This window comes from Equus przewalskii, chromosome 16, assembly GCF_037783145.1.
Source record: "Equus przewalskii isolate Varuska chromosome 16, EquPr2, whole genome shotgun sequence".
NCBI lineage: Eukaryota > Metazoa > Chordata > Mammalia > Perissodactyla > Equidae > Equus > Equus przewalskii.
The window spans coordinates 54,086,189-54,158,277 of record NC_091846.1 but is presented as its reverse complement, the minus strand read 5'-3'; the positions used below and the strand labels follow the sequence as shown (position 1 = coordinate 54,158,277).

The window sequence follows — 72,089 nt, the reverse complement described above, 5'->3', positions numbered from 1 at the left end:
GACTCTTGAGATATCTGTTATCAGGTTCTTAGGATAGATACCCAGTAATGGGATGGCCGGAGTAGACCTCAATTCTTGATGTAGCTTTGACAGATAAGGAGAGCACAGAAATCACAATTCCTGTTTAGGTTCCAATATTTCTCATAGAAAACAAATTGTTTTAGGTAGAAAACATGTAATACACAGCATGTTATACATTTCTTTGTTATAAAAGGTAGAAAATACAGAATTGCCAATTCTGTCATTTTAGATAAATATTTATTATCAATGAATTTAACAATGAATAATTATGTCATGTATTTCAAGTAATTTGATAGATGGAAAAGGCAGGCTTGGCTAATAGATATTAAATGACCTATACCTAGAGTGGTGATCAATAGAATAATCTTAATAAGAAGGAGGAATTTTCTGTGTTATCTAGGACTTTTTTCTTAGTACAGTTCAATATTCTTAAAATAAATTCCTCTCTTAAAAATAGAAAAGACATGCATATTAATGCAGGTAACTGAGAAAATTAATAAACATGTTAAATGATAGAACTGGAATACAAAATATTTGGTGCCAGAAACAAATAATAATACAAATTTAATAATGTAAGATTTACCGTAGATCCATAGTCATGCCTTCAAAAAATAGCAATAAAACAGTAACAATAGCTACAAGAACTTTAAGAACAAACAAAGCGAAGGTTGGCACAGAACAAGGAGAGGAGTTGGAAAACTAAAGTTTTGAGTCTTAAGAAGGAGCTGGGCTATCATGGTTAACATTGGGGAGTAAAGGGACTTTACTGCCAATCTCTCTCTGAAGAAGCCTCTAACAGCCATGGCTAAAACTGACATTATTTCTCCGAGTGGATGCCTTTGTGGTTCTCACAGAGTATCCATCAAAGTTGAATCAGAAACCAAATGTTTAGTTAATATGATGGAAAACTAAAATATTTGATACTTCGTGTGTATTCCAGACTTGCCCAGTGGTCTAATGAACGGAGTAGATAAACTCATAAAACCCCTAGAATTAAAAGACCGCAATGTCACTGGCTGTCAGTCTTGAGGACGTCATGACATAGATCTGGGTTACATGGAGAATAAGAGGATAAAAGCCTATAAAGTTTGAGGAAACTGGGATTTTTGAAAAGGAAACTCATAATAAAGTATGGGTGCATTTTCAGGTAGATTCTTTCATTTATCACTGATTCCTTCATGTTTGTTACAGGGAGACTAAATTTTCTAGTGGTCATATCAGCCCTAGAAGATACCATCTACAGAGAAGATAGCTGTGTTTCCAATATCTGTAATCATAGAACCTCGGAGTTTTAGCTGACTGCAAGACCATCTGAAATAGCCTTACATTTCCTAGTTTTGCTTACAACTAGGCCTTTTTGACTAAATTCTGGTTAATGGGATGCGAGTAGAGTGGCCAGATAAAACACATGAATTTCAGATAAGCACCAAATGTATATATTCTCCCAATATTTTAATATAAATATGTTCCAATAATGCAGGAGATATATTTATATTAAAATGCTTGTTGTTTATCTGAAGTTCAACTTTGATCATTTACTTAATCTGGTAAACTTAGATGTAAGGAGAAATGATATATACGATTTAATTTCCATGCTGTTTCCATCAAAGAAATGGAATACTTTTTCTCCCTCTTTTTTTCATCCGGGCTCCTGGAATATAGTGGGTTCCGTTTTGTAAAATGCAGTTGTGGCCATCACACTAAAAACAAAGCAGGAATAAGACAGAAGGAGACAGGATGCTAGATTACATTTTGGTACAGAGATCTCTTACAAATCCTAAAAAGGCTACTACAGGTTAAATCCAGGATATTGCATTGGAGACAATAAACTTCAATTCTGTTTAAGACACTGTCAAGTTTTGTTCTCTATTATGTACTGGAATTATATCTTAGCTAATACATCACTACACTAATAGGAGAAGTCATTCTGATTGTCATTAATTACTTCTAGATTAGTTTATTTTTCCCTTCTCCCTTTTTCTCCTGCTTGTGATAATTGGAGGTAAATTGTACTGTTTGTCACAATCGCGAATAGCCTAAGTATGATTAATTGCTTTCCTTCTATCTTCATTAATTTGCCTTAATAAATTGAAAGCAATTTAAACTGTGTCTTGCCCTGAAGACCCCTATCATAATTATGTAAGTAGAAAAATGACTGAATGTTTAGTAAAGATAGTTCAGAAATGTGTAATGAAGTGGATTTTTAAAATTAGGATACTTTTAAAAATAAGATTTTATTTTATTAGAGAAATTCACAGCAAAATTGAGGAAAAAGTACAGAGAGAGCTCATATAACCTCTCCTGTTTCACATACATATCATTCCCCATTTTCTACATCCCCCATTTGTTACAATTGAGGACTCTACATTGTCTCATAATTATCACCCAAAGTCCATAGTTTACATTTTGGTTAACTTTTGATGTTGTACATTCTATAGGTTTGGACAAATGAATAATGATATGTATCCATCATTATGGTAGCATACAGAGGACTGTCACTGACCTAAAAATTCTCTGTGGTTTGCCGATTTATTCCTCCCTCTTCCCTAATCCCTGGCAACCATGGATCTTATTACTGTCTCTATAGTTCTGCCTTTTCCAGTATGTCGTATAGTTGGAATCATACAGAATGTAGTCTTTTCAGATTGGCTTCTTTTGCTTGGTATTCTGAATTTATGTTTCCTCCATGTCTTTTTGTGGATTGATAGCTCATTTCTTTATAGCACTGAATAATATTCCACTATCTGGATGTACCAACACTTATTTATCTGTTCACCCACTGAAGAACATCTTGGTTTCTACCAAACTTGGCCGATTATGAATAAAGCTGCTATAAACACCCATGGGTAAGTTTTTGCATGAACATAAGTTTTAACTGCTTTGAGTAAATATCAAGGAGTGAAATTGCTGGATCATGTGGGAAAAAGATGTTTAGCTTTGTGAAAAACTGCCAAACTGTCTTCCAGAGTGGCTGTACCACTTTGCATTCCCACCAGCCACGGATGAGTATTCTTGTTGATCCACATCCTTGTCAGCATTTGCTGTTGTTAGTGTTCCAGATTTTAGCCATTCTGAAAAGTTTCTAGCGGTATCTCACTATTGTTTTAATTTATATTTCCCTAATGACCTATGATGTTGAGCATCTTTTCATGTACCTTCTCATGATATGCATATCTTCTTCAGTGAAGTGTCTGTCAAGGTTTTTGGCCAAATTTTAATCAAGTTGTTTGTTTTCTTATTGTTGAGTTTTGAGTTCTTTGTATATTTTTGATAACAGTTTTTTATCAGATATGTCTTTAGCCGTATTTTCTCCTAGTCTGTGACTTGTCTTCTAATTCTCTTGACATTGCCTTTCACAGAAAAGTTTTTAATTTTGATGAAGTCCAGATTATCTAGTATTTCTTTCATGGATTGTGCCTTTGGTGTTGAATCTGAGAAATCATTGTCTTACCTAAGGTCATCTAGATTTTTCTCCTAAGTTATTTTCTACAAGTTTTATAGTTTTGCATTTTACATTTAGGTCTGTGATCCATTTTGAGTTAATTTTTGTGAAGGATACAAAGTCTGTGTTTACAAAGAATTTTTTTTCCTATGTATGTCAGTTTTCCAGCACCATCTGTCGAAGAGACTTTCTTCTCTCCATTATCTTGCTTTTGCTCCTTTGTCAAAGATCAGTTGACTATAATCAAGCGGCTCTATTTCTGGTCACTCTATTCTGTTCCATTGATTTAGTTGACTGTTCTTTCACCAATATCACACTGTCTTTATTACTGTAGCTTTGTAGTAAGTCTTAAAAGTCTTGACGTTGAGTAATGTCAGTCTTCCAACTTTATTATTCTCCTCCAGTATCACGTTGGTTATTCTGCATTAAGTTTCAGAATCAGTTTGTTGATATCCAGAAAATAATTGACTGGGATTGATTGGATTGCATTGAATCTACAAATCAAATTAGGAAGAACTGATGTCTTGATAATATTGGGACTTCCTATCTTGAAGATAGAATATGTCTCCACTTTTTAGTTACTCTTTGCTTTTGTTCATCAGAGTTTTGTAGTTTTCCTATATAGATCTTATACATATTTTGTTAGATTTGAACCTAAGTGTTTCGTTTTGGGGGGTGCTAACTTAAATGGCGTTGTGTTTTTAATTTCAAATTCCATGTGTTCACAGCTGGCATGTGGGGAAAAGATTTGCTTTTGTATAGTAACCTTGTGTCCTGTTATCTTGCTATAATCCTTTATTACTTCCAGAAGTTTTTTTTTTTTTTTGTCAGCTCTTTTAGATTTTCTACATAGACAATCATGTCTTCTCCAAACAATGATATGATCATATGATTTTTCTTTTTTAGCTTGTTGATATTATTACATTAATTGATTTTTCAAACATTGAACCAGGTTTGTATACTGGGGATAAATCCTACATGGCTACTGTGTGTAATTTTATTTATACATCCTTAGATTAGATTTGCTAATATTTTGTTGAGGATTTTTGTGTTTGTCTTTATGAGGGATGTTGGGCTGTAGTTTTCTTTCCTGGTAATATATTTGTCTGGTTTTGATATTCGGGTAACGCTGTCCTCACAGAACATGTTAGAACGTATTCTTTCTGCTTCTATCTTCTGGAAGAGATTGTAGAGAATTGCTGTTATTTCTTCTAAAAGATTTGGTAAAATTTACCAATAAACCCATTTGCTCTTTTGTGGTTTGGAAGATTATAAGTTACTGATTCAATTTCTTTAATAGCTATGAGCCTATTCAAATTGTCTCTTTCTTCTTGTGTGAATTTTGGCAGATTGAAATTTGGCAGATTGGCAATTTCTTTTAAGAAATTGGCCCATCTCATCTAGCTTATCAGATTTGAGGCATAGAGTTGTTCATGATATGCCTTTATTATCTTTTTAATGTCTATGGGATCTCGGGCGATGTCCCTTCCTTCATTTGTGGTATTAGTATTTTGTGTCTTCTATTTTTTTCTTAGTTAGCTTGAATAGAGTCTTATTGAGTTTATTGATCTTTTCAAAGTACCAGCTTTTGATTTGTTGAGTTTCTCTTTTGATTTGTTGTTTTCAATTTCATTGATTTCTGCTGTAATTTTTATTATTAATTTTCTTCCGCTTGCTTTGGATTTAACTTATTCTTTTTTTCTCAAGTTTTTTAAGCTTTTTCAAGTTTTTTAAGCTTAGATGGTTGATTTTAGATCTTCCTTCTTTTCTAATATGTATATTTAATGCTATAAATTTCCCTTTAAGCATCCCACAAATATTGGTAAGTTATATTTTAATTTTCATTTGGTTCAAAATATTTTAAAATTTGTCATGTTTAGCTTTCTCTGAACTTTCTTTTCTTTTCTTTTTCTGTCTTTCTTTTTTTTTTTTTCCGAGGAAGATTAGCCCTGAGTTAACATCTGCCACCAATCCGCTTGTTGCTGAGGAAGCCTGGCCCTGAGCTGACAACCGAGCCCATCTTCCTCTACTTTATATGTGGGACTCCTGCCACAGCATGGCTTGACAAGCAGTGTATAGGTCCACACCTGGGATCTGAACCGGCAAACCCCAGGCCACCAAAGTAGAACATGCAAATTTAACCACTGCACCATTGGGCCAGCCCATCTCTGAACTTTCTTGATCTGTGTTTTGTTGTCTGACATTAATTTGGGGAAATTAATTGTTTCAAATAATTCTTCTGTTCCTTTCTCTCTTTCCTCTCCTTTGGTATCCCCATTATGCATTTTTTACATCCTTTGTAGCTGTCCCACAGTCACTGATATTCTGTGTTGCCTTTTTTAGTCTTTGTACTCTTTGGTTTTTGCATTTGAGGACTCTACTGATATATTGTCTAAATCAGAGATCTTTTCCTCAGCCCTATCCAGTCTACTTATGAGCTATAAAAGGCATTCTTCATTCCTATTGCAGTGTTTTTTATCTCTAGCATTTCCTTTTTGGTTCTTTCTTAGGATTTCCATCTCTCTGCTTACATTGCCCATCTGTTCTTGCATGCTGTCTACCTTATCCATTAGACCACTTAGCATGTAATTCGTAGTTGTTTTAAATTCATGGTTTAATAATTCCAAAATCCCTGCCATGTGTGGTTCAGATGATTGCTTTATCTCTTTAAATTGAGTTTTTTGCCCTTTGGTATGCTTGTAATTTTTTCTTAGAGTTGGACATGATGAAAAGGTTAAAGGAGTTGCTGTATATAAACTGTTAGTAATGTGGTGGTGAGATTTGGGGGAAAGGGAAGCATTCTATAGCCCTATGATTAGGTCTCATTCTTTTAGTGAGTATGTGCCTCCGCACTGTGAACTCCATAAGTGTTTCTTAGTTTTTTATTTCCCCCTTAGGTAGGACAGAATGGCTAGGATGGGCTGGAGTTGAGAATTTCTCTTCCTCCGATCAGTTAGGCTCTGATAAAACACTAGCAGATTAGGCTTTTGTTAACCAATTTCCCCTGAGGACAGGCCTTGTTAAAAGCAGAGTGATCAGGATAATTTTTATTGACCCCACTATACTCCTGATATTCTAAAACCGTGTCTTTCAATTAACAGATTTTTCAATTTCAATTGCTTTGATGCATATTCCCATGATGCAATGAAAATGATTTATTAAAAAACAAACTAACCCTTTATTTAAAATAGTCATAAGTTTAGTGTAGTCTAATAATCTTTTTCAAATCAGAGAGGGGTGTTTTAACAACCAGTAGTTCTAGAAAACACTCATTTGTGTTTGAAGAGATAGTAGACATAAGGCTGCAAAAAGAAAGTAATTTGCACCGAGAATCACTATGACATGATTTATCTAAACCCTATCCTGGATTAGTCAATTCCCACCTCTAGGTTAGACTTTACCATATCCATAGAGTCTACAGTATTATGGCCATGCAATAGGGAGATTAGATTTATTTCCCCATATTCTCTAGCTATGCCTCCACTTGATTTCAACCTGAGCTTATTCCCTTTTTTGTTTTTTGTTTTTTTGTTTTTTGTTTTTTGCTAAGTTTAGCTAACCTAGAACAACATGTTCTAATACCAGCATTCATGCTGCAATAGTATTGGTCCTTGGATCCTACAATAATAAAGATTAAGTAAGAGCATTTGACTTTCCAAATTTTAGATTTTATTGGCACATAAAATAACCTGTGGAATAGAAGCAAAAGAATGCCTAGTTCAAGCCTAAGGGAATAATGTTGACTATTACACAGGTTTAAAAGCAATATAATTCTCCTCCCAACAGAACATGTTGACTTCTAATATGGATAGTTAAGAACAATGAAAGTAGTAGCATAACAATTTAGCTTATTATGGCCCCTTTTATCATTTATCCTGTGAGGTCCTTCAGAATATTCTATTTTGAAACTGTGATATTTTATTTATTCATCATCTATCTATACACTCTGGATTTAAGTATGAAAATTTTTTCTTGCAATATTCCAGTAGATCCAGTGTCTTTAATAGAGGAGGTGAATAAAAATTACAAAATGTTACATATCACTTGAAGGAATATGTAATCTTCAGGAGATGTTAACTGAATGATCGTGATCAATAGACAGAAAACTGAGATACTGGTCAGTTCTTATGCTGCTGAGTGTAGATTTGGAGAAACATGAACCACTGCCTAAGTAGTGAGAGACTTAACCCCAGAATGTAATGTGTAAGTGTTGAGAAAACCAAAATACTTTCTCAGTTCCAAGATTCCATCCTAACATGAAACATTGGGTAAACCAACCATAATGTATAGAGAGATTGCGTTTTCTCTTTTTCAACTCAATAAACACTAAATAAACAGCTAATGTCAGCAATCATGAAAGTGTAATATTTATCAATATATGTATTATACACACACACATATACATAATCTTCCTTACTTTCTGCAAAACAAGTTATAAGTTGCTGGCTTATCTTATATTTTTCCTGTCTCAACTTTAAAATTAGCCATTTCACCAAAGTGCCCCGTTCCTTTCTATGAGAAATGTTTAGGAACTCATGTCTGGGTACCATGGCTGTTCATCACTAGTGGAGGATCGTTATTTCTACACCCTTTCAGTAGACAGTGCTGGAAAATTGGCAATTTCACATGGTCAATTAAAAATCATGGGTTCATCTGGACAGTTCTTGTTCTACTCCAAAGCAGCAGGATTCTTCCTAACTTCTCCTCATGCAAAATCTCCTTTACACACAAGAGAATTCTGGAACTCAACAATAAAAACACATTTGTTTTTCATTTGCTTGATCCTATAATACACACTTATAGCTTCAAAATTCCTAAAACTCCCTAAATGGTATTGTATCTGCATATATCTCATAATGCTAACTTAGGATAGGCGAAGTGGAAATTCTGGGTGGAGGGAAATTTGGTGTCGTAAATAACTCATTGATATTTGTGTCTGCCTTATACTCATCCTTCAGTTCATTTTTCAGATTGCTGTCAGAGCTCTAATTGTTTTATTTTCCCACTTCAAATTATCAAATAATCTTTAGTAACGATAAAATAATATTAAAAGTATGTAACCTGCCATTTGAATATATTTGTCGTTTATTATCCATCTTATATCCATATCTACTTCTATACACCCTCCCATTTCACCCCACTTTTAGTTATGTCGGTTTTACAAATATTTACTACGAAGGCCCTGCTATTTCTCACGCCTAATCTTTTACTTAGAATGTTTACTTCTATCTTTTTTTTTTAAAGATTGGCACCTGAGCTAGCATCTGTTGCCAATCTTCATCTTTTTTTCTTCTTCCCAAAGCCGCCCCAGTACATAGTTGTATATTGTAGTTACAGGTCCTTCTAGTTGTGGCATGTGGGACACCACCTCAGCATGGCCTCATGAGTGGTGCCATGTCTGCACCCAGCATCCGAACCAGGGAAACCCTGGGCCGCCCAAGTAGAGCACGCGAACTTAACCACTTGGCCACGGGGCTAGCCCCTGATTCAACCTTTTAAAAATCTTTTTTTTCTCTACCACTAAATCCCACTCAATCTTCAAACTTGAATATGGTTTTGGAAAAAAAATTATTCTCTGAAGATTTCCTTTTTCAATGACTTTTTCAAATTATTTTGGGACATTTATATAACCTCCTATCATATTCTGAAACAAAAATTCAAGCACACATTTAACAGAGTCCTAATATGACCCATTAGGACTTGGTCCTTTGAGGCAGCTCTTACAACAGGTTTTTACACTATGTCTGTTTTTGAGCATAGAATAGATTTTAATTTCAAAGGATCGAGTCTGGCTCGATCAATATGTGATAATCAGATTGACGTGCTGTAAAAGCTTTCTATCAAAATTCCTCAATGAGTGGTAGTCAAGAGAACTAAAACAACTTATTTGAATTGTTACTTAATCAATGATATTACCCATTATTTTATGGGAAATGTAGTTTGATCCTAAAGACATTTGGATATACAGCAGTCTGTAAGTTAATGCCACACGCAATTTTCAAATTATGTTAGTTTTGTATATAAAATTAACACACTTCAAAAGATTGCCTTTTAGCACATTTTTAAATGCATTGGTAACATGAAGTAATGATCATTTTACAAAGTCAGCATACTGAGTTGGATGGATTAGCAGTCCGTCCAATGAAACCGACATTATATTGCAACTGGGAAAAACATATTGGCCTTGTCAGTAAATACTGCTATCTCAGCAGTTGCAAGTTCGTCATGAACGAGGTATATAGGAAATCCAAGAAATCACAGAGATTTTTAAAGCACTTTCAATTCTATGAATCTTGCTGTCTATGTGAGTTTGTTTGAAGATTCTTAGTAAAATAAAAACACACTCACACACACACATGTGAATACAAACTTCTCAAAACCCCTGTAGTTTCTTTTGAGCTTTACAAATATTTAGTCTTCTTGATATACAAGATACCAGGAGCCTCTGGTTTCCTGCTGTTACTCCACGAAATAAGAATTTCACAGCATGCACAGCCACTGAATAAATCACTACACGAGCCAATTATTAGGGTCATCTAAAAAGTGCATTGCTTTCCTGCAGTTCAAAGAACTTTGGCTCCAGCAGGAAGAACATGTATCCTATGTAAATTCTTTCCTTTTATGAAAAAAGTTAGTGGATTAAAAGGAAAAAGAAAGAAGTATGCTTCGCTGCACTGATGATGCCAGTTTCCCTGTGTTATATATGTTGGGATGTTTAACCTTCTTTAACCATCATTTTTGCATTGTTGTCTGACTCTAGAAACTAGAATATTCTATATTATTTGAAAGAACTATTTCAAATTTTTCAATATTTCAGTCAAAATGTGTTCATTGTTGGTTCAAAATAATTAGCATAATCTCATTTGTCAATCCAACAGAGATGTATAAATATACAAATCGATTTTCATAAATTTTCAAGTAAGTAACTTAATATATCTCCTATTAAGACAGTAGGCACTGAGTGTATAAAGTTCTCCCTTTAAACATTAGCTGTGCTCAAAGACTTTTCAAGGTAATATCCTACAGGCTAATTGGCCAGTAGGCCGGACACTGCAGCAGTACTCCAAGAGATACTGTTTTAGTCTTGATGCTTATTAAAGTTGTCTATTATGCTAGATTAGGGTTAAACTATTTGACAAAATCTGACAAAACTATTACTACAATCGCTTATTTTATTTTATTTAAATGTTTCCCCCTCTGACAGTACCAGATAGCTACAGTTGCTTTCTTAGCTTTCAAGTACTCTTTAAAGACTAGTACATGTAGTCTTTTGTTGCAAATATCTCAGTGTATGGCCCCGATCAGCCCAACATTCTGTTTGAGGTGACAACCATTTGTCCAATCAACTAGTACGTTGTTATCAGGCCGTTTAGTGTTTTCATAGCCTAGTCTGGTCATGGTCATTTCTTATATCTGTACAATTTAAGTATTTGCATGCTTGTGATATTTCATGTACAAATACAGTCTTTCACACTTTCCTACATTTCGTACAGAGGTATAACTAACTAAAAAAGATTTTAGTTGACTATTTAACTTTTCATCCAAAACATCTTTGGAAAGAAATCAGGAAGACAATGGTCATTGTAGGATTTGGCTTTGGATAAGAAAGAACTTAGCTTTGTTTCTGAAATAATAATTTCTCTTCAAGCCACTTAATCTAAATATCACAGCCATAAACAGTTCTTAAACACTTAAATTTTCTCTACTACCAGTTTCTGAGATGAGGCTCTCATCATCTTTCACTAGAATAACAGCATTACGTCCTTAGGAGCGGATTGTACAGTTCCTTCCACTTGGAAACATCTTCTGATTCTTTTGATTTCTTGTTTAAATGTTTTCCATAATCACTTTACTTTTAAATGTAGGGGTCCAAGTGTGCTTTGATTTAGATGACAATGTTCACACACATATATTGTGAATAATTACCTAGATAACCGCTGCTGAACTATTTATGTCTATGAAATGTCAGTGTTTAGAAATAAAGAAAGAGCGATCAATATATAATTTACTTGGTTGCGTCAAGTACTGTCTACATGATGCCATGTATATTATTGTAGGAACAAAGTGTTGGTAGATATTTGAATAAATAAAAGAGATATGAGAATTGTAGATCTTTTCTTGTTAGGGTCTGGGTATAATTTTTTCCTATAAATATTTGTGAGGTTTGTTCTAGGAAATACTTAATTTAACGTTTGGATGTTCAAGTTCCTTAATATTTTATGATTTTCTTTGTGGGTCCAGAATAGCGCTCTGTATAGGGCATATTATTCCCAGCTTCTGAGGCTAGACTTTCCTGAATATTCTATCCAATATTAATAAATTATTAGGTTTGTCTGGTCTGGCCGCTGGGAAGTCACGTTTTCAGCCTTGTGTGAACACTGGGCACTGTTTTCTAATATTTTGGGATTTTTTTAAAACTCAACCTTCAGTGCATCCCTCAAACACTTGTGTTGATCTGTATTCAGACTCAATGTAATATGCAGAGTTATCTCTTTGTGAAGATCTCTTCTTTCCAGTAATCTATGTTGTAATCTCCAGTCACATTTTTCTCTCTGAATTCTCAGCTGTCTCCTCAATTCACGGAGTGCCCTGGACTCTTGTCTTGCTTTCCCCTTCCATGCCTCAGCCTGGGAACTCTCTCAAGGCAGTTACAGAGAAAACTATCTTGTTTGTTTTCCGTCTGTCAGCAAACATCACCAATTTTCCTCTGATGTCTTGAAAACCATTGTGTATGTTCATATAGATGATAAAGATAGAGTTGGAGATAGAGATATATATAGATGATATAGACATAGAGATAGATATACTGTCTGTTGTTTTTTGGTTGTTTCAAATGGGAGGATAAATATCATCACTGATATTCTATCTTGGAAGGAAGTGGCAGCCTCTCAGAATATGTTTCTTTTAAATATGTCTATTATTCAAATTTGAGAGACGTTGATATGATTGAGAAATACTGATATCAAGTCATATATTAGATTGTTATACACAATAAGGTCTTCCTTCACATAAAGATGAAGTCTTGATCTTTCACGAAAGCATGAGTTGCAATGGCCACAGAACCTGAATTTTGCTGTCCCTGTGTATTTAGCCCAATGATTTTCTTGCACAAATCTGCAACAAAATCACTTGATGGCTGAATAAAAATGGAGATGCCTATAGACTGCTCTTGATCAATTGAACCTGAATCTCTGGGTTTGGGCCATTTCAGTAAGCATCTTGATTATTTTTATTTTTATACTATTAAATCTTGAATGCCCCTGTTCTATATTATTCATATCTTCACTCCTCTTTTTTTCTTTTTTTAAAATCATATAAACAGCTTTTAACTGTTGCAGATTACAACATCATCAATTATGAAGAAATGGATATAACACATTAATTGAGGATTTAGTGTGTATCAAGCACTGTGCAAGGTATAGTTCAGGCATTATTTCATTCAATAGTAACTATTATGTACAATTTACTGATGAGAAACCAAGGATTATTTACATACATTTTCGCACAGAATTTTAGAGCTCAGATTTCAAACTCCTTGCATCTGACTTCAAAACTAATGGTTCTTCATTATACCATGAAGCCTCTCTGCTATGTGACCCGGCCATATTCCTTGCTTTTGCTTTTGTTTTCTAAACTAGAAAATTATTTCTTTGCTGCACCAACATCTCCCTCCAACTTGAACTGGCCCCATGTTCTGTTATTTGTTTTGTTTTGTTTTGGGGGGTGTTTTTGCACCATTTTTTTCTGTAGCGACAGTGTATTTCAATACAGCCTCACTAGGTCGCCAACAGATATGAATTTTAGTATAATATGGAAGTATCCATAAAGCTAGTAAAGTTCTATAAATAAAAGGTCAACTATAATAGCAATCTGTTTTTAATTAGGCATTTGTATAGATATTTTTTAAAATAAAATATGGAAGATGTACATAATAGCTCATTATTTTTTAATGACTTTGAAAGTATATTTCTGAGTCAATTATGTAACAATTTTGCAAGAATGTTTTTTTAAATCAATTAAAATATAAAGGTTTAACGTTTACTAAAAGAGCAATGCATACCAGGAAACCACTTCTTTTGCTAGCATAAATGTCAATCCAAATAATAGCATCAGATTCTCAGCTATGCATTTAAGTCAATTCATCTTTATTTGAAATTGAGAAAACTATAATCATAAATAGTATTAAACCTTTTTCAGGAGCTACAAAGATGTAAGCATTTATGCATGATCATTCAGAGAAAAAACTTATATTGAATGTCTTAAACTAAAAACGTAATAAAATAAGAATAGCTCAGCTTTTTAAAAGTTAAATGATTACAGCTGGAAAACACTTGAAAGCTATTTCCAAACCTTGTATTTTTAACTTGCTGTGTAGGCATTGTTTGTTCAATTGTTTTGTTTTTATAAATACAATAGTTAATCCATTCAACAGAGTATGAGGAATTGCATTTTATGAAGAAAGAAAATAGGTTTCTTTTATCTGCTCTGGCCAACATAAATCTTTGCAAACTCTGTAGGTATTTAGCCAACAATAAATTCTCATAAAAAAGTCTTTTAAAACTTTTTAGAATAACTTATAAAATTCCCTCTTCCTTGCATTTTCTTCCATTTTATATTTTAACCATACACTATTGCTATCTAATGGAAGCATAGCTAAAAGGTAAAAAATATGTTTAGGGAATGTATAAGTGGCTCTGGTTGTATACATGCATATGAGTGATTTATAGCTTTGCAATGTTATAAGAATGTTGGTAAACACACAAGAATTTAGGAAATTTCTGAGTCCACCTCCTCCCCATGACTTTAGAACAATGATATTTTGTCCATTGGGGTGTGTTTTGTGAGGACTAATGAACAGTTCTATGTTGAGTATTATAAAGGGTAACAAATGTTTAAGGCCTTTATTGTCCAACTGATACATCCCAGTGCATCCTTAGGAATCTCTCTATGATGTCATATCCATTCTTACTTCACCTGTTCCCTTTTCACATCACCACAGTTCTGCAATAGTATTTACAACATTGTATTATATTTCTTTGTTTATGTCTGTCTCCTCTGTGTTGTCTCTGTACAGGCAGAGTTTATATCTCTGTCTAGGCTCATATCCCAAGCAACTCATTCAGAGCCTGACTTACAGCATGGTTGAACAAGCATTTATTTGTTGTATGGTTATGATTAAATGATGATTAGATTGATTTAGTTGGAAAGATAAGTATTACCTGTTTGAAATAAACCAAGGCAGCATAGATAAAGTGCTCAATAAGTAGCATATAACACAGAGTTCAGTGGCTAGAACGGTTTTATAACATTTAGAGGTGTAATTTGTAAATTATGTAAAACTATGTAACTATGTAAAACTGAAGCTGTAGCAATATTCCCACAAGAGAATCAGGCATTAAATCCAATAGAAGTTTAAAGTGATTCACTAGAAAGACGAAAACAAGCTAACTAAAAAAAAAGAGCAGGCATGTGCTTCAGTTTTCACAGCTTAGCATAGCACTGTTCTATTTTCAATGCTGCGTTTATCTTTTTCAATGTGGGATTGACTCCAATTGGCTAAAAATACTGTACCCTTTTTTAGTTTAATATTTGAGGTTTAAAAAACTTGTTTATTTTAAATATTGGGTTAATTTGTGTCTGATTTTAAATTCTATCATTTGTAACACACAGATATGAGTATGCTGGGGCCGGCCTGGTGGTGCAGCGGTTAAGCGTGTGTGTTCTGCTTCAGCTGCCCGGGGTTCGCCAGTTTGGATCCCGGGTGCGGACATGGCACCGCTTGGCAAGCCATGCTGTGGTAGGTGTCCCACATATAAAGCAGAGGAAGATGGGCATGGATCTTAGCTCAGGGCCAATCTTACTCAGCAATAAAGAAAAAAAAAAGAGGAGGATTGGCAGCAGATGCTAGCTCAGGTCTAATCTTCTTTAAAAAAAAAATTAAGAAATGAGTATGCTTATTTCACAGGAGGGCCTACAAAAGGCACTGCTTTGTTTGTTTGTTCTATTCTGTTGATCATAATCTGGACTGAATTTTAAAAGTCGAGTTGATTTAACCCAGTTATCTGTATATGAATATAATTGTATGCGTGCTTAAATTGGGAATTACCATGCCCATATGTTCAGAAACATAAACTCAGTTAGTATTTCTATGTATTAATTTAAACAATGCTTTACAATAAGATTTTTCAACTTGTAGTTCCTGTTCAACACATAAAGTGCTTGAATACTAAGCTGGTATGGAAAAATAATTGTCTTTCCTCTTAGCCACTTTGGAATCATTTTACCCTTGGATTGAATGCTAGTATTATCAATCATTCTAGGGTACGAATCTATCATTTCTAAGATTGATGGCCCCATTAACTTTATTGTCTGTGCATACACAAAAGCCTGAAATACTTTTTGGTGAACAGCCTTATCTGGTTGATTTTAATCAAATTTGTCTTTCTTCCAGTGATTTCTGTGACTGCTGACTGCTTGCTTTAAGCATTAGTCTAGAAACTAGTGCACTCTCTGAAAAATCTGGATTTGTTGTGTGTTAGTTCTCTCTGCCACAATTAATCTTCCTCAAAAAGGTAGCTTTACCTGTCTTTCCAATTGTCAGGAGTTTAGCTAAGCTACTCCATGGCCATTTCTGCCTCAGTATCCAATTTGTTTGGCCAAGCTGCCTGTGGGAACCTGAAACTGGCACTGGCCTCCTCATGCAAACACATGCCCTATATAGCAGCCCACAGAGTCACAAGCAAATCTAAGTTCCCGATAGGACTTCCCCTATAGCCCCTGTAATCAACAATCCCGCCTCTTCCAAGAGCATTCCTTGGGGGGGTCCCTTAGATAAGACCCCATGGTGCTTACCAAAACCCCATTCTTTTTGGTTTGAGTTGACCAATCTGGCTCTAACCCAGGAACACCAAAGCACTCCACTTATGGACCCAAATAAAGGCATGTGCCCCAGCTCCCTCCTCTCTCTCTGCCTGCACCCTGCCTTGACTCTCTGTGCGACCCTTCAAGGCATGCTACGTACTTCCACCAGGACCTGTGGGTAACAAACTTCTCTATTTCAGTTTACCTTGTGTTCTTTTGTTTAACCTCAGCTCACCATCCAGCAACCTGTAATTCACTTAACAAATGTTAATTTAACAAAACCATAACACCAATATATAGAAGATAGAACATCCTCCCTAAGATAAAGGTATAAGAAGCACTTCGAGTAGAAAACACAATGGCTTTTTAAATTTATATTATCTGAACATAATGAATGAGATTCCTAATAATGTTATTAAATACTTTTGTTGATTGTGAAAAGATGCTATAATTGTCCTTGTAACAATGTGGGTAATTTTATAATTATTGTATTAAAAAAGTTTGCACTATAAGTTGTCCTTAAAATTTTTTATTATTAGTTCTGAAACAAAGGCTCTTTTCCTCATCGAAACATGAAGGGACAATCATCTCAGCTCTTGCCTTTCCTTCCTGGGATAGTGAGACAGTGAAGTAGTAGGTTTAGAGAACTGTTTTAATATTTTTGCTGAAAATTGGAGCAGAGAAATAATGTGGTAGCTGTGTAAGTATAGATATTCTAGACAAATGCGTGTGTCTTTTTCTTTTAATGTGACATATTAAGGCTCACTTTTAAGCTAAAAGGTATGATCCAGTAAAGAGTAAAGGGAATAATCCAGTAGAGTGAAAAACAATCTCGTGAAAAAGGACAGAGAAGGAAATGCAGCAAGAAACTCCCTGAGTTGTGCATTGAGACTGAGATCTCACTGGTGAAAAGATTGAATATAGACGAATAAAAAATTTCACGCAGTTAACAATATAGGAGACACTAATTATAGGTACAGAGTAAGTGGATTTAGAAATTGTATAGATTTGATAGTAGAAATTTGTTCTTACATAATTATATCTTTTTTTTGGTGAAATAAGCAGCAAGTAATTGGTTGAAATTGAGAGAAGGCAGTGGATATTGTAGAATAAAAGAAAGAGGGGAATGTGAGATAGGAGTGAATTTAAGGAAGTGCATTATGAATAGAGAATGAGATTAGAGTATCCACTTTGGAGGAAAGTTGCTTGTGTTTTTATCTTGGCTATTCTATTCACTATTATCTGAAACAAGTTATGTAGTATTTCTAAACCTCGTGTTCTTCTCTGTAAATTTGTGATAATAACAGTAACTACAGTATAATGCTTTTGTGATAAATTGTGTATATTTTTAGAGTGCTTGGACAAAAGTTTCTGTTTCATAGTTTTGTTTATTATTAAGTACTTGAAATTTGTGGTCATGTTTTAAAATTTGAAAAACTCTGAATGTTCTTCTTGATTGTTTTTCCACAACAACCTCTGTTTCCCTTTTGCAGATCTAATGTAGGTGGGATTTTCCTAGGTGATTCCAGGGAAAAAAGCGGCAAGAAAATAATTGAATGGGTATGCCAAAGAGCAATTTTGATTTACTCCACGGAATACAAGATGGGTAAGAGGTTAGAGTGAATAATTTGGACATCTTGATAGGATACGTGAATGCTGAAATGTCCGTGCTGGAATCTGTGAGCTTTAAAGATAGCTTTAAAGTTGTGTTATAAGAAAGGAAGATTTAAAAGAGTTTAGAAGTGCTGCAATTTTTGCTAATGAATGTCTTGCATACTTACCATAGAGTGGCGAAACTAAGAAAGATGAAAAGATTATTGCAAATTAAATGATAAACTAAGAAACAGCCACTAGCCTCATGGTGTTAAAGAGTGTTTTAGTCATTAGGGCTATTCATGGATCAATTGGTTATTATGATTCCTGGTTACATGGTAGGATTTCATTTCTGGGCCCAGTGAAGATTTGAGTGTCCATGAAAGCAGCTTTGTTCAATGAAGAACACACACAAAAATAACAACTTGTATTTCAAAGTGGAAGCTTTAAGAATCGTTGCACATACCACCATCCTCCATCTCTTCCTGCTACAGCAAACTAATACTAAGAGAAAACATTCTTCTTCAGTTCCGGCCCTTGAACAATTAACATGAGAATGCCTGCTAACAATCCATTCTGGGCACATATATATCAAATAAGAAATACATCCTAATTGTTTAAATGACTGAGATCTGGGGCATATTGCTGGTGTAGCATAAACCATCTTGACTGACAAGAGGATTGTTAATGTAGATGGTGAAATAACCAAAAACAATGCCTGTGCTAACAGTGGAGAGAAAGATGCTGAATCCTTAATGAGTAGGTGGAAGGGATCCGGACTTGAATATGGGAAGTGAAGGTGACGATTCTCTTAGAAGCTCCACACTGAGAAACTTTTTCTCCCAGCTGCTGGGAGTGTTGGAAGTTGAGGACACTCAGGTAAGTCCCTTTCTGGAAATTGCTTTCAGCCTAAGAAAGTTGCTTCTTGAACAATCAAGAACCTACTGAGAGCAGAGCTATCCAATAACTGTGATTCATGTGGGTATATATGCCAGTCTCCTTGCCTTTAGGAAGGACAATTGAGAAGGGTCATCCCAGCTCCAGAGCTTCCAGTAGGGTTTGTTGAGGCCTTTGTTGTAACTGCATTGCAGTTCAACTCTTCCTTCTGTCCTGGTCTGCTTTTTCCACTCCTATATATGTGTTGATCTTGAGGGCACTCTCCAATAAAATTTCTGCTTAAGAATCTCTATTCCAGTACCTCTTTCTTAGGAAACTGGCCTGTGATAATTGTGTTCAGGAGCAGCTCAAAAAAGTAGACTCTTAGATGGAAATTCGGAGCTGGATCACCCACTAGCTGGCAATGTGGATCCCATTAATTGTAGTAGGTAAATCAATAAAGGCTCCTAACATAGACGATCAGTGCAATTGTTAAAAAAAATCACAGATGTTAACTGGTGTGGGATACTAGTGGAAGATTTAAGAAAATACATTATGGTGGATGCACTACATATGAGGACAGTTGAGTTAGATGTCTGTTGCTGAGTGCCATTAATGCATTTGAGAAAGACAATGAAGGATCAAGGATGAATGTTAACCAATTGAAGATTAAGAGTAAAAGTTAGAAAGCTACTGTGGCATCTGATAAAGGCAACCATCTCTTGCTGGAACACAGAAATATCAGAATATCAGGCACAAGACTTATTTATAGGAGTAGCATAACTTCAGAGAAGGATGAATTCTCAGTCACTTCAAGCAAGTTATATGAAGTTCTTGGCTAAGTTGGTCTTGACTTAGTTGGGACCAAGTGAGTATAGGAGACTTGGAATTGAGAACTCTAGGCTGATGGATCTTGAAACAAGATCCTTCTAAACCATCTAAGACACTATAATTCCTTCTTCACAAATGGCTGTGCCTTGCAAGGAAATACACACTCCCTCCAGATCTACTTCCACCTCCCTTCCTGATCAGACACTGTGATTAGATCACATTAAAACAAGACTGTAGAACTGCTGGACCTAGTAAAGGAAGAAAAGAACTACACCCTGATGAACTTGCAAGACTTAGCCAGCATGCTGGGATCTGGGAGATCACACGGAACATTTGATCCTGATGGTGAGTCATGGTGGACCATGAGGTTAGATAAGAAAAATGTATTCATGTGGGTGAATCCTCCCATGAAATAGTTACCAAAATACTTGCGAAAACCCCAGGAAACAGAGCTAATTCATAGTTAAAGTGGCACCTAGAAGCTTTATGAAAGAGAGGGCCTGCACCAAATAAAATAGGAATACCAATACTGTCACAGCAAATGGTAGGAGAAGGAAACATATTGTTCAGAGACGTGGGAAACCTATATTATTGGAATAGTATATTTGGCACTTGGCAGGATCCCCACATTGAATCCTTGGCCTATGGGTTAACAGTTATTGTAATTACAAATTCCAAATAGAAGACTTTGGAATCATCCCTGACCCAAGTCAAGAGTGTACTTCAAAATAATAATATTTCCCAACAGGAATGGAGAGTTGTGTAACCTTTAAAGGCGGGGGGTGGGAGGGGGTACTACCCATTATATCCTTATTAAATTCACAATTCCACCTCTGCAAAAACTAGACATATCCTCTAATGTCCAAGTAATAGCTCACTTGCATCTATAGCAGATTAACATGGTGTTAGAAACATGATAAGTGGCCATTGATCAGGGCAATGTATTATTTCCCATCGCTATCAGAAAGGAGTACCAGAAATGTTTTGGATTAATTTGAGATGAACAAGAGTATAGATTTATATTTTTGCCCTAGGGAAATGTTAATTCTTCTGCTTTTTGGGAGGACACAAACATTCAGAGCATAGCAGACCAGGATCTACAATGTGTGAAGAACTCTCACATCTTAACAATAAAAGCTAACAATTCAATCAGAATATGGGCAGAAATCACACACAGGCATTTCACAGAAGAGTAAATATGTTTGGTCAACATGCACACAAAAAATTTTGGACATTATTAGCCATTAGAGAAATACAAATAAACTCACAATGAAATATCACTACACACCTATCAGAATGGCTAAAATAAAAAATAGTGATAACGCTAAATACTGGTGAGAAAGCAGAGAAATTGGTTTTCTCAGACATTGCTGATTAGAATGTAACATAGTTCACTACTCTGGAAAACACCTTGTCAGTTTCTTTTAAAACCAAAAGGAAAGCTATCATAACACCCAGTAATTACCCTCTTAAATATTTATGCCAGGTAAATGACTGCGTATTTTCATTCAGAAACTTGTGACATGTGGAAAATGAGAAAAAGCAATCGTCATTTGAAAAGCTCGAAAAAGAGCAGTATCATCCATGTATTGCCAAATGAATTGAGAAAGAGCATGATGGAGAAAAGAACTCGACGGCAAGAATATTAGGTATTGGGGATTTTATTCATGACTGGCAATAGCATCCCATGGACAAAGAAAAGAGTTGGCATGGTTGGTTGCTTGTGGTTGGAATGTTTCAAGATGCAACTCTAAGTGATCTCATTCAATCTCATGGCTTTCAATAACATCTAGGTAAGAATGAGCTTCAAATCTACATAAGTAACTGCTAACATCCTCTATAATTCTAGACTATTTATCCAGTTACTTGCTGAACAACATCTTCATTCGGTTGTTTAACAAGCATCATAAAATTAATGCAACCAAGATTGAATACAGACTGCTTTCTCTAGTTTCTCCCTTCTTAATCATAACATTGTCATTCACTTTGATGTTCAAACGTAAACCTTGAAGTCACCCTTGATTTTTTTTCACCTCACATCTCATTAGCTAGGCCTGTCACTTACATGAAAAATTATTTCCCCGATTTCACAATTTATCACCACCTCCAATACCAAACTCAATCTCAAGGCATCAGCATCCCTGACCTGGACCAGTGTGTTTACCTTGTATTCCAGTTCCTTGTTATCTCTTGTTTCCCTGGTGCAACTTTAGTCTGTTCTCTAAAACAACTTGTGTGATGTTATGTTGTGCATGCCATATAACTCCTTTTATAAAAATCCTCCAATGCCTTCATGACACATTAGATTAACATCTTTCCAAATCACACGTATACACAGACATAGCTTTAAAAAGACCCCCAATGTTATTGGTAGAATCTTCCTTACCTACCTTTTCAGAAGGATTGCTCCTACATGCTATTAGCTACAGCCATACTGCTCCTGTTTCTTCCTTGAAAAAGTAAAGCTTACTTCCACTCGAGGGCTTTTATACCTGCTGCCTTCTAGCGTGGAATGCTTTCCCTATAGATATTCAAAGATTAGGTTTTTGTTTGAATTCCACCTCCTCAGAGAAGATCTTAGTGGTTTCTATCAGAAACACCTGGCCTTCTACACGCATCTCTCACTAACTGTTCTGATTTCTTTTCCTTCACAGCACTAACCATTACATGAAATTGTATTATTTTTCCTATTTATTTTATTCTGTTACTCACAAGAATTTAAGTTCCGTAAGTCAGCTCCATGTAACCCTGGCAATAAAAACAGTGACTGGCGCATTGTGGTAACCAGCAAATATATTTTGAATGACTGTATAAATGAAGAATCTAGTTTAATAAAAAGATTAAAATATATGCAAATATAGGTACATATGATTGAAAGGAAACCACACACAAAAGACTAAAATGTAAAAACTACAGGTACGCAAATTAGAGAACATCATGCCATAATACTATATGTCAATGTAACCTGAATTTTTTTAAAAAAGCAATTTTATATTGGGAAAACTGTTACAGGGAATAGTTATCTGTATTTTCAACAATATAATTCATATTTTTACACTTTACTTTATGCCAAAGACTATATCAAGCTGAACATGGGTTCTGCAATGAACTAAGTATTCTGCAAAAATATCCTTATAATTGTTTGAGGGTAAAATGGAGACATTTTGTGGAAGCCTTTTTAGCTATATAGATACCAAGTTCTTGAGATATTTCTTTACTCCAAAAGAGAAATAACTTCTAAAAGAGCAGTCAACATTGAAGTCTCCACTTGGTTAAGTTACTATCGTCTTAAGTCATTTTCTAAAACCCATCCATTTTTCACACTTGCCAAATTGGTAATTGAAAGGAGATGCAGTGGGAAGAACCCACAGAAATCTCACTTATATTTTATGATGGCGCTGGTTAATGAGATTTCTTGAGAGATTTAGTATTGGTTTTGAACACTCCAAAACAATGTGAGAATTAGATCTATAGTTAAACATATATAACGCAATTATAAAATCAAATTCTTCAGAAATAACCTTGGGCTGTTTCAGGATGTGTTTAATATAAACTAAAATGAAATTGATCAGAATTCATTTTTCCGGTGGTTCTGTATCTTCTGTGTCTCCTCTAGCCTGGATGGGAGGTTGTTATTATGCTTGAAATATCCAGATCTCATTAGCTCGATTGCACTCTCCTGTAGGCCGTGAAGTTTCTGCGTTTCCATTTCTCTCTACACACAGCAGCAAGGAAAAGCATCCGCATGCTCCTTTGAGGAATACTGGGGGAAGGTTCCGAAGATTATATGCATTTTGATGACACATGATTTTCGCCCGTGGAAGGGATCATCCACAGCTGTTTTCATTTTAATGATCACCTTATTCAGTTCAAGTATCTAATGAAGAAAACGTTTGAAAATTCCAAGGTAGAGTCCATTTAATATAATTCCCTTAACTTTTGTTAAAATTAAATTATATTAAACTACACTTTTTAATGATTTTTCTAAATCCTTAATCTGCTAAGTAAACATGACAAAAGTGTAAAAATTGTTTATAGTTACTACTATGGTTACACCTAAAACAATTATAAAAATACCAACATTATTTAATAATTCTACATTTATTATTATATTTACCTAGGGTTTTAGCCTTACTCCTAGCAAATTGGATGTAAATGTACCAAATTAAAAAGAAAAGATGTAATCTACACAGAATTCGAAATATGCTGCAATGTACATCTGAAAGCTATATAATGTTATAATCCAATGTTGCTGCAATTAAAAAAAGAAAAGAAAAGATCTATTACCACCTCATGGCTAGGCAACATCACATGATCTGAGTTATCTTCTAATTGATTCTTGATCATGGTAGACGGCTTGATGACTTCTCCCAGGTTATATAGGTCTTGATCACTGGATGTATGTCTCAGCATCCACTTAACAAGTAAAAGGAATTTGTTACAACAAAAAGAATTTCTAAGTCTACATCTGGTAAATTTGTTTTACTGTGTTTCTGCTAATACAATTCAAGTAAGACATTCACAGGCTGCCTATAAATTTCATTTTTTGGAAATACATCATTAATTATCTGTAGCCAAATAGCTCTGCTTTGGGCAACTCCCTAAAATCAAATTACTGTGCCACTCTTGTTGTCTGCTTAATGACTTTATGTACTTTTTTTCTTGCTATAACTGCTAGCAGTAATGATTAGCTAAATTTGACCCCTTCCAGCCTCATTGAGGTTATGGATCTCATTTCAATGTCAGCGTTTTCAGCCATAATTCCCTGTGTACTAAAACAACTGGTAAAACTTTTTTTTTTTTTTTTAAGATTGCCCATTCTCATCAATTTATTCCCTATGACCATTCACTTTGGACCTTGTTAGGAAAAATTAGGAATAGTCAGGTAGCATTTTTATCTTCAGAGGTCTTTGAAATACTTTCTCTACATTATATAAAGAGTTTCCTCTTACTTTTGTGTTTCATATCAGGAGTCAACATTTGATTCATGATTTATTAGCAACACCATTAAACAATTAGAACCATAGTCGACTGCCCAAAGTAGCATGATGGATGTACTTTGAGCATGGTTCAATGTTATATTCCATTCTCCTGGTTTGGAAATCCCCCAAAGCCATGCCTACACATTTCTCAAAAATGTTAATTAGTGAACTTCTTCTTTTCATCATTTTATTCCTGGAAATGTATTTGTTAAATACATAGTTACTAAGATGAAAAAAGAATTCTTGGAGCATGATGGAAATTTTACAGCTTTCCCCCTTCAAAGGAGCATCAGGTTTCTCAAGAATAGAAAGTACAATGGGAAGAATATCAGAGTTGTATAGAGGGTCAAATTTATTTCAGGTCTTTCAAATTTTTCCAAATGTTCTTATTCTAAACCTTGAGATTTCTCCTTTACTAGTTATTGTCTTAACTTTAACATGGAAATCTGGAAACAATGATAATCCAAATGAGGTGGCAATTATGACACACACAATTATTTTCTCACTTTGTTAAGGCTTGTTATTCTTTCTTAACGAGTGATGCATACAGCTCCAATTTTGAGTATACGCCTTCAGTAAAGAATTCTGAAATGTAAGCTTGTTTATAAATACTAAATTGAGGTGCACAAATCTTGAAATAGTTACATACAAAAAATTTTTAAATGGATAATTGGACCATAATTGGTGTTGCTATGTAGAGTGTCAATTTCGGAGTGTGATACAAGAAGTTGTCTTAAAGAGAGATTTTATTCATTTGTTTGATAATGTAGAAAGATTCTTTGGCATTTTACTCCTACTTTTATTGTTATTTTCTCATTAAGTTCTTATTTTTTGGTGTGGTATACAATTATTTCAAAAAACTGAAGGGGAGAGTAACACATTCATAGGCAGCTGCTGCAGTTTCTTGAAGAATTGAAGCAATGGATGAATGGTTAAAATAGTAAAAAAGAAAACAAAAATCAGGCTGTAAAATATTATAATAAAACTTTGAGCTTCAAACTTTAAAGTTTATTAAACCCATGGAAAGACTGATCATTAATATACTATACTCCATGTAAATACATTATTTGGCTATTATAAATTAACCTAAATATGGGCTAGCGTGGTATGTGTCTTGGCATATCACCCAAAAGGTTAAAGGTTAATCAGAACAAGTGTCCTGAAAGAGGAAAGGAGAAACAGGTTTATGAACCAGGACACTTGTACCTAAACTTTAAACCAGTGATTTTGTGAGAAGATATTTCTTTTATATATCAAAACAGCATTTTATGTATAATTTTGATTATATATACCAAATTTATATAATATATATGTATATATACTGTAACACATGCATCAATACTTAACTGTTGAGTAACTGGAATATTGATTTATTCCTCAGTATATGCTTGGCTTTTATTATCTAAATCCATTTGTTAAAATAGCGTTTTCAGTGCTATTAAAGAAAGGCACCTGAGTAAATTGGACCAAAATGTCGGTAATTGTCCAAATATTGATAAAATATACCATCTATATCAGGTAAACATTTTCTCTATACAATTCATCAGGCAAAATCATACTGCAGTCAGAAACCATTTAAATTTGTTTTTCCTTTAACTTACTTGAATCATGTAAAATGATTCTTTGAATTACAATTACAACCTTTCAAAATATACAGGTTATAAATTCCATCTTGACACACTTAATTATTTCTCCTGGGAATGTGAGGGAATGATCGTTTTTATTTTTGGATATCTTGATATTTCGATTTTAAGGCATGTGTGACTCATGCCATCTTCAATGTAGAAGACAGTGAATTAAAGTATTAAATAATGATGTAATCTAAAACTAAAGTGAAATGCTGGAGACATAGTCGGACTTACGGAAAACATTCGCTGAGGACTGGGACAATATACACATTTTGTTAGGAAGGGTCTCTTTACAGAGAGTGGCACTTCTTTCCAGAATAGCAGGCAGGTTTGTTGTTAAAATGGGTAGAAAGGTGAGGCCTGGGGCAAGAGAAGAAGCCAGGGATTACAACAATGATTAATTAGAAAACATACTATTTGAAATCAGAGATGTGAGGTATTGTCTTTATAATGTCCTTGAGTAATATCTAAGTGAGATTACATTTATATAATTATTACTTAGTTTTATTACACATTCTTAAGTTTTAACAAGTGTTACTATACTTGTTTTGTCAAGAGCTACATCAATAATTTTTAGTAAATGCATAACAACTTGACATTTTCTAAAGCTCTCAGAATTCCTATCCATATGTATAATACACTTGAATTCAAAATCCCTATTCTCACTTTAGGTTGTTAAATACCAGGGTTTCACTTTATATATGCATAGTTTGAACAGAACTAAGTGAAAATGTGCATGTTGAATCAATGCAAGATTACAACATTGAGAATATACTGTTGATTGCAATAATATATATTTAATACTTAATCAAATTTTAAATTATTTACAGCTTCACTATCTCTGTCTTCCCACGAGGATGTTTCTGTTAGTTATGTATGCATATGTGTACATGATGATGATGATAATAATAATAAAAGCTAGCACAGGTTTTCATCCAAGAAGTTTACTTATAATAATTCATTTAATCCCATCATGTTGATAATAATTGTTCCCTCACTTTACAGATGAGATGCCTGAGTTACTAAGAGGTTATATAACATGTCTGTAATGGGTTGAATTATGTCCAAAATTCAAAAAGATATGTTGAAGACCTAACTCTTAGTTCCTCAGAATGTGAATTTATTTGGAAATAGAATCATTGCAGATTCCTGGAATCCTAGAAACGCCAAGGATGGACAGCCACCACCAAAACCTAGGAAGAGGCAAGGAAGGATTCCACCTAGAGTGTTAGAGGAAGCATGGGGCGTGGTCCTACTGACAACTTGATTTTGGATTTCTAGCCTGCAGAACAATGACAGAAGAAATTTCTGTTATTTTAAATCATCCATTTTATGGTGCTTTGTTACAACAGCCCTAGGAAATTAGTACTACAGTGTCCAAAGTCATAGAGCCAGTAAATGACAATATTTGAGAAGGCTCTAAGCTGTTACTCCACTTAGAAGCTAATGAGTTGGTCTAACACAATTTTATGGATACTGGTAGAAGAAATTAGACTCCTGGGTTGGAAACAAAGGGCTTTATTACTCATGGCGGAGCTAACATATGAAATTCAGCATATTTTTCTCAATTTGTCTTGCCAAAAAGTCCAGAGAGGGCAACAAATATGGGTCAAGATGGAGGCCTGCACATGTATGGTTTGCATCACGAGAGAAAAGCCTGTGCTCAGGCAACCCAAATATTACGGGAAGTAAGTATGACTGTCTTTGCTTTGGAAAGGGACAGTATCTCTAATTTTTCAAGACAATTAACAAATCTGCCCTTTGTTTTAAAGAAAGACGCTTTCTCTCTTTTCCAGAGCTGTTCACTATACTAACATCCTTGAAAAGAGAGTCTCAAAGCATAGTCTATGTCTCTACTCACAGCCTGTGCAGAAATACAAAAGGCCCATAGGGAAATTTCCTAAAGTAAGCATCAGAGCTGAGATTTTAACCTAGGATATCTGGTTCTCAAATATATGCTTTAATTATTATGTGTCATGTACATTTGTACTGATTTATTTGAAAATACAAGCAGTAAGAAATCTATCACATGCACACGTGTATTTCACTTCTACATATATGTGTATGATATATACATTATGTATAAATGTGTTTGATATATACATATACACATTAGAAAGACATACATGTATACATATACATGTGTTTTGTGTGTGTATATGTGTGTGTATTTACAGTTTTGTACTTTGATAAGTTAAAATGAGAGAATGATGGTATAAATTGCCCTGCAGCATCTTCAACTGGCTATGTGATTTAAAGTCTCTCTCTCTCCCCTACCTACTCTGTGTATGTATGCGTGTGTGTGTGTGTTGTGTGTATGTATATGCACAGATCAATAGTAATTATTTATTAAAGAAATAAATTAAAAATAACACAACACGTGTGGATATTTTCTTTTGTCTGACAAAAAAAAAATTCACTTTGAAAGTTAATCTGCTAAAAGTCTCTTAGAAATACTAACCATTGTTTCCAAAGTGTTTGCACCATTTTAATGGCCTCACCAGCAATGTATGAGAGTTCCAGTTGCTCCACATTCCTACTGACATTTGGTATTGTCAAACTTTTTAATTTTTAACTTCCCTAATTCCTAGTGAAGTAGTTTCTCATTGTGAATAACTAGAGATTTTCAAAGTCCTTACTTGATCATGTTATTTTCCTACATAAAACTACTTTCCAGTACCCATCGCTCTAACTTTTGTAGCCTAGATAAAGGAGTCATGAAGTGCAAATTGAGAAGGGAGTAATTTCCAATATCTGATGGTTAGATAAATAATTCAATTTATGGATTCAACAACTTCTCGTGCCAATTAAATCATTTTGAGTTTAGAAAGGAGAGAACTATACTTAAAAAATCAATGAGAGAAAGACAAAGAGTACTGGATATTTATCAAACTTCTACAGCTGGGACAGTCTGTCTTGGAAATAAAAGAAGAAATAAAAATGATAACACATTGACATTAGTTACAACAAATTTGAACACATTATTATTATTAAGAATGTTTACATGTCTCTAAACCTCATTATCAGATAAAGAAGAAAATAGATTGGGGAATATACTTGAGATGTGTAAATGGCAAAATTTAATATTTTCATTTAATAAATAATTCAATGAATTCATGACAGTATTAAGATTTTGACACATGAAGTGGCAGAAGTTACTAAAGAAAAAACAAAAGATGTGGTTATTGGATAGATTGAAACTCAATAAAAAATAAGTGCAAATTTAACAATAATTTGTTATTGTTATCTTACAAGTAATAAATATAGACATTTAAACCAAAATATTAATTGTTAAATTTGAAGCAATATTAAGCTTATCCACGTTTTACCAAAAATTTATCAAAATATTTGGACACATTTTTCCAAGATATGTAAACAATATAAGCGTGTTTTTGCAAAAAGAGAAAAATCAATGCTCTGAATATGTACTTGCCCCAAACTGTGACAATTCCCTATTTGACTATGACAATAAAGGAAACTCAACGCTTGGTCTGATAAATACTGATTTTCCCATTAATAAAGTTTGAAAGAAGGAGGGGTAAGATATAATCTCTCTCTCTCTCTCTCCCCCTCTGTTTTCTCTCTCTCTCTCTCTCAGGCACACCGTGTTGTTTTTTGAAATCAGTCTTTTAATGTTGTATGAAAGACGTTTTTAAATCATTTTAAAATTACACAATTCAGATCTGAGACTCTGAGTCAATTCATCTAACGTTCTCACTACTTTTACTGAACAGAATGAAGTTGGACTTTCTGATCCCAAACCCATACTCTTAGGAAGTATAATGATGGCTGTTATTAGATAAATAGTATACCTCAACGATGAAACAGAGAGACGATTTGAAAACTAGCTGTAGGGAGATTAAACAGTAAAATCTTATACATTTTGCAGGATTTATAGGGAGAGGGAGATCATTTTTTGTGCAATTACATCAATGTCATTAGGGATGGCCTCCCAGAGAGTAGTTGATGCCCACTGTTATTATTCTATGTATGTCTGTCTGTCTTTCATAATCAACTCTTGAACATAATTGTGAGTGACTAAGTGATGGCAATCATCCACTACTCACCACAGATTTGTCAATCAGGCTTCTCTCCGCCTCACAGGCTCCAAGCTTTGGATTGCCCCAAGTTTAACGAGCACTAAGGTGCAAAACAGGGTGTCTTCACAGTTCACTCTGAGACTTGGCTGACTGCAGAGAGATGCAGTTCCTGCAGAAAAGCTCTGGCTTTTCCATCTGCTCAGCTCACCTGCTTGCCCTGCTCTCCACAATGTTCCTGCTCCTCCTGCCTTCCTCTCCCTAGTAAAGAGGGCTTTTGGGCTTGATTTAGAGATGCTTGCAGATCCTGAGGTTCAAGCACTCTTCCTATTGCAATTTTGAACAAAATCTCTGTTTTCCTAAGTTAGGATTTGTTTTATTTGACAAGTGTTTGGATTTTTCGTGAACATTAAGCATTCTGACATGTAAGATCCTCTTTCCTTTTAGAGTTTACAGAGGGATGTAGAACTAGTAAAATAAAAGTCTTTGTTAATATTCGGTTCAACAATTTTATGTATATATATATATATACACACATACACACATGTATATATATACACATACACACACATAGGTGGGTGTATAGATACAGATAAGATATAGATATTTAGAGAGAGTTTTTTAAAATACATAACTAAGAGATGAAGTTACTGTCAATTATTTATTTATTTACTTACTTATTTATTTATTTTACCTTGCAAAGCATCAGTAACTTTAGTATGCTCCATAGCAGTGTAGTGAATAGAATAACTTTAGTGAGAAACTTACTGCATCAAAACAACTTGACATTTTCCAAAGTTCTCAACACTCAGCTTCATTTTAAGTCAACAGTCCCATATTTCCTTTAAGTGGATAATGTGATAATGTAATAGGAATTTTAAAGATGTAGAAACAGTTATTTATGCTAGTCATGTATATTACTAACACAATTTTATAATAAACAGCAATTTCTGGGAGGAAAAAACAACTTTCTCTAAAAAATATACAAATTAAAATGACCCTTACTCATTGAGTACAAATTTTCAACGTATAAATATATGCCTAAATGTTTAGCTAGATAAGAATATGTACAAATGTAAGCACTGGAAAGTGATTTAAAGTTAAACTAAGCTATTGATCTTCTATAAAAAATATATTTTGTTATATATCTGTTTATGATAATACATGATAATGTTCATGAGTTTTCTAATTTAAATAGCAGATTTATTGAGATATAATTCACATGCCATAAAGTTCAACTTTAAAGTTTATGATTCAGTTGTTTTTAGTTTATTGATAGAGTTGTACACCCATCACCACTCTCTAATTTCAGAAAACTTTTATCACCTCACAAAGAAATTCTGTACCTTCTGCAGTCGCTACCCATTGTCCTCTGCCTACAGCCCCCTGGCAACCCCAAATCTACACTCTGTTATTATGGATTTGCCTAATATTGGCATTTCATATACATTTTAATCAAATTTCATATAAATTTCATTCAGTATGTAATTTTTTTGTAACTGATTTCCTTTCTTTATAATGCTTTCAAAATTTGTCCACATTGTGGCATTCGTCAGTACTTCATTCCTTTTTATTGCAGAATAATATCCCATTGATTGATACACACAATTTGGTTATCCATTCATCTGTTAATGATTCAACTGTTTTTGCTCTTTGGATATTATGATAATGCTGCTGTGTAGTTAGTGTACAGGTTTTCGCTTGAACGTAAGTTTTAAATTCTTTTGGTTGAGGCTGGCCCCATGGCTGAGTGGTTAAATTTGCATGCTCCGCTTTGGCAGGCACTGGTTCACCAGTTCGGATCCTGGGCACAGACCTATGCACTGCTCATCAAGACATGCTGTGGCAGCATCCCACATAGAAGAACTAGAATGACTTACAACTAGGATATACAATTATGTACTGGGGCTTTGGTGAGGGTGAAAAAAAAGAGGAAGATTGGAAACAGAGGTTAGCTCAGGGCCCATCTTCCTCACCAAAAAGCAAAAAATAAACTAAAATTAAAAAATAAATTCTCTTGGTTATATATATGGCAGTGGAATGCTGGGTCATATTGTAAATTTATGTTTAATGTTGTAAGAAACTGCCAGCTCTTTTCCAGAGTGGTTATACCATTTTACAGTCTCACTCCTAATGTATGAAGGCTCTAATTTCTCCACATCCTTGACAAAATTTGTTATTTTTTATCTTTTCTTTCTTTAAACTTTAGCCATCCTAATGAGAATGAGATCTTATACGGGTTTTGATTTGCATTTTCCTCATAACTAATGATATTGAGCATCTTTTCTAGTACCTCTTGGCCACTTGTGTATTTCTTTGGAGAAGTGTATTCAAATTCTTGACCATTTAAAAAAAATTTTTTTGTCTTCTCATTTGGAGTTGTGAGAATTCTTTGTCTAGATAGGATACTAGTTCTTTATCAGAAGTATGATATATATCTGATGACATATTGGATATCACAAATATATCTTATATATTTAAACAGATACGATATTGATAATATAAATATATCTCATATTATACCTGATAAATGATGTTTATTTTCCAATTACAGGCATACCTTGTTTTACTGTGTTTCATTTTATTGTGCTTTTCAGATACTGCATTTTTTATAAGACCGTCCACCAGATAAAGATTACGACTTGCTGAAGGCTCAGATGATGGTTAGCATTTTTTAGAAATAAAGTATTTTTTAATTAAAATAAGTACACTTTTTTATACATAATGTTATTGCACACTTAATAGACTATAGTATAGTGTAAACATAACTTTGATATGCACTGGGAAACCAAAGAATTCATATGACTTGTTTCATTACAATATTCACTTTATTGCAGTGGTCTGGAACCAAACCTACAACATCTTCAAGGTATGCCTATGTATCAGTTGTCTTTGTTTTCTTAAAAGTGTCCTTTGAAGCAAAAATATTGTTAACATTGATGATGTCAATTTTCTTTTCTTTTCTTTTCTGATTAAGCTTTTGCTGTTATATATAAGAATTAATTGATTAATCCAAGGTCCCAAAGATTTACTCCTATCTTTTCTTCAAAGAGTTTTGTAGTTTTACTTCCTACATTTAGGCATATGATGCAGTTTTAATTAATTTTTGTATATGATATGAATTTGAGTCCAAATGCGTTCTTCTATATGAGGATTTTCAGTTATACCAATTGTGTTTTTTTTGAGGAAGATTAGCCCTGAGCTAGCTACTGCCAATCCTCCTCTTTTTGCTGAGGAAGACTGGCCCTGAGCTATCATCCATGACCATCTTCCTCTACTTTATATGTGGGACACCTGCCACAGCATGCCTTGCCAAGTGGTGCCATGTCCACACCAGGGATCCAAACTGGCCGACCCCGGGCCGCCGAGAAACGGAACGTGTGAACTTAACTGCTGCGCCACCGGCCAGCCCCTCAGCTGTTTTCTATAAAGGCTGGATGTTGGTTGGTATTTTTTTTTCAGCATTTTGAATATATCATCCCAATATATTCTGGCCTGCCTGTTTTCTTAAAAGAAATAAGTTGGAAATATCATTTATGATCCCTTGTAGGTGACGAGTAATTTCTCTATTGTTCCTGTTGAGAATCTCTCTTTTGTCTTCGTCTTTCAAAAGTTTGGCTGTGAGTGATCTGGGTGGACCTCTGTACAATGTATCACACTTTGCTCACTGAGCTCCTTGGATATCTAAATTAGTGTTCTTAATCAAATTTGGGGTGTTTTAAACCATTATTTCTTCAAATATTATTTCTGCCTTTTTATCTCTCTCCTCACTTTCCGGGAATTGCATTCTAGGAAGTGAAATTTTCATTTCAGCTGCTGTACTTTTCAACTCCCAAATTATATTTGGTTCTTTTTTATATTTTCTATCTTTTTGTTGATATTTTCCCTTTGTGAGAACTTGTTCTTGTACTTTTTCTTTAGTTCTTTGCATATGGCTTCCTTTAGTTCTTTGAACATTTTTATAAAAGCTAATTTAAAGTCTTTGTCTAGTAAATCTAACACATGGGTTCTGTCAAGGACAGTTTCTATTGACAATTTTTTTCCCTGTGTATGAGGCATTCTTTCCTTTATCTTTGCATATCCAGATAATTTTGTTTGTTTGTTTGTTTTTAAACTGGACATTTAAAAATAGTATAATGTGGCAAGTCTTGTAATCAAATACCACCACCCAGGGTGCACTGTCATTACTATTTGTTGTTTTTGTCACTGCTGTTGTTCGCTTGTTTATTGACTTTTCTAAACTAAACTAATTCCCTAAAATTTGTATTATTTGTATTATGTGGCCAATGGAGTCTCTGCTTCATTAACTTAATTGTCGTCTGAAGAGCAGATAGAAATTTCCTTAATTCCTTGAACTAAGAAGTCTCTCACTTTTGACCAAGGAGCTCGTGTGCATATTTGGGACTAGCTTCCCTGCCCTGGCAATTTACAACTCTGCCTTAGTCTTCACTTTCTGTTTGTGCAGAGCCTCATGATCAGCTGGAGATAAGAGATGTACTTTCTCAGACGTTTCCTGGACACGTACAACGTCATGCACATACACATATTCTTCTATAATATGCAGAAGCACATTAAGATGTTTTCAAAGCATCCTATGGGTATCTAATTCCTCTGCTTTCCCTTTTAAGTTTTTTGGCCAGCCTCTTGTTTTCCCCAGTTGCCATCCTGCCTCAGACAGGTGCAATGTTAATTAATTTCTGCCATTTGGTTTCAACCAGTGCCAAGAGAAAAGGCTCCTCACACTGAGTGAGCTTTCAGTTAGTTCAAGCACATATAAGGTTTGTGAGTCAAATTTCCAAACAGTGGGCAGACAGATTAAATATGGCAAGTCTTCAGGATTAGAGGTTTTGGGGACTTTTAAATCCATTTTGCCACCTAGTGACTGCTAGGCTTCTGGTTTTCATGGCTATGGTAGTGGTGTGGCTGTCAGTTTTCAAGGCTACTGTGGAGCTGAGAGAGGGAGATGAGAACAATACAGGGTAAAATATGACAAACTTCACTTTCATTCTGTTATGCAGCCATTTTTCTTAAATAAACGACCCTTGTATGTTTGTGAGCCTTTGATTAATTATCAGAATTCTGAAAAAGTTAATTTTGACAATTTTTGCATAGTCTTCTCTCTTTTATGGAGGAATGGGTAGGCAAAGTTTCTTATTCTGCTATTCTGGTAGTGGCTGTCCTTTTCTAGAATTTGAAAATATTACTTTTGGGAATATTGTTGAACTTTGTTTTTTTTTTTAATTTTTTTTTTAAAGATTGGCACCTGAGCTAACAACTGTTGCCAATCTTCTTTTTTATGTTTCCCCTGCTTTTTTCTTCCTAAATCCCCCCAGTACATAGTTGTATATTTTAGTTGTGGGTCCTTGTAGTTGTGGCATGTGGGATGCTGCCTCACCAAGGCCTAATGAGCAGGGCCATGTCTGCGCCCAGGATCTGAACCGTGGGCTGCCGAAGCAGAGCACTTGAACTTAACCACTCTGCCACGGGGCCAGCCCTGGAGCTTTGTTTTTAAATATAACTATTTTAGCATTATCTTAAGAAGTATTCAGCAACTGGGTCCATTCACTAAATTCATGTTAATTAGTAATGAAGAAATGATTTTTAAGCGGTACTTTAAAAAAAATTTTAAACTGTGATTTCTTTTATGTGGCTTATTGCAAAGATAGGGTGTCCTCAAGATCACCCTCAACTCGTGATACCAATAATAAGTTTGGGGTCCCCAAGACTACCTTTATGTTCAATAATTCAGTAGAAGGAGTCAAATAACTCTCTGGAAGCTCTTATCCTTACATTTTCATTTGTTACAGTGAAATTATACACATTAAAATCAGCCAGCTGCCTGGCGGTACAGTGGTTAAATTCACACGCTCCATTTCAGTGGCTCGGGTTCGCAGGTTCGGATCCTGGGTGTGGACCTACACACTGCTCATCAAGCCATGTTGTGGCAGTGTCCCATATACTAAATAGAGGAAAATTGGCACAGATGTTAGCTCAGGGCCAGTCTTCCTCACCAAAATAAAATCAACCAAAGGAAGAGGCACATAGGCAAGAGTCCAGGAGAGTTCCACACGTGGAGCTTCCAGTTGTCTTCTCCCAGTAGAACCCTGTACATCACTAATTTCTCCCAGCAACGATGTGTAGCAGTGCATGTTGAGATATTGCCAACCAAGGTAGCTCATCTGAACATTGGTGCCTAGAGATTTTACTATGACTTGGTCGTATAGACATGGTTGACCTGGATGGCTGAGCACAGCCTCCAGTCTCTCTGGAGGTTGAGCTGATACTATATTACCCAAAACCTTCACAATAATTTTTTGTTAGCATAGACTTCCTGATGTGGTGAAGACTCCAAAGGAAACAAAAACATTGTTGTCAGTCAGAACATTCCAAGGATTTAGAGATTATCTTCTAGGAGCCAAAGGGCAAAGTTCTGATCTTGGGTAAAGTCTATTCTTTACCATGCACTTATTTTCCATATCAGTTGAACCATGCAGAGACTTAATATGCACCATTATCTGCACTACCAATTTCTTCCTTCTCTTTGGTGCATTTTTGTCCAAACAGATAAAATTTTCTTACAGAAGTAAGACTTTCTAGTACAGTGGTCACAAAGTACCATTTTCTTTTCTTATTTTTAAAGTCCATTTGATCTTCCTTTATCAGCTAAGGGACTTCAAAGTAACACAAGTATTTTCATAGTGGCTACATTTTCTTCCCTTCTGAAAGACAACACTTTCTACTAATTTTCAGGCAATTTATTGCTCATTTAAATTGCTGCTTATTGGTGTTTTAAGGAAAAAGTTACTGAATCAGAAATTTTTAAAAGCATTGTTTTCCATTGATTGAGACCTGTTAAAAAGCTTCAAAAACTTTAGAATTCACTTACACCTTTACCCAGCTTCTCCTAATGCTAACCTGTTACATAAGCATAGTAAAAATTATAGATGTGGGGAAATTAACATTGATACAAAACTATGAACTAAACTTCAAACACCATTCAAATATCGCTAGTTTCCCACTAAAGTCTTTTTTCTGGCTAATATCCGATTCAGGTTCCCACATTGAATTTATTTGTCATGTCTTCTAAACTTTCTTTTATGTATGTATTTTCATCAAGGATATAACCTTTATGAGTTGAAATATGCCCCCCAAATTATATGTTGAAGTCCTAGCCTCTGGTGCATGTGAATATGACCTTATGTAGAAATAGGGTCTTTGCAGATGTAATTAAGATGAGGTCATTAGGGTGGGCCCTTAATCCAATATTACTGGAATTCTTATAAGAGGGAAAGAAAGCCATGGGAAGGTACAGATTTACAGGAAGAATGTCATATTATGATGGAGGTGGAGTTTGGAGGGAAGCAGTTGCAAGCCGAGGAATACCAAGGATTGAGGCCACACCCAGTAGCTAGGAAGAGGCAGGAAAGAATTCTCCCTCACAGGTTTCAGAGTGAGAATGGCTCTGTTGGCACCTTTATTTCAGACTTCTGGCTTCCATAACTGAAAAACAATAAATTCCTGTCATTTTAAGCCACCTAATTTGTGGCACTTTGTTATGGCAGCTCTAGGAAACCAATATAATGACCGAAGTAATGTGCTTTTCTATGTGTACCACATCAGGAATTATGTACTATCAGTGTCATTTTACTGGTGATGCTAGCTTTTATCACTTGATTTAAGGTACTCCCTGCCAGGTTACTTCACTGTAAAATTGCTTTTTATTTTTGTAATTAATAAGAATCTCATGAGAAAATACTCTGAGATTATACAGATATCCTATTTCTGATAGTTCTGCTTATTAAGTTTGCATTCATTGATGAATCTGGCCTGCAACAATTGTGGTGTTCAATATCGATTTCTATTTCTATTATTTCTTCTACATTTTTTAAATTATAATTCTACTGTCAGAAAGAGCTATTTCCTTCTCTCCATCTATTTGTTTACTCAGTTGTTTGTTTATATCCTTATGGATGCACGGATATTCATTTTACTCCATGCATTATACTCTTTTACTATATGTATTTATTTTTTGCTCAAATTATTCCAGATTTGACTACTAAGAGCTCCTTTAAGCTGGCTGCTCTGTCCTTCAAACAGATATTCATTATTTAGATCTTTTCCTTATTTTCTAGCAACACAAGATGTTCCAGGTTCATGCAGTACTTAACCTGCCTCAGTTCTAGAATCAACCATTTCTTCATTATTGATGAATTAAAGTGTTTAAAGAACAATTTCCCCCCCAAATTTTGTTTTAATTTCTTTATATAAACTCTACTAAATCCAGTGATGAGACGTATAAACATAAAAATTTCAGTGAATGATAGTTTAATATTATCTTAAAATAGAATTTTACTTGATAAATTTTAAATCCTTATGAGAATTCATATTGTGAGTAAAGTTCAGGTAACACTTGTCGATAGGCTCTCTTGCTGTCTAACGCCTGCATCCTAGGGTATCCATCTGCAACAATGCCGTCACTAGTTAATACGTATCATTTGCCTACAATATTTTGGGCAATCTTTGAAGTGCTTTATATTAATTGTCTTATTTAATCTTCATGCCAAGCCTCATTATACAGGTAATGAATCTTAGGTTCAGAGTGATTGACAACTTGATAATTTCTCCTACTTGAAATGGTGGGAAAGAGATTGACCTCTGATGAATTGACTCCAGATGCTGAATTTCTGAGAATCACCTTTAAAAATGTTATCTAAGAAGCATGTCATTTAGGATGCTTTCGACAGCAAGCAACAGATAATACAAAAATACATATACAGATGTGTGTGTGTATTTAAACTAGTTTAAATACCTGTAAAGCATAATGCTTATAAACATGGAATCCTGTATTAGAGCAGGTTTCCAAGCAGGACATCACCAATATTCTCAAGGACCTTGTGTTAACCACTGTCAACTGGATCTTCTCACTGGTGTCATGGGGGCTGCACTGCTGTCAGCCTTCACATGCAAACATAACAATTAACAAAAGCAATAGATTATTTGTTTCTGTGGTTATTCAATTAAAAAATCACCACCACCACCAAACACACACAATAAACACAACAGAAAAAAACTGGAAAGCAATTCCGAAAAGTCTTCCACCAGCACCACCTCATAAGTCCACAGCCCATTTCTAAGGCAAACAGTAGCAATGTGAGTAACATTTTAGTGAGCAAATTGGCCAAATGATTTGTTATGTAATGTATCCTAGGAATTCTACCATAAATAATCCTAGAGTTTGGAATTTGCTCACCTAGTCCATATTTTAACAAATTACGGCATATGTCCAAAGTTCTCTCTTTAATTATGAAGCTGGAGAACCTTAATAGCTGTGGTCAAATACCTATGAAATTCAGCAACCTCAATAACTGTCCGATGGCAGTGAAGAATTTGGACAAACACTATTTCACATTTTTTGATACACATGAATTGTATGAAACTTTTCTCAATCCTTGTCCAGTTACTGTAGCTCTAACAGAAATCACTTAATTCTTTCTCTCAACTTCCTTCACGTGAAGGATATGTAGTCAATAGATTTCATGAATGTAAAATTTTGTCTTCATTTATATGGCAGTAAAATATATGTTTTTTAGTTTTAAGTGAATCCTTCTTTGGATAAACACTGACTTCTTGGAAATAATGAGTTAGTATTATCTCCCTGAAGTTGAAATAAGTTATAAAGTTTACTGTATATAACTACTCTATATAAAGTTAATATTTTTTTAAATTTATAAATGCTTTCAAAGGGCTGAAGAACCATTTCATGCTGCAAGCTTAAAATACTTAATTGAACTTATATAATTAACAATCTGTTTCTCTGTTGGATTCTAAATCCACTATTGCTAGGAATAAATTTATATTTTCATCCTGCTCTGTTCGCTTCTCAATATATTCTTGACATATATGCAGCTCTCAAAAAATATTTTGTCCAGAGTAACTGAAGAAATAATTCAAAAAATTTAACAGATCAGCTTTCATAATTCATCCTCAAATTGTAGTATACCACTGAATTATATGAAATACATGTATCCAACATCGACCAAGAGATCTCTGAGAATTAACATATGTACAACACTAAAATAGAAAATCTGTTTTCCTAGACTATCTTTGACACCAGGAAGAGTGTGTTGCTTTTCTCAGTTATTTTACACAAGAGAGGAGAGAATTATGACTGTGCTCTTATCTATCACATTCCTGCGTTTTTCTTCTCTTTCCTCTTCGCTTAGATTTCAAATATTTGTGATTTTATCACTTATCTCAGCATCCTAAACCTTACTGTATTCTTGTATACTTAGAGCATATATCTGTACAAACCAGAAACCTTTATGAAACCATTTGCCTTCTCTAACCACGGAGGATTTTGAACACTGTTTACATGAACTGGTTCCATGATAAATTCAGAGACACTGACCATTAATGGTCACTGAACAATGCTCTGAATCACTCAGCACTTTCCTATGCCTCTCATCTTTCTATAAATGTTTTTGAAATCTATTCCAGTCTCTGCAAAACTTGGCAATTCCACTTTCTTGCTTATTCTCAACAGAAGAAATTGCCTCCTGTTACACAATCGAATAGCAAACATTGGATTGACAGAATCTCTTGTTTTATCTGCCAAGTTCCTGGACCCAGGTCCACCAGGTCCTTTGCACTTCTTTTATATTGGAGAGGTATTCCACGTTCTCGGTATTCTCATCTCATTCACTCACAATCTCATATTGTATTTTTTCTTTTTTTTTTGTAATTCCAACCATTTGCTCCCTTCCAACCGTTCTTTCTCTTCCAGTTTCTTTCACTAGACATATACATACAAACAAAAACCCTTCTCAACTGCCATCATAGTGCCATCATCCCAACACCTTTATATATTGTTCTCCTTTCAACATATATCTAAAAAGCTGCTTTTAGTCTCCATTTCTACATCTACCATACACACTTCACTGAACTCATTTACGGCTTCTGACTATACTGCATGTTGATACTACTTCTATTGCTTTTACTAATGTCGTGTCATGTCACACAATTCCAGGTCCCATTTTTCAAACGTGATGTTTTTAGAGGAAACTTTTGACACTGCTGAACACATTTGCTCTCCTTGAAATAATCTTACGCCTTGCTGTCTAAAAACACCATCTCTTAGATTCCCTCCTTACTCACTGGCTGCTCCTCCTCACTCTCCATTCAGTTTCCTCCTCTTCCACCAAATCCTTAAATGAAGAAAATTATCAGGGTCGCATCTCAGTGCTCTTATCTTCACATCCCCTAGTTGATTTCTTTCATTCTGATGCTTTTGATCATATTGATGATTCCCAAATATATATTGTATCCAATGTCATTTCTCCTAACTTTCAGAAAAATACAAGTGTCTGAAGACACTTTCGCTTTTATGCCTGTTAGGCACATCAAATCCACAACACTAAACTGAGTTTAGAATTAATCTTCGTTATATCAAAAAAAAAAAAAAACCCTCCCTCCATTGTAAATACCATTACCTTTCAAGTTATTCAAGTCAAAAATCTGAATTAAACAATTTACTGCCCTTCATTTTTACTTTTATGTTCAACCAATCACTACATCCTGTAGATAATCCATTTTAATTATCTGCTTTGTATACTTCTTTACATTTATACTAGCTACTATCCCTTGTCCCTGGACACCTTTGTTTCAGCTTAGTCTTCTTTAAACACTTGGCATAGTTTTTATATAGTCCTCTTTAAGCACTCAGTATATTCTGAAGTTCTTCTTTTTTGGGTCATTTCATCTGATAAACTCTTACTCATTCCTCAGACCTCAGATCAACCATCACTTCTTTGAGAAGCCCTTCCAGCTTAGATATTAGATACCCATGCCATAACCCCTAGAATACCATATGCTTTCTTTTTCATAACATTCATTCAACTTGATTTTTTTGGTTGTGACATCTTTCTCAAAGAATCTTCCATAAGGACAGAATCTGTTTATACACTGTTTATTGTATTGTTCATGCAAAAGAAGCCAAAATTAGGAGTTAATAAATGTGTTGTTCAATAGTTTTGCAATGAATACTTTCAAGATGTTGGTCCCTACAAACAAAGCTGCAGTAAGTATCTTGTACATTTATCTTTCCACGTTTGGAAAACGTTTTTATTTATATTAAACTCATGAATAACCTTCAAATGTATGTACATGTTTTTCATGGTTCATGCATGTTACAAATAAAATATTTGTACCAATCTATATACTTTCGTTAAAGACTGTATGAGAGGGCTTGGTTTTCCAAACCATGGCTGACTTTCGGCATTATTGTATACATCTGATAAGAGAAAATGAGCTTTCATCATTATCTTAGTCAGAATTTCTATTTATTACTCAGTGGTTTGTAGAATATTTTGCTAATTGAGCATATATATTTCTTCGTAAATTAATTTTTCTGGATATTTTCCCATTTCATTTTTGGAATTTTTTTTTTTTAAAGATTGGCACCTGAGCTAACAACTGTTGCCAATCTTCTTTTTTTTCCCTGCTATTTCTCCTCAAACTCCCCCAGTACAGAGTTGCATATTTTAGTTGTGGGTCCTTCTAGTTACGGCATGTGGGATGCCGCCTCAGCGTGGCCTGATGAATGGTGCCAAGTCTGCTGCCAGCATCTGAACTGGTGAAACCCTGGGCTGCTGAAGTGGAGCACTCAGACTTAACAACTTGGCCACGGGATCAGCCCCATTTTCGGAATTTTTTAATTCATGAAATCCATTGTTATTTCAGGGATAAATATAACTGCTGATTTGAAGTGGCACTGTTGCAGAAAATGCCCATGTGTCTCAATTAATTTGAAGAATGATTTCACAAATAATGGATAGTATACAAATAAAACGTGAAATATATTTTAGCTGTAATTATTTCTACATAGTGCCTAGAAATGCATTTAATAATAAATGCAACCATTATGGTTTACAAAGTAATAAATATTATAAATTCCATTTGCAAGCATTAATTATATCACCAAATAAATGAATTTTTAATTGCATAACTATGCAAATGGAGCTTATAACATGCCCCAAATCAATACAAAAATGAACATTTTATTTATGTTAATAAAATTCCAAAGTGCTTGATAATTACATGTGGTTTCTAACTTCGGAAGAAAAACAAAATAAAAACCAAAATGAAGACAAAAGAAGAGCATAGTTTGTTGTCTCTCCCAATAATATCCTAGAACTGAAATTGTATGAAGATTGATTTCCCCTTTATCTTTGATGTATATAGACCTTTCAAGTCTGGATGACTGTCACTATGATGATTAGGATTGAACATTAGCTCTCTTCACACAACATTGGGTAGATTAGGAAGTAAAATGGGAATTTCTGACAGCCATGACTTGGATATAACCATCCCGTTCATTTTTTTCTCTATTTATTCTTGTTATATCTCTTATTTGATGTTAGAAAACAAACACAAATTTGTAATTTTCTTTGTAGGAGAGCCAGCATATTATGGTTTCTTGCTACAATGGAGTAATTTATCTTCACACTCAGATGAAAACCTGTGAAAATATGACTATTGATAACCCTGTCTGACATTATTTTGAAGCGTAGTTTGTTACTCTAATATTAGTTACTATAATGTAAGAGATATCCAGAGAAAGACAGTAATTAAGTGTGATTTTATTATTGTGAACATATTTTAAGTTATTATGAATGATTAAGTTTACATATTTGTGCCTCTAACTGTTGAATGTGTCATTGTTTTTTATAGTTTTCCTTGTCAAGTTAAAAATATATTAATATTTGTTGTTATATAAGTAAAACTTGCATATGAGATATGCATTAGAATTGGAAATAGAAACTCACATTTAAGGGATTAAGTAAATTGTTTCAAACAGAATTAATGGGATACACCAGTAATTAATATGCATTGAAAACTTTTATATATGTATAAGGACCCATTTATATCCAGGGCAGAAAAAATATATTGAAATAAATTCAATATATTTGAGTGAAACAATTAGGAATTAGGATTTTGACCTACTTGAATCACTGTATTATACTTCCATACACTCTCATTGAGTCCTTTCTCTGTGGGTATGTGTATGTGCATGTCTGTGTTTTATCTTTCCTGGTAAGTATTATATTTTATTTTACTTCTCATTTTTGAAAACAATAGCACAAGGTATAATGTGTAGTAAGCACCAAATGAAAGTTTGTTTAACTTCCAATGACAAATATTATGTAAATGTTATAGATCCTATCACAAATTGAATGCATTCATTGACATCACATTGAATAATAGATATTTGTTAGCTATTAAGTAATGTCTTGTACATCCATGTGATGAAATAATCTGCAGACATAAATAATCTTAGTAAAAATTTAATGACATTAATAAACACTCATGATAAAAATTTGGGTAAAAATTTGATATAAAGCAGATATAAATATATAAAAAATAGAAATATAGTCCATTATATAAGCATAATGTTTGATTTGAATGTGCCCAGTGGACTAGTGAATTTTAAATGAGAAAAATAAAATTAGAAAATATCAGAATAACATCAGCGAGTATTTATGGTGTGTCCTCCTTTACTTTAATAAGTTGAAATATAATAAAATATTACCATAATTAAAAAATATGAATATATCAACAAAAGCTTAAATATTATTTTGTGGTGAAAGATTCTTCTATAGATTCTGATTTATGGCTAAAATGTCCTTTGATCTTATGCTTGCTTCATGAACTCCCTGTCACTCCCGCATGCTGCAACTGCGCACTGAAAGCACAAAGATAGATTACAAATGCTGTTATCTTATTCTACTAGTATTGTGTGTGTGCATGCATGTGCTTGACTTTCTTCCCAGTTAAGTTATCTTAAGGCAAAAACACTTGTCATTTTTTATCGTGGTATGTCCAATGTCTGGCAGAGTTTATGGCACAAAATAGGCATTCAATAAAGTTTTGTTTAATTAATTTAATTGATTTAGATTTACTTTTAAAGATTTTTATTAGCTTATTACTATGGAAATCACTAAGAAATCCAAATATCAAAAAAACGAGGTTACTGCTTACAAGGAATATGTAATTATATAGTATATATTATCATTATCAAGGCTAATGTTTCCCCACTGATAGTTTACAAAGATCAAAAGCCCACTTTAGCTGTCCTTTATCAATAGATAAAATATGTATTTCAAAATGTTCATGTTAAGTCAGAACTGTTTGAGAACTATCCAGTATGTACAGAATAAGTATATATAGAAATCACTAGAGAATTTTAAAGTAGACTCATTATCACATTTTCAGTTATTTTATCACACAACAGAACACCACTAGGTGCTGTGCTGGTTTTAACATCCTTTTTGCCTATGCGATATTTTATTAAATATAAAGTGTATAAGGAACACCAATTTTAAAATGTCAATAAATACTAAGATAATTGTGTTATCCACCTAACCTTTTTTCTAGTACCTCAGATATATCTATATCTATCCATATTGTGCCTCCTTATATCTACATCTGCATCTTTCTGTCTATACTACTACATATAAAGAGACTTTAATTTTACTGGTATTAAATATTGTTCACTACCTTTTCGTAAAACGTACTAAGAAAAGCTCGAAATTAAAATCTTGAAAAAGATTGTGAATAGTATTATGGGAAAAAGTGGAACAATTAAAGTTAATTAAGTTAATTTTAAGAACAAAATTTTAAAAAATCATAACCGCACTACTGTATGTACAATTGACGGCATTACATACATTTAAATTTTACCCTTTTTTGAGATTTAGAGTCAGTCCCTAAAACAAGTAAATTGTATTTTATTTTGCACTCATTTCTTGGCAAATTTTTCACTTATTTCTTGGCAAATGATGTTTTTCATTATATCTTATACTTTTATAAATTACATTTTTATATTTACAAAAATGTTTTAAATATTATTATGAACATTATTGAACTGTAACATGAACATCATACTATTTCAAATGTACCATCTAAAATGTATTTGTTTATTTTAAATCACTAATTATAAATAATAAAAAATGAGAAAAATATTAAAAATTGTTAAGGAAGTGTGATGTATATTGGTGTGTGTTGAAAATATTGGCGTGTGTGTGTAGGTATGTTTAATTCAGAAAAGATGGAAAATGTTTACACACACAGTATTGCTCTTGTAATTGAAACAAATGAAATGTTATTTAGGCACCATTTTTTCCACGCCAACTTATAACATGTAAGATACCAGTACTGGCCATATTTACTATTGGAGCTAATTAACATCATCCTTTTTAGTCTCCTTTATTATTTGGTATATCCTCAATTGGATCAACAATAAAAAATGTGAACATGTATCTTGCTAGATCCAAATGCAGAACGATCAATTTTTGTTAACATACAAATGTCATCAGTAATATATTACCAATACCATAAGCCCTGTGATATATATGGAATCACATGCTTAGTCTGCTTATAGATCAAAGGAAATAGCTTTACATAAATATCTACATCCATTTCTATGTGTCTGGCACTGCTTCAGGCAGTAGAGAGCAAGTTCAGCAAACACACTCCTTCTGATTATCTGCCATTATCTCACTTTATTTTTAACATTGCCTTGTGTTACCCAGTAAAATATTGTTGAGAGTGAATAAAAACTTGGAATTTCTCAGCATCTTCATGAAATGATTCTGTATTTGTATGAATTCTCATTCATATCTTATTTAGGAAATATCATCGGTTATATTTTGAATATATATTTGACATGGGATACTAGTCTAAGCTACTTAGCCTCATGACAGGTCACTGCTTCCATCTTACTTCTTGTACAGTAGGTTCATAACAAAGAAGTCAGGGTGATCCTTTAAATACACGTCAGTTCATATCACTCATTGGCCCAAAACCCTACATATCTCTAATTTTCTGTAGAAAACCAAGCAAGCAGCTTTGGTTCTAGCAAGTTCAGCTAGAACCAAAGCTGTAACAATGGCATTCATAGTTGTAAATAATCTGACTTCCTGTCACTTCTCTGGCCTCATAGCCTTCCACTTTTCATATTGTTTTCTTGCTCCACACACCATTTGCTTCCTTGTGGCTAAACTCCCAGATCAGGGCCCTTTCATTAGCTGTTCACTCTTTCTGAAATAGTCTTTCATAAGATAACCAAATAGGTAACTCCTTCATCTTTCTCATATACTTGCTTATAAGCCATGTCACCAATGAGAATTATCTCAGCCACTTATTTAAATTTGCAACTGAGGCCCAGCACTCTCCCTCAGCTTCTCCTTTTTCAACCTTTTCAATGTTTTTTTTCCCAGCACTAACACCTCCTAGTTTTTAGTATCAATCAGGACCGCAATCATAAAAAACGTCGTATTATTGGATTATATTTTTGGAGAGAGATTTCATGCAAGTACTATTTACAAATATTTGAAATGGATGGGAGTGTAAAGTATGGTGTAGAACTACCTTGTTCCTACCAAGAGGTCCAGAAGGGCAGGGCAAGAGAGCAGTTATAGAAAATGGCAAGAGTCATGGGGAGAAGACTGCATTGATGTAAGTAGTGACCATTGGTCAAGGGACACAGCCTGAGCTGAAGAGCTGGGTGCAGAGGGAGGATCGGAGGAATAACACCGTTATGGATTCTCCATCCTTCCCTACTTTCTGCAGGATATTTCCATTGGCTGAATTAATCAGAAGCCAGAAGTTTGAGGAGGACAGTGGAATTATTTTATACAGGTCTGCCACTTGGTATAGAGATCACGGCAGAGATGCATGGAGAGCGACCCCAGAGCGACATTTGGAAAAATATCCAGTACCAACATGTAACTAATACATGTAACAGTGTATTGCATCAGTGTAGTACATTGACTATTAAGTACCTGTCTTACCTCACTAGTATATAAGCAACATGGCAGCTCAGTTCTCTGATGTATTTCAAGGACAAAGATTAGCAGCACCTACCCCAGAATAAGCACTCAATAGTTGCTGAATGAATGCTGAATAAACTAATATATAATACATCCAACAGCAAAAATTATAGTAATAATTTATGATGGTGTAGTGATGATAATGATAGTATCTCGACCACTTATTTGTTTTGTGTCCTTGAGCAAGGTATTTAACAGACATGTAGTGTCCTCTTCTATAAAGCAAAACATGAACAAATAAGTATATATTACATATAAATACATAATATTTATGTATAAATATATATATATATCTCCATCAATCATAAGATAAGACAAGTACTTACCTTGACACATGTTACATTGTAACAATGATGATATATGACCTATAGTGCAAGGTTCTCCTTATGTATTATCTATTCAATCCTCAAGACAATCCAAAGTGATGACACCACCTATTATCACCATTTTCAGATTAAAACACTGAGAGAAATAATGTTGAGTGACTTGCTCAAGATGACATGTAAGCAACACAAAATATATTAATTACACAATAAGTATCTATTTTTAAATTTTCATCTATATTCATATTTTTAATTTTTATTTCTCATAAATACCCCAAAGGCTTTCACCATGCAGCAATGAAAGCCATTAATTTGAGCTCGCACTTTTAGTTAAATTTACATGATAAATGTAAGCATATATCAGTATGTTAATTTTCATTCTTAGTTTTGCTTTTAAAATCTTACCTAGTTTCATGTAATAAAGCACAAATAAAATGAGCGGACACTGCTAAACATGGCATAGATGGAGAATTCTTGTGACAATTTTCTCAAGGCAAATATTTTCTGGTCTTAAGTATGCACGTCACTTTCATGAATTCTCTTCCCTGATATCTTCACCTCATTTTAGGACTAGCACCTAAAGTGATGACAGGAACGAAGATTTAATTCTGTGGGTCTTGAAAGCATTTCAGTCTTCAAAAAATCGCTATTTCCAAGCAAGTGTTCTTAGGACTCTATATAATCACTATCAGCTTATATTTTAGCAGTAATTTCTTAAGATAGAGGATTTAGCAATGAATGTGACTCCTAAGAAAGGAACATGCCATTAAAGTATAATTAAATAGTAGTCACTCAGGCAAAAAATCATTTCTTTCCAAGTTTTGCTTAACCATATGGGCAATCATACAATCAGTAAGGATGGTTTAAGGATTATAAAAAGAGAAACCAGTGGTTTCATTTATTTTAGAAATGAAAACTGTGGAAACGATCATTTTGTAATCATATACTAACCTAGAGTATTGCAATCACCATTTAGGAAAACTCATTGATTTACAAAATTGAACAGTGGACATCCTAAATGGGACAGCTGAGATTCCCAAATTACATTGTAACAGAGCCTCTGGAGCATGAATGCAAGTTAACTATAAAAAGAATGTGCTGTGTTCACAAGCCATTTTTAATTGCAACAAGGAATTTTAATGACCCCAGTCTTATTCCTCCTGCCTTTGATGCTTGACTATCCTACAAATAACTCTCTAGGGAAATAAGATATCTGAGCACTAGAAACAACATCCCCTCCCTCATCAACAACTGTTTGTGTGAGGAGTGATTCTGAAACAGTTGCCAGTTTAAGACATTACTCAGAGTTTTGTAGTTTACTTATAACATAACAAGTCCACCCCCTCAAAAAAAAAATATTTGTTGTATTATTTGTTCATGTGTTGAACACCATAACTTTGTTTCAAAAAAATCCATACAAACTTAAAGTCAAATTTTGACCATAAAATGATATTGACATATGAGGAATGAAATATATTGCTATATTACAAGTATATGATTCGCAAATAGATATTTAATAAGATTATTACTTGGCGGAGTTACTAGGAAATATTCTCCTTTCTGCTTTCTCTCTTTAAACAAATAGGCATTCCTTTAGTCATTTAGCAGTTTACATTTTAAAACTGGAAGGTTAATATGTAGTTTTATTAATTCTAAATGAACTAGCACTTTGCTAGTCTGAGTGTAAGCCATGGACCTGCAACATCGGTATCATGTTGGAGCTTGTTAGAAATGCAGAATCTTAAGTACCACCCCAGATCTACTGAATCAGAGTCTGCATTTTAACAAAATTCTTAGGTAATTTATGGGTTCACTGATGGTTTTTTGAGCACTCTTCTAGTAGACGAGTGAGAATTGAGGATTATTGCTAACGTTTTTGTGATTGGTGAGGCTCAATTTAAGCATCCCAAACACAAAGCAAAATATCCCCCTCCACAAAGAGCAAAAACCAAACAAAAACAACAAAACAAAGCAAGCAAAGCAAGAGAAGGCAGTCTTGCAGCTTTGGACCGTATTTCTTCCTGGCTGCGTTTGGCTGGAACTGAACAGCACCAGCTTCCTGTAGATGAAGGATCATCTGCTGAGTTAAATTATGCTGCCTGTCTTGTTTTGTCACCTGCATTTGAGTCTGAGGCTCTTGATTTATAGGAAAACAGGGCTAATTTTGTGTTTCGCTTTTACCCATAAATTTTGGTGTTCTCTTTAAGCCAAAACTTAATTGATGCAGCTCTGATTCCAGCTCTGGGCAGATATATTTTGCACATCCTCCTAACTCGTTAGGGAGGGCTCAGAGACAGTGGTTCTGACCACTGCCATGCAGAACCAAAGGAAGCATCCCGTGAATGTTAGAGGCTCAATTAGGTATTTATATTGGATTAGCGAACATGAAATCAATGCCACTGAAAGCTTGAAGAACTCTCATGCTTATTAACACACAGCGATATATCTTGGCTTTCTCCCCAGCATGCCAGGGCAGGAAATATAGAAGAGGTAACCTGGAGTTGAGGCATAAGATGCTGGAGAAAACATATTCTTATTGATCCTTGGATGTCATGGTTGCAGTAGTCAATTCCTGAGCACGTGTCTCTTGTAGCAGTTGTTCAGTCGCAGTTCTGAATGTTTCTTTCTGATACACGGCATAACAGTCAAAGAGCCACCCAGCTCTGGGCTTATGTCTGGGATGTGCTACTGCCCTGAAACTAAAGTCCTGGTTTCTAACTCTTCTTGAAATTCAAATTTACCATAATGAACTCTTTATATTTTCTCTATTTAAAAAATCTACTTGATTGAGGTATGACTGACATACAAAAAGCTCTACATATTTAATATATACAACTTGATGAGTTTGGAGACAAGTATACATTCAGGAAATCATCACCTCAATATATGTCATAAACATATCCATCACCTCCCAAAATTTCTTCTTGCTCTCTTTATTTGCTATTTTTATCATTATTGAGAAGAATACTCAACATGTACACTCTTAACAAATTTTTAAGTATACAATACGGTATTGTTAACTATAAGCACAATGCTGGACACTCGATCTCTAGCACTTATTTACATTGCATAACCAAAACTTTGTACCTTTTGACTAATACCACCCCATTTCCCCCTTGCCCCAGCCCCTGGCAACCACCATTCTACTCTCTGCTTCAGTGAATTTGACTAGTTTAGATAAAGAAAATATGGCGTATACATACAAAGAATGTTATTCAGCCTTAAAAAAGAAAGAAATCTTGGAGGCCAGCACAGTGGCATAGTGGTTAACATGTAGGCTGTTTTATTAAAATTGCAATCTTTGAGTTTTTATTTCATATTTATAGTGTGCACATTTTCAGGAAAATTTAATATAATCACTTAGTTCAAAATAAATACACTATAACAATGTATGCAATAAAATTTTTCTCATTCATTCTCCTCTGGTACCAAATCATCTCAGCTTCCTCTTCAGAATTACAAGCTATGTAACTGATTGTATATCCTCGAGAAAGTAGACATACACACACACACACACACACATTCCATTTTTAAACAAAAGTTAGTATATAATATATACTGTTTTGTTCCTTGATATATATACACATCCATGTTTACATGTGTGGGTACATATGTATGATTACATCAGAAACATACTTTTTTTTTTCCTTATTTGGTCAGTAAAATTGGTCCTGAGCTAACATCTGTGCCAATCTTCCTCTATTTTGTATGTGGGGTGCCGACATAGCATGGCTTGATGAGCGGTGTGTAGGTCTGTGCCCGAGATCTGAACCCATGAACTCCAGGCTGCCAAAGCAGAGCACAGGAACTTAACCACTACACCACTGGGCTGGCCCTAGAAATCTACCTTATTTTTAATGCTGCATACTGTTATATTGTTTTTAGGTACCACAAGGGGTAGTAAATTATAATAAAGGGAGCCAGAATTCAGACACTAGACTATGTGAATTTTCTTACCAGTTTCACTACTTCATAGATCAGTTTTTGAGCAAACTATTAAATCTCTTGTGACTTGGTTTTCTAATCTTCAATTTATTTGGAATAAATGAGTCAAACAGTTGTGAAAATAAAATAAATAATAATGATAAATAGTTGGAAAAACATCTAAGCATCCACAAATTGCTAAAAATATTAGTTTTTATACATTTAACTAGTCCTCTATTGATGAAGAACACTAAAATTGTTTGTGCGTGTGTGTGTGTGTGTATATATATATATATATGAATTTATAAATCTGTGAATTTCTGGCAATTTCCAAAAGTATCTATCAATTTATAAAATAAATTTTTAGAAGTAGAATTTCTAACTCAAAAATGATATACATTTTATTATTCCGTAATGAATCCAAATGTCACTCTGGAGATGGCACCAGTTTTGATATGGACCCTGATATCATTTTCCTTACTTAAACCCAGAACGTATGAGGTTAAAACCAAAACATTCTTTCCCTGCTTACTCCCTGGCTCCAGAAGCCACTATCCTCCATGGAGACAGACACAGCCAAGGACAACCACCTGGATTCACCATCTCCTCCCCACAAGAAGATACAGGCTGGTGGGAAAGCTGCTGACCAGCAAGGTCATGGGATCCCTCCTCTCTGCAAGTAGTCTCAAGGTCAAAGACAGGCTGGTGGGAAAGCTCTGACCAGCAAGGCAATATGATCCCCCTCCCCTCCCTAAAACCCCAAATAAAAACCCTTCCTTTTAACTTTTTGGGGAGTTTGGGATTTCAGCGTTAGCTGCCCTCTCTCCTTGCTCAGCACTGTGCAATAATAAAATTCCTCCTTTCTTCCACTACACCCAGTGTCAGAGATTGACTTGCTGTGCAATGGGTGAGTGAACTCACTTCAGGTTCGATATCAGTTTTACCCAGCACTGTGTATGTTTGTATGTTTTCCTCATAATGTCCACAGCTCTGTATATTGTTCAATTTTTAAATTTTTGTCAAATAATGAGTTGAATAGTATGCTTTGGATATCCTCAAATTGTATTTGCCCAATCCATTTTAATTGAATATTATTCTTTATTAGTTTCAAGTATTAACTTAATAATCCATGTAATATTAATTGACCTGAAATCTACCTTTATCATCTATAAATATTTCATATATAGTTGCATGTTATATGCTATGTGTCATATATCTATATATTTGTTTCTATTAAATAGTCTGTTGAATAATATACTGATACTAAGAATTTAAAATAATTGTACTTTTAAAATATCTGGTAGGGTTAATCAAGAGCCTTTTGTTGTTTAAATGAATATTTGGCATTTATTAAATTATGATTTTATAAAAATCATTGAACTTGCTTTTCCTAGATACAATGCTAAGGAAAGAAAAAAATGTTGCTTTTAAATGGATTTACAAAAAGCTTATAGAATAATCTGGTTAAATTAACAGTGTTTATATTTATAGTGTTTATCATTTTAGCTTCCATCAAATCTGATCTCTTTCTACATATTCAAATCATTTTTTTTAATATGGAATCCACAGGAATTGAAAATCCTTTGCATTAACTTAGAAATAGAACACTTATTCCTAGTGTTATTTTAGGTGGAAGAAAAAAGAATGTACTTTGGAATGGGACATTTTTTTTTACTGGAGTTTTCACCTGCATTTTTTTGAACCACTACTATGAACAACATAATGTAGAGTATAAGGATATTATACACAAACAAATATTAATAATTTAAAACAAGAATAAAGTACTCCATAAGAGGGGCTTATATACCAATTCTAGAGAACTTGGAATGAAGAAAAATTGCCTCTGACTAAGCCTTTAGAAGTATTTAGCCTGTTGGAGACAGAAGGGCTGGTTCGTTGAGTGAAGAGAGGATCCTGAGTCAGGCCATGGAAGCAGGGTATTCTGTTGTGTTGTATGTAGTACAGTTTGGTGATTAAATAGAGGACAGTAGCAGAAGACAAGCCTAAAAAGAGAGGCTAAGGTCAGACTGTGAAGAGCTCTGTTCCCTAAGCTGAGAGAACACAGTTTCAGTATTTGTAGTACGTGTAGTCTCCCTCTTGTTCTTGAAATTCAGGAAATGAACTGATGATATCTCCTTGTCATTAGATTGCAGTGCACTCAACCGGTGACCAAGCTCTTTTATAAGAAACTGCTTTCTTTAGAACTAAAAAAAGCCACAGGATGTACAACTCTTACATGCTCTCAGAACTACCTGACCTTTTGCTGTTTCTAAATCCAAGTTTGCTCATACTCACAACTTTCAGTGTAACAAGCTAACTTCTTTTGCAGTTCTTTTTATTTTCAGAACAGAACAGGATCTAGGCAAAGGGAGTCAGGCTAGTTTACCGGTAGAATTCTGAAGTTACTATATTCTTACTCCTCGTTTTAATTTTACTGGATAAAATTGCACTTATTCATTTAGTAATATCGATTACTCTAAAAAATTCTGTCCTATATGCTCAGGATTCAAGATCAATAAAGAAATAGACTGCCACTGGCAGTAAGAAGACAAAGTGAACAGTCAGTTACAGGACAAGATACTATGTGCTACTGTACAAGCATAGAAAATACGCACAGTGCTGGGAGACTTCTTCTTGGGTCTCTTCTGTTTCTTCATGTTGCGCAAGCAAGGCACTAACCACCCTTTTGTTCCAGACTATTTTTCTATCTTTACAACAATGTGTATATAGTAAATACCCATGGAATGTATAAATAGTGTTTCCCCATACCTTGGAGCAAAGGGAAGAATTATTTACTCTCCAGTATAATAAACACAATGCCTCCCTCTGGTGTAAATGTCAGGAAGGTTTGTTTGCAGCCCATCATAAAAGATTTGGAATCCTTAATTTTGGGTTCAACTGTGATCGAAACCAACTGTATGCACAGCACTGATCTTGGCCATTCTGGACCCCTCATCCTCAACCTCAGCCCAGGGACTTGAGATCCAGGGAAACTGGTAAAATCATAAAAGTTATGCAGTTTAGTACCTAACGAGTCATAAAGTCCTTAGTCTCTGACCCAGGAGTCTTGAGTCTTCTGTCTTCATTCATGAAGCTGACTAGCTAGTATATAGCATAAAAATCTCCAACTCTTTACAAGTCAGGTAGCTCTATAGCTAGAATTCAAAACATAAATATAAGGTCATGCCTTGAGGAATTTTATGTTGTGAAAACAATGGAAAATTTTATGTTGTGGAATTTATGGTTCGTGGCTTGGTTTGGAAAGATGAAATATTCCACAAAACATGCATGAGTACAAGGAAGGCAATTTCATTACATTCTTGTAGAGAAATATGATTATATTCATGGTATGTAAATCCCTTCCACATTCCCTCCACACCATTCTTTCTCTTGAATCATAATTTCTACTATGATATGGCTGCTATTCTCTGAGAATTCAGGGAGTTTTATCCCTTTGAATAAACTGAAAAAAAATATCAATGACATAGACAGATAGATGTATTTTATTGTTCACCAAAATACCATATTATGGTAAAATTTAACCTATTCTGTACATTATATTGTCCCCATTTTTATTAGTTGGAAATCTAAAGCATTGGTTAATAATCCAAGAATAGGAGTTTTTATAGAATTATGCCGCTTTTACTCATACCATAACTTATAAATCTCATAAATCCTACAAAGTAAGATTTATACATATAAAATCCTCACTTTTCCCCCCTTGAAATATACATTAAAGAAATCGTATGTATATTTATTTTATTTTACTTCTTAAAACACATTTTCAGCTGCAGTGTTGTGCTGAGATGAAAACTTTAGTTAAAAGGTACTGGCCTATCACACAGACAGCTGAAAATAATTGACAGCCATAAATTATCTGAACAGGAATTGATTTGGGAAACAGTTTGTAAATGTGTTTATCTGAAGAGTTACATATTCAGCATGCATGTTATCATTTTGCATAGCACAAGAAGGACAAGAAGCACACGATAAAAACATTGCAGGCTTTGACTATTACAGTCTACAGATATTTTTATAAATAGCACATAATGTCATAAAAAACTAATATAACTCAGTAATAATTTATAAATATTTGTTTCAAAAACAAATATGAATATCAATGATTGTTTTTTAAAGTAATTATAAAGTTTTCTAGAAGTGAGACAACATAGTAGATAGGTGACAAGAATTCTAGCATTTGCCATTAAACTACAAAAATATATATGCATTTACGTATATATTTGTGTATGTGTGTATGTATGATAGCATGTGTGTTTGAAAACTGTTTGGATTAACTCTTCTTTCATAACTATAAAATGTGGCTATCATTCAGCTATAGTTTTACTTTTTAAGTTTTTAGTATCAAAATTGTATTGATATACAAAACTATTAGTTAAAAATTAATCCTAATTTTAGTAACCACAAATAATGTGTTTATTTTGAATATTTTCAACTCTTTTGAAACCATGTTTGTTTTGTAATGTCTCTGAATTACCAATTCATCAAAAGTTGACACTCATGGATATATTACAAACCTGCTAAGTTTATGGCAGAAATTGCTAATACTTACTAACATATATTTTCTATATTTCATAAATATAGAATTTGTTCATATTTCATAGTTACATTTTATCTCAGATTTTGCTATGTGACTTATTTTTGGCTAATGGAATATTATCAGCTAAAATTCATATATGTATATATAGACACTTTTATCATGCGAAGATACTAAAATTCATTGTATTTTTTAATGGGAGTTGGTCTGTCCTGACTAATCTAGTGTTACAGGAATTTTATTTATATACTATTCAATATTCACGCACTTTCGCCAAGTAATGGTGGGAATTTTAATTAACCCTTTTGATTTTTCTCCCTAGATAAAATGATAGGAAAACTCGTAATAAAACAATAAACTGTTTTTCAGTTATTCACAATCCAGATTTTAAGAAATCGAAGACGAATAAGCTTAAAGAGTAAATTACATGTAATTTAGATGTTATTAGTTACAGAAAATGTAAAATTTATCTCAAAGAGAAACCTCATTCAAGATATACCTGTGATAATAGGGACTTGTCCATTTTAACACTTCAAAGGAATATAAAACATTAGGTGAGAATTTCCCTTCAACAACAGGATGCCCAATAACCTAGATGTTCACAGTACTCTTCTGAGTTGTCTCTTCTCATTATCAACATTTCTCTATTTTCAAGGGAGAAGTCTAGAATTATAAATTCTAGAATCACCTTACCAATGGGATTTTTGTAGAAGTTCTGCCAGTGAGAGGATTTGCATAATATTATGCAGGCAGAAGAGAAGAAGTCATTTTTCTTCCTTTATCAGTTGTAAGCACCAGCCTAGAAGATGGCTAAAGTGAGGTTCCTGGTGGCTTCTAGGTGATCCTCTCTGGTACTGCAGATAGGTAATGGCACCAGACACAACTTTTCCAATTGAAATTCACACTGGCTTCCGGGAGGACCTTAGAATCACCTGCTTCGAGCAACAGCTATGGTTTTTGTACATATCTATGCCGACATACATTCACCTGTTGGGAAACAATGTCTGAATCATTATTGGGCTCTGGTGGGAGCTGTAACTTCCACCAAGAAACATCCCAGTGGAACAAGCACTCTGAGCTGTTTCCATGAACTAGTTGTAATCTTACCCACTACGACTTCAGTGAATGTGTGTGTGGTCAATAGGACTCCATTATCAAGGGGAACGGGTTTGCCTGGGATTTGGCTCAAGAAATTCTTCTTTCATTTAGCAACATGCACTTAAGATTCCTCCATGTCATTTTGTAGCTTGATATCTCATCTCTTATTGGTTCTAAATAATATTCAGTTTTCTAGAAATACAGCAGTTTATTTATCCATTCAACTACAGAAGGCCTTCTTAGTTGCCACCAAGTTTCCATAGTTATGAATAAAGCTGCTGCATATGTCTGTGTGCAGGTTTTCGTGTGGACATAAGTTTTCAATTCCTTTGGGTAAATCCAAAGAAGCAAGATTGCTGGATCATATGGTAAGAGTATATTTAGTTTTGTAAGAAACTACCAAACTGTCTTTCAAAGTGACTGTACCATTTTGCATTCCCACTAGGATTGAATGAGAGTATCTGTTGCTCCACATCCTCACAAGAATTTTGGTGTTGTGAGTGTTCTGGGTTTTGGCCATTCTAATAAGGATGTAGTGATATTTCACTGCTGTTTTAATTTATATTTCCCTAATGACATATAATGTGGAGCATCTTTCCATATGCTCATTTACCATTTGTATATCTTCTTTCATGACATAGGTGTTAAGGTCTTTGACCCATTTTCTAACTGAGTTGTTATTTGCTTATTGTTGAGTTTTAAGAGTTCATTATATATTTTGGATAACAGTCCTTTATCAGATGTATCTTTTGCAAAAATTTTCTCCCAGTCTGTGGCTTGTCTGCCTCTCTTGACAGTGTTTTGTAGGGCAGAAACTTTTAATTGTGATGAAGTCCAGCTTATCAATGGTTTCTTTCATGGATCTTGCCTTTGGTGTTGTATCTAAAAAGTCATTTCCATATCCAAGGTCATCTAGGTTTCTCTTACATTATTTTCTAGGAGATTTATAGTTTTGTGTTTTATATTTAGGTCTATGATCCATTTTGAATAATTTTTGTGAAGGATGTAAACTCTGTACCTAAACACATTTTTTTTTTGCTTATAGATGTCCAGTTGTTCCAGCACCATGTGTTGAAGAGACTATCTTTGCTCCATTGTATCACCTCTGCTCCTTTATAAAAAATCAATTGACTATATTTATGCAGGTCTGTTTCTGGGCTCTCCAGTCTGTTCCATTGAATTACTTGTCTATTCTTTCTTCAATACCACACTGTCTTGATTATTGTAACTTTCTAGTAAGGCTTTAAAAACTTGAGGTTGGGTAGTGTCAGTCCTCCAACTTTGTTCTTCAATATTGTGTTGGCTACTCTTGGTCTTTCACCTCCGCATATAAACTGGAGAATCAGTTTGTCAATATCCACAAAATAACTTGCTGAGATTTTGATGGGATTTCCTTAAATCTATTGATCAAATTGAGAAGAACTGATAGCGTCACGGTATTGTCTTCCCATCCATGGGAGAGGGATATCTCTCTGTTTATTTAGTTCTTTGATTTTATCAGAGTTTTATAGTTTTCCTCATATAGATATTATACATATTTTGTTAGATTTACCCCTAAGTACTTCATTTTTGGGGTGCTAATATAAATGATATTGTATTCTAATTTCAAATTCCATTTGTTCATTGCTGGTATAAAGGAAAATAATTGACATTTTTGTAACCTTGTATCCTGCTATCTTGCTATAATCACTTATTAGTGACTATAACTTTTTAAAAATTGATTCTTTCAGATTTTCTACATAGACAATAATGTTACATGCAAATAAGGATAGTTTTATGTCTTCCTTCCCAATACTATATACCTTTTATTTCCTTTATGTGCCTAATTGTTTTAAGAAAGACTTCCGGTACAGTGTTGAATAGGAATGGTGAGAGGGACATATTTGCCTTGTATCTTATTTTCTTGACAAACCTTTGAGTTTCTGATCATTAAGTATACTAAATGTAGATTTTTTTGTAGCTTTTTCTCAAATTGAGAAAATTCCCCTCTATTCTTAATTTTCTGAGAGTTTTTATCATGAATGGGTGTTGGATTTTGTCAAATGCTTTCTCAGCTTCTATTGACATGATCATGTGATTTTTCTTTTTTAGTCTGTTGATGTGATGGATCACACTGATTGCTTTCAAATGTTGAATGAACTTTGCACTCCTGGGATAAATCCCACTGGGTTGTGTTGTATAATTCTTTTTTACAAAGTATTGGATTGAGTTGCTAATATTTCACTGAGGATTTTGGATCTACACCTATTAGAGATATTGGTTTATGGTTTCCTTGTAATGTCTTTGTCTAGTTTTGGTTTTAGAGTAATGTTGGCCTCATAGAATGAGTTAATAAGTATTCTCTGTGCTTCTATGTGGCAAAAGAGATAAAATGACCCTTTTTTAATCATTACAGAATGAGCCTCACATTCTTGGATTTTATTCCTTCTTGACTGATTTTCTTCTATCAATGGAGCTTAACAAGCTGTCTTATGCTCAATGTTTGTATATTACATCTTTTTTTCATCCATTTACTTTCAAGGGCTCTGTATCTTCATGTTTTAAGATACTGTTTTTTAATTTAATCAAAAATCATTGCCTTATATTTGGAAAAGGTCATCCATTAGAATTTAAGGTAATTATTGATAGCTTTGGGTTTAAGTCTAAGGTTTAACGTTAATGTTTGTTTCCTGTTTGTTCCCTTGATTCTTTAATCCATGATTTCTCTTCTTTGCCTTTTTGTTTTTTTGGATTATAAAATACTTGTAGCATTTTATTCTCTTACCACCAGAACCTTTGTTTTTTAAAGTTTACTGCTTCTCCTTACTTTTAGCGTTTGCTCTAAGGATTATGATACACATCTTTAAATTATCACAATATTCATTGAATAATATTATGTCACTTCACATATAATATGAAAACTTTACAACAGTTAATTCTATTCACTTTTCATAGTCTTTGTGCTCTTTTGTCATATATTTACTTCTATAATTATTATACATTCTAAAATATACATTTACCATTTTCTTCAACAGTACATTGACTTTAAATAATGTATTGTTTTTCATTAACAGTAAATTGACATCAGAGAATATATAAAATAAAGAAAAGTAGTCTTTATCCATTCAAATATATTTACCTCATGTGTAAAATTAAGATAATACCTACATCATGGTGTATTATGAAGTTTAAATATGTAATAGGTAAGTGATTTAGAGATTCCATTTCTTGTAGTAGTTCTCAAACAAAGATAGCTACTACCAATATATTTCCTATTTATACTAAAAGAATTAAGTTACATTAAATAGTTCCCTAGTTCTCGCAAAGATAATTGCAAGCACTATGTCCAGAACTATTTGTTGCTATGATGTGGACTCTATCTAGCTTATTAGTTCTGTCTTACTCCTGAAAATATGTAATTTTGTGGTCAAAAATAACAACTAGCTACTTTCTGAAAACAATCTTTATTTTCCCATCACAGTGTTTTCATTCACATTTTCTGTTAATTAGCCTCCCTTTTCTTTCATTTCTGCATTTTGAACATATTCTGTCACTTTTCACCTAATATGTATCTATTCTAAAGAGGTTTGATTCTTATTAGAGTAAATTTTCTCATTCAGGCGGGCTCCATTTTGATCACTTGAAGTAGTAGTTTAAAATTCAGGAAAGATCTGCAGAGAAGCTGTACTATCAAGATCTCATTAGGAATTTCCTGAGTAAATGGTTTGGAATGGCAGAGTAGGTCACATTTCTCTGAGATTTTATTTCAGAGATAGGAAATACCCCTTATGAGTCGGTTTATTCTTCAAATTTTGCTAAAGATATTTATTGATCATGGAGGTTATTTTTGTTGTTTATTTTCAAGTTCCTTTAAACATTGTATATTCAATTTATACAGACCTCTGGACTTGATCTTATATATTAAGAAAGCATCAAGCATATTTCTCTGAACTGGGAAATTCTGGAGCACAGTGTTTAGAAAGATAAATTTTTACTACCACTCGATATTGTATGCAGGATAGGTTAATAATCAAATTTACAGAAATTTATCAATATAAAACACACATGATACACACAGGGAAACATATTGGAAATGACACTTTTACTTGTGACTCAGTTTTTGAATAATTTTAAGCAGGATAAGGATAAGATTACTGTCCAAATATGTTAATATTTAAACAATGTAAAGAGATCTACTAATTTTTCTAATTCTTAAAACATTTGTACATATTATAAATTTTAAGCCTCAAGTGCAAGTGCTCATGATCGATATAGCAGCATGGGATAAGCAAGGTAGGGTGTGGGTAGAGATCAATTTATAGCACACAACTTGATAATTGTGAGCAAAGTGATGGAATGAAAACTGACTGAAGAGAATAGATGGAAAGGCAAGGACCTATTTTATAGGAACTGCTGAAACATCAACAGCATCCATGAAGATGCCCAAGAGAGGGGGATTCAAAGCATCTACTGGCCTCAAAGTTTAGAAAATGAATACAAGTAAACAAACAATTGCAATTCCTGAAGAGTGATGCCAGGCTCAGCTCTTGCCATCTTCAAAGCAAGCAGTCAAAGGTCAGATTTACCAAAGCTATAACTGATGTGATGAACTTGAGCCTTCGTCCTTGCTGTTTGTTGTCGAAACTCCTACCCCCTCAATATCTGCAAGACTCATTCCCTTTGCTTCTTCAAGTCATGCAAATTCTATATCCTTAGTGAAGCCTTTTCTCTGCACATTGTTGAAAATGTAACTCGTATGCCAGCCTTCTCCTGATCACTCTATTCTCCTCTCTTGCTTTTTTTTTACTCAAACGTAAATTTAACCATAGGCCTTAGTAAATATTTAGCTTGTTTATTTCTTTATTGTTGGTCTCCACTTCTCAGTTTCATAAACACAGGGACTTTTTTTCTTCTTTTTTTCTGCAATCCCTAGAAAAGTACCTGTTACAGAATAGGTGCTGGGTAAAATAAATATTTGCTTCTGTTTGGTAAATATGCATGATTAGTAATTTAGAATATTTAATTCCACAGCTCCTAGTGTAAGATGCAACACATGGTCTTGATGGGATGACAATTGCTTTGATTGCCTTCACAGCCCAATGTTTTCTGAAAATTACCTCTTTTTTACTTTTTGTGGACTCATTTGACAGAATCTTAAAATATGGGAATAAAAGGCTTCGTTTGTTTCTTGTAGTTCTCAGAATAGCCAATTTCTCTTGTTGCCCAGTCAGTCCCATCAATTTTTTAGGAAGAAGTTCTGCTTTCTTAAACTCTGTGTGGAAATTGACAGGGCCTGTCTTATAATTGAAAGCATTGTAAAGCCTCAAAATCCACAAACCACAAAAATTCAGTCATGTTGAATATATCCAAAGTTTAGAAGACCCTAGAGAAAAGATATACAAAGAAAGTTCTTTGTTGAAGAAATAAGTTCTGACAATCCAACAGTCACACAGAGTAATGATCAATTTTACATGGCTTCTCTCAACATTAGATAAATATTCAGATTCTTCCATCTCATTCTCCTTGATACAATAACCGATAAAGAAAGTATCTTTTCAAAAATGATTCACTGCCAGGAACAGATCAGTCTATATCCTATTTCACATTCAAAATTTTAGTGTTCTTCTCGTTAAGAAAGAACTCCCCAAGTAAAATTGGCTTGAGAATCAACAAAAACTTGGCTTATCCCAGATGGCCATAGTTAGTATTATTAAAATCTTCTCCCAGGCCCCACGAGCACATTAATGTTAATGAGATTACATTAGGGCTACCAAACAGCATCCCATCAAACGTGACCAGGGACTATTCCCCTGCAATTTAGAGCAACTCTTCAGGCTCCGCATCTCAAATGAGCTTGCTTTTTACCTTCTCTTTCTATTCTACTTGCTTTTTCTACTGCCTTTGACATTTTATGTGTGCTTTTTATCTGTTGTCTGTATAACTGCCTAGCCCATTCATATCAATGTTTGGATTGAACTATGGATTCAGCTTTATTGAGATTTAATTGACATATTATAGCGTAAATTTAAGGTGTACAACATATTGATTTGATACACATATGTTGCAAAATGGATACTATCATGACATTAGCTAACACATCCATCACCTCACATAATTACCATTTTTTTGTGGTAAGAACATTTAAGATCTACTTTCAAGTATATAATATTATTAACTATAATCACTATTTTGTACATTACCTCCCCAGAATTTACTCATCTTATCACTGGAAGTTTGTGACCAGAGTCTCCCCATGTCCCCCACCACCCAGGCCCTGGTAACCACCACTCTATTCTCTGCTTCTATAAGTTTGGCTTTTTTAGATTCCACACATAAATGATGCGATGCAGTATTTGTCTTTCTTTGTCTAATTTCACTTAGCATAATGTCCTCAAGGTCCATATATATTGTCACAGATGGCAAGATTCCCTTCTTTCTCATGGCTGAATAATATTCCATGGTATATATAACACATCTTCTTTACTCCTTCATGCTTGTTTCCGTTTCTGGGTTATTGTGAATAATGCTGCAATGAACACGGGAGTGCAGATATCCCTTTGAGATCTCGTTTTCATTTCCTTTTGATATATATCCAGAAGAAGGATTGCTGGATTATATTTTGGTTCTATTTTTAATTTTTTGAGGAAACTCCATACTGGCTTTCACAGTGGTTGTACACATTACATTCCACCAACAGTGCACAAGGGTTTCTTTTTTATATATCCTTGACAACACATTATTTCTTGTCTTTTTAATGATAGCCTTTGTAAACAGGTGTAAGGTGAGATCTCATTGTGGTTTTGATTTACAGATCCCTGATGATTAGTGAGGTCAAGTACCTTTTCATGTACCTGAGGGCCATTTGGATGTCTCTTTAGAAAAACATTCATTTAGTTCCTCCACCCATTTGCTAGTTGGTTTGCTTTTTGCTGTTGAGTTGTATGAATTCTTTATATATTTTCAATTTTAACCTCTTATATGATATATGATTTGCAAATACCTTCTCCCATTCCATAGGTTGCCTTTTCATGTTGTTGATTGTTTCTTTTGCTGTGCAGAAACTTTTTAATATAATGTAGCACATTTATAAATATGGTTTGTGAGTCAACTCTGTCTTACTCCGCTCTAACAACCTCAGTTTTCAGAAATAATACTTGAAAATTATGCTTATATTTTTACTTGTCCAAGATGGAAGTCCAAATATTAGCTATTCATCCAGTCCATTTTCTGTGTATTATCTACTTAAAGTATGCCAAAGGCCTTAATGTGCAGATACAGTTTATTTACCATACTCTTATAAATAAGTTAATCAGATATTTTTAATATATAATTTTCTCGTGTTTGAAGACTTTGAAGTCTTGTGTTCATTTGGTATGATACTCACATTCGTTGTTTTTCTTCTGTTATATACTTAGATTTAGAGAAATTTCATAAGAACTTGTATTTAGTTTCAACCTCACAATAGGCCTTTGAGACAAACAACATAATCTCCACTTCACAAAAAAATACTATCCTAGATATTTTACATGAAATAGACTACATGAAATTAATAATTAACAGAATGGCCAGGCCAAAGTATCTTTTACAACATTGATGATCCTTTTTTTTATTGTTTTCCTCTAATCTCCCTGGGATTGATTTCAAGGATTTATTGATGCTTCCAAATAAAATATGTTTCCCTTTTAATTTATAAGGAATGTCCTGATTTTTCTTGATGCAGGCCCTTGATATGGTCCAACAATCTCAGTTTCATATCTTGTCAGAATTTTCATTGGATGATTTATCCAAATGAAATCCTTTTAACTAATACAAAGCAGTTAGATATTGTTACACTTTCTCCTCATATCTTGCCTTTGACTCTCTCTTAGTTAGCTTTACTCTTTAAACATTGAAATTTCCTTTTCTTTTCAGAAGGGAAAGAACAAGAGATTATTATAACAGATTCTCCCTATCCTACATACAAAACATTGACAATAATTCTGTTTTAGGGACTCAGATTTTTAATTTCCTTCCTAATCTGTGCAATCCAATAAAATAAACATCCCTTTGCATCCTGGCTTTTAAACTTAGAGATTACGCAAAATAATTACTATGGCCTGGGATCAGGATTTTTTTTGTTCCAACAATTATTGTTTTGCTGCATAACATTACCTCAATATAGCAGCTTCTAGCACCTTTTTATTATTATTTTCTCGATCTCACAGTTCTGTAAATTAGAAATCAAAGCAATCTAAAATGTGTTCTCTGATGAGGGTATCTCAAGTCCAAAACCAAGGTTTTGGCCAGGCTGAGCTCTTATCTGGAGGTTCTGGGAAAGAATCCTCTTTTAAGCTCATTCAAGCGATTGACTCAGTTGTGGTCAGTTGTCTCAGACTAAGGGTTGGATTCAGGTCCCCATTTCCTTGCTGGTTGACAGTCAGGGTCCATTCTTTTCTCCTAGAGGCCACTTGTATTCATTCTTACGTGCTATTTTCCTGCCAGTGGTGGTCTGTCAAATCTTCCTCATGCTACCATGTCTCTAATTTCCTGCCAGAGAAATATATAAGCATTTTAAAAGAAATAACAGCTTTATTGAGATATGATTCACATATCATACAATTGGCATATTTAAACTGCAAAATTAGATGATTTTTAGTATATCCACAGAGTTGTGCAACCATCACCACAATAGATTTTAGAATATTTTCATAACCCCAACACTGGTAAACTTCTGCATTGAGCCTTTGAATATATTTCCCTGACTAAAGTTTTCCAAAAAATGAAAATCAAATAGCTCTTTAATATTTCAAATATATTTCTCCATTCATGAATTTTTTGGAGGGTCAAAATATATTAATTTATAAATGAAATAAAGAAGATGATATTGTCATTAACTTCAAGAAGGTTAAAATACTCAATAAAAGCAAGCTTGAAAGAAAGTTTTTGCTGAGTACTTTTTATATTCCTAACATTCATGTGCTGAGGATGTAAATGGTGGAAATATGAAATAAGTTGCTTAACATGTAAATTTCTACTAATTTATCAAGTTGAATCACTTGAGTAATGGATAAGAATTACACAGCCACAGAAATGGGACTAAATTATTTAGGAAAGCTTTCTTGTAGTTGGTAGGATTTGAACTAGATCTCTTTTTAAAACTGAGGTAAAGACACAATATAAGAACAACCCTCTTAAATTTTTGAGTGCACAATACAATATTATTAAGTATAAGCACAATGTTGTATTGCAGATCTCTGGAACAAATTTATTGAGCATAACCAAAACTGATTGTGTTTTAAGATATCTCATAACTTTATTGTATAAAAAAGAAGTACAGAATACAAAGCATGTATTGAGCGAGACATTTTAGGCAATTATTATATCCCATGAGAGTTGTGGGTCAACATTACTACATAGGATTCCAATATATTTCTTTTCTGATCCTTTATTGCTTAGCATCTGCACTACTATTAAGTATTTTGAGCTTTAATCGACCACCACTCTGTTAACTAGTTTTTCCTCTATTTTCATCTGTACTTTATGATCCCAAATTCTTTAGTTCCCTACAGTAGACGTTATATAATAATGCTAGGAAAAATTGTGAACAAATCCAAGCTTTCAAAATAAAACTTTAAAAAATAATGCAAGAAATGATAAATATATCTACATAGAAATGTTTCTGTGAAACAGATATTTTCTGCATAAAAATACATAAAACCCACTTCACTTAGGAAGCATTCACAAATTAAAATACGCTTCATATTTAATTCTTATAACACTAATTACATTAACAAAGAAGGGATGTCAAAAACAAATATAAATATAAGTGTGAGATAACATTCTGTTTTATACTGCTTGAGGAATGTTGTATAATGGTGATTTGATATAGACAATTCAAAGATAGAGCCTGGAAGATACATCTCGATATGAATTATTCATATGGCTGACAAATTAGGATTGGCTGTTGGTGAGGACTTTTCTAGGTTGTCAACCAGGGACCTCAGTTTCTCTCCACGTGGTACACTCCACAGGGCTGCTTGGATTTCCATACAGCATGGAAGTTACATTCTAAGAACAAATATTCAAGGACACAGAAAGGGGAAGACTCAAAGGGTTGGTTGGAATAATGATATAACATTATTCCCACTATATTTTATTGGTCAAACCAGTTACAGAGCCCATGGAAACCTGAAGACAAGTAATGCTAGCCCACTTCTTGATGGCAGGAGCATCAGTGAATTTGTGGCTATCATTAAGCTACCAAAATCTGCCCTTTGACCTCCACTCACAATAGTACTATATACAAAATACACTCATATCCTTTCAAGATTCTTAGATCTTTCCATTAATGGCATCAGGCTCAGGTTCAAGGTCCAGAATATAGTTATCTAAATCAGATCCAGGTTTGTATAAGATTATTCCAGTAACCTCAGACTAACAGTGAATTACATTAATCTGATTACATCCAGTAATCTCAGATGTATAAACTATGAATTAAGGAGAAAGACTATTTACTCCCTACCTCCATATCCAACACAGGTCAGTCATAGGTATGTCATAATAGCCAGTCCTGTTCCAAAAGGGGAAAATAGAACACATCTAGAAAATGGGAAGCCCTGGTGCATAGCATTTCTGAAATCCAGCTGGGCATGTATTACTAATTCCCTTTGATCTTTGTGTAGAAAATGTTTAGTTTTGTTTTGTTTGATTGTTTCATTTCTCCGGCCAAAAGTTGTGGCCCTCAGATCTTGGCTGTATCTTCTCGGTTCTTGATTTGTCCCTCTGAGTAATCCTTTTTCCACAAGGTAGCTTTCCAAAAAGACCTTTCTATACCTTTTTCTTTGTGAGTCTTCCATACCTGAATTTTAGACTTTCTAAAGCCCTATATTAAAACTGGAAGAGTCTAATAGGATTCTTAGAAATCTTATTAGACATATCCTTAAATCTTTCTCAATTATTTATAAAGTTGATAGCCACATCTGACACCTTTTAACTTTGTCATGTTTTCCTTGGATGTTCTCGTATTTGATCTTTACCTTGAAACTATTTCTTTTTTTCCTTCTCCTATTTTCGCTTTTTCTGAGGAAGATTTGCTGTGAGCTAACAGCTTTTGCTAGTCTTCCTCTAGTTTGTATGTGGGTCACCACCACAGCGTGGCCACTGAGTGGTGGAGGTCTGTGCCCAGGAATCAAACCTGGGCCACCAAAGCAGGAATGCCAAACTTAACCACTGGGCCACCGGGGTTGGCCCCAAAGCTATTTCTTAACTTACCAGAGAGACTGGGATAAATGCAGCTTTATTTTCAAAACTGGAAAATCATGGTCCTTTTGTATTTCATCTATATCCTATGCAAGGACCTAACAGTTCCATCTTTAGATTATTTCTTTCTTCACATATGTTATTATCTACAGCTAAAAGAAACCAACTGGCATTTTTGATATTCTGATTATCAACCTCCTTTGCAATTTCTACCATTTTAATAGGTATAGTTTCCTTTCCTATGTTGCAGCAGACAACACTATGTTCTCCATTACTACACAGTATGGATCATCTTTTATCCAGTCTCTCACATATTTACTCAATGTCTTTCAAGCCCTCACCAAAAGTGTCCTTGAGATCCTTCTAAGTTTTAATATCCTTCTGTAAATCCTTCTAGGTTCAACTTGCAACAACATGCCATGTTTTTTGTTTTTGTTACAGCAATATTCTACTTCCACTACCAAATTATGTTCTGGGTATCTCCTGCTATGTGACAAATTACCCCCAAAATCTTGTGGCTTAAAACAAGAACAACCTTTTACGTACTACCAAATCTTCAGATTAGGTATGGTTTAGTAGGCAAATCCCATATCTGCTCTACATGATGTCATCTAGAGCAGCTCACCATGGATCCCCTTCCAAACTGGCCCGCTGGCATAGCTGCAAGCTAGAGCTGGCGCTCACTCAGGAGCACCACCAAGTCTGTGGTGAGGTGCTCCTGTTTCTCTTCATGTGGATCCCTCCATAGTTCTTGTACTTTCTCGCAGCGTGGCAGCTCAGTTCCAAGTGAATATTAAAACAGAAGCAGCGAAAGCAGTCAGCTCTAAGACTTAGGACAGAAAACTGTCAAGGCATCACTTTTGCCATATTCTATTCGTCAAAGTAATCACCATGACCACACAGATTTCAAGGTGCAAGGTCATAGATTCACATCTTAATGGGAGAAATGTCAACTGATTTGCAGCCGTCCTTAATCCACCACAGGAAATAATTATGTAAAATGTTCCATAAAGGCAATAGAATTTTAGTTTTGAAATAGTTTATTTTTTCATTTGTGTTGCATTTTTCCTTTGAAGTATTAAAATTTGCATAAATAAAATATTATGTTATTGTTTTTAATGAAATAAAACTATACAAGTAAAAATGTATGTATCTGGCATGTAGTACCACAAGTCGTCCATGCGATGATACATACTTGACAAAATATTCGTTTTTTTTCTTTTTAAAGATTGGCACCTGAGCTAGCAACTGTTGCCAATCTTTCTTTTTTTTAATGCTTTATCTCCCCAAAACCCCCCTAGTACATAGTTGCATGTCTTAGTTGCAAGTCCTTCTATTTGTGGCATGTGTGATGCCGCCTCAACGTGGCCTGACCAGTGGTGCCAGGTCCGCGCCCAGGATCCAAACTAGCGAAACCCTGGGCTGCTGCAGCGGAGCATGCACACTTAACCACTTGGCCACGGGGCTGGCCCCTGATAAAATATTCTTAAACAATACCTCATATTACCCACTTTTCCAGAGCAGTATTTAGAAGTGAACACATTGTTGGACCTTGAAGACTCCTATTGGCTATGGGAAAATATTTTTAAATATTCTTACATAAGGGGGAAAATTTGATCTCCCATAATGACTTAATTTGTTGTTCTCAGTGGAGTTGTGGAGATATTGCTCTAAGATCTAAATCTTTATGTTGTTTTTAATTTCAATTTATTAATATTTTATTTCATTTTCTGTGAGCATATTGTTTCCTCAGGTCAGATATTAACTCTATCCCAATTTCTTGATAGTTAGAAACCAATAAAGATTTAATAGGAGGAGCCTGAGGGAAAGTCTGCATTTCAATCAGGTGGTGGAGTTTTAATATTCTAATAACTTTCATCTACGTGACAATAAAATTCACTTTCAAAACTTTTAATGAAAGGAACACATGATTTATTCTGATGGATGCTCAGGAATCCCTTAAGTGCTTTTTTCATAAAATAAACTGCTTAATGTTGCCTTTCTCATAGTTTGTTTCCAAAACGCTGGTTCTAGAGAATGTTAACAGAACATAATACAACTTAGAAGATTAATAAAATGCTATGGTTTTAAAATTATGGGGTTTTTTTAGAGCTAGAATTCTTGTAATTTGCACACTATATCTCCAAACAAATACAGGGCACACATTTAAAATAAATAAGTCTGTTCAAGGAGCATCACTGGGGATGGCTTATCCTAGTTTCACTCTTAGGAAAACAATGTCTATTTCAATTTGAAAGAGATTTAAGAAAGAGAGTTTAACTCTCAAAAACTTATTGAAAATACTAGAGGAATAGGTTCTTGGACTGCCTTTAAGAATGACTTTCTGTGTAACAGAGAAGTAACGTGTTAGGGCACTATAACTCATGCCACATTCAGAATATTGAGTTGAAAAATATACAGTAGTGTTGGACCCCTGAACCAGTAAGCCAGGCCCAAGAAGCCAGCATCACTGCTATGTTCACCTACCTAACTGGTAAATAGACACTGATTTTGGACCTTTCCTTCTCCGTAATTGCTTTTTGATGCCCACAAAACTGAAGACTGGATGTTGGTAGATAAGGATTTTTATTTCCTTTTAGTTCAGGTATGAGTGGGAGTCTAATTGATTCCAATTCCAAGACAGCAACCATGAGAGTTTTTTAGGTATGTAAATTAATTTGCTAAACTCTTCAGTGTGTAAAGAAGTGGAAATAGATACTGAATGGTACAGCTTCAAAATCATTTTAGCTCATAATCCTAAGGAACTTCTTCACTGTATCCTTGACACTAGGGTTGCTAATAAGAAATCTTCT

General features: G+C 34.2%; 1 long non-coding RNA gene across 4 annotated transcripts; it reads right to left on the bottom strand.

Moving 5' to 3' along the window:
* Positions 1–23,146: 23,146 nt before the first annotated feature.
* On the bottom strand, positions 23,147–68,589 carry LOC139076398 (uncharacterized). Of its 4 annotated transcripts, none has more exons than XR_011527971.1 (8): positions 68,540–68,589; positions 66,190–66,564; positions 57,655–57,948; positions 54,214–54,409; positions 48,888–49,059; positions 26,469–26,594; positions 23,915–24,040; positions 23,147–23,501 (listed from the first exon to the last, which is right to left on the bottom strand). It is a non-coding gene; the product is annotated as an uncharacterized lncRNA (long non-coding RNA). The 4 variants fall into 4 exon arrangements; XR_011527970.1 differs by having other exon boundaries at positions 66,502–66,564; positions 68,540–68,571; XR_011527969.1 differs by lacking the exon at positions 54,214–54,409 and having other exon boundaries at positions 66,502–66,564; positions 68,540–68,565.
* Positions 68,590–72,089: the final 3,500 nt, after the last annotated feature.